Below are 72,089 nucleotides of genomic sequence, written 5' to 3'. Positions count from 1 at the left end.
CTTTAGATTAATAAGTGGAAGAGATTTCTATGTCTCTAAAAACACATTCTTACTCATGACTTCTTGCTTCCATCTGGCAAAGGATGAATAGAAAAGACTCAAAGATCCAATCGTTTACATGGTCATAAGGGATACGACTAATACAAAGGACTAAAAGGAACCGTACAGCTGGACAGATGCCATAATATCAGGTGAATGCTGTAATTTTTTAAGTTGTTGTGACATCTTGACAAGGCAGACCTTGGACGCAATAGATTTCAGATGTTATACAGTGTGGACTCCTGAAAATTTTCCTGTTGACATGGAAAGAGCTGTATGCCATCGATACTTGGCAAATGTGTTGCATGCTACGCTTTTTAGGACTTTCCTAAGTAAGACACTGGATATCACTAGAGACGATGCAAGCCTTCAAAACAAGCCATCTGTGCACCTGCACCCAGCCCTCTGCTTTGGCAGCTCTCCTGCACAGTGCAGAAGCAGCTGTGGGAATTCCCACCCAACTCCACCACCCTGGTATGAAATATTGATCCATATGTTAAAAGAAAAATGTGAGTGTTTATGTGAAAGAGAGAGAAAACCAAAAAGTCAGGATTAGCAGGGTCATGACATAGAACTAATCCAGCCATTCCAATCACTTTACTTCAAGTACCAAAACATGACTGTCTTTCCCAAAGTTAATAGATGGGCTATTATTGTTATCTTGGTACACATCTGGTATGCAAACATAAGTATTCAAGATCAAGAGTCCTTCTCCCATGATCATGATATCCAAGATTAATTTCTCAATCCATTTCTTGTCATTGTATCCTCTGAAGAAGTGGTTTTGCAATTTTTTGCCCTCTAAACTAAGGAAAGCTTTTCTCGTGTGTCTCCATCCATGAAAACTTAGAAGTATCTTTCCAGTATACCACCCTGTCTCTTCTTTAAATTGTTAGTTAAAGGGAAAGAACTCAGGCCTAGAACTCAAGAGACCTGGTTTCTTCTCCATGTTCTGCCACTAATTGTGTGAGATGACTCACTTAAAATCTCTAGAGTCGGAGGCATGCAATGTATAGACCTGAGTTTAAATCTTGCCTCAGACACTTATTAATTGTATAACCCTTTGGCAAATCACTTAACTGCTTTCTATCTCAGTTTCCTCAACTGCAAAATGGGGGAAATAATAGCATCTACCTTGCAGGATTGTTGTGAGGATCAAAAAAGATAATATTTGAAAAGCATTTAGCATAATGTTTATTTTTTTCTCTGGAATTCAATTTTTTTCATTTATAAAATGAGAGGATATGCAAGGAGTTAAACTAGATAATATCTAAGTTTTCTTTCACTTCTAAAATCCATACAATTTCTGTCCTTCTCGTCTTTCCCAAAACTTTAAACCTAGTGCACTCTGAAGCCCATAGATTGAATAACAATAGGTTAAACTCCACTTAAGACTGTTCTCTGAACCCTCCTGGCTTAGAGTGATTATCAATAGTAACTGTTGCCCTTTCCCTTTCAGCTTTAGTTATTTTCTTCTTTTGCTCATTAAAGAGCTATTCCCTGACTACTTCTTAAAGAGGCCTATTCCCTGAATGGGCATGACCTCCCTCTAAGTGAGTACCTGAAAAGGCGTTAGCCTAAAAAGTTCAAGGACTCCCATTGCATCCTGGGCCATCTCCAGTCATCCTGATGAACATCTGGTCACTGGATCCAGATGACCCAAGAGGAGAAAGTGAGGCTGGTGATCTGCACAGCCTTCCCTCACTCAAGACAAAGTCAAATGCAAGTCATGTCATCATTTTTCTGATGTCTTCTTTGAAAAGGAAGGACGAAAACAACAACAATAACAACTTATTCAGTTTCCCTCATCAAATCAGTAGTCCATTTACATCATACTTCAGTTTCCAAATGTTTGCATCATTTCTTGTTTTGTTTGGTCTTAACCTCTTTAATCATAAAATTACATATGCAAATTATCACACTTGTACCTCTGAAGTCTTCTATATCATCACCAATCACTTTCATGCTCTTGAAACCTTTTTTCTTTACACTTAATTTTTCTCTAGTTTTTTAATACACAAAACATCTTTTTCTGCCTCTTTATAACAATCTGTTCACACACAACAGAGGCATCTGTCCTTGTTTTGACAGAGATCTGAGTCCTTAAATCTACACACGATCATTTTCTCTCCATACCTATCCATCTGAAAGCCATGCTCAGTTGGTTGTTGTCTTGATTTCTCAAGGAGGACGAAAGATGACATCACTATGTTAGAATCAAGTTACAATACTTCTGACTGTGGTTGATCAGACCAGATATGAGCTCAGCACGTTCTACCACAGGTCAGGCATGAAAAGTCCATGTGAATATGTGAGATGGATTCTCTAAATTTGTGCATTTTGCATGCTAGTCTAAAAGGGCCAGGGTCCCCCATTGCATCCTGGGCCATCTCTAGTTATCCTGATCAGTATGTGGCTACTGGATCCAGATGGCTCTGGAGGAGAAAGTAAGTCTGGTGACCTTGTACAGCCCTTCCTCCCTCAAATAGATGTCAACTGCAAGTCATGTCATCATTTCCCTGATGTCATGGTCCACTTCAAAAATGAAAGACAAGCCCAAGCATCTTGCATGACTCAACCCTTCTAAATACTCTCATCACCTCATGCCAGTACTAATGCAATAGCCTGCTGAGTGGTCTTAGTGCATAAAGGCTCTTCTTTCTACAATCTATCCTCCATTTACCAACTAAAAGCCATTTTCCTGAAGTATGGGTCTGACCATGACACCACCTCCCTACTCAATAATCTTGACTGGTTCTATATTACTTCAAGAATAAACTATCTTCTTCAACTTTTAAAACCTTTCACCTCTCTCATGGATCTGCTGCAGTAGAGTATCTAATGAATACTTTCTTAATATCCTTCAACTAAAAGTTGTCTATAATCAATGAAGGTCATCCCCTAACATATCACATGAGTTCTTACCAGAGCAGAGTGCAATGGGGATGCAAACTCCCTCCTTCTAGATATGATAGCTCTTTTTAGTGCAACTTAAGTTGACTCAAAGTGAATTTGTAATCCATCAAAACCCTCATACCATTTGTTTGACTATCCCTCTTCCCTTCCCCATTTTTGCTGATGATTCCACCAACTTCCTGGTCATCCAATTTTACATTTTCAGAGTTATCTCAATTCTTGTTCATCCTTCATATCCAATCATCTGTCAGTTCTGGTCAATCTTACTTTAATAATACATCTGTTTCCTCTTCACTATGCAACATTTACTTTCTCTCATTTCCACACAGTTGACAAGCTGATATTCTTTTTTTATTAAATTATTTTATTTGTTTTCACTGCTCTACAATCACTTCTATATATCTTAGATTTTTTCCCCTCCCTCCACCTCCTTCCTCCGTCCCTCCCCAAACCCTCCCTGAGATGGTGCACAATCTTATATAGGTTCTACACATACATTCCTATTAAAAACATTTTCATCTTAGTCATGTTGCATAGAAGAATTAAAATGAATGGGAGAAACCATAAAACAAAACAAAACATAATACAAAAGAAAATGGTCTGCTTCATTCTGCTATCCAATTCCACAATTCCTTCTCTGGATGTGGAAAGTGTTTTGCCTCAAGAATCCATTGGGAATTTTTTAAATCCATGCATTGCAATGAATTACTAAGTCTACTAGAAAAATTCCTCACACACTGTGGTTGTTGCTGTGTACAAAGTTGTCCTGATTCTGCTCCTTTCACTCGGCATCAGTTCATATATGTCTTTCCAGGCCTCTCTGAAGTCTTCCTGTTCATCATTTCTTATAGCATAATAGTATTCCATAACAATTATATACCACAGCTTGTTCAGTCATTCCCCAGTTGATGGCCATCCCCTTGATTTCCAGTTTTTGGCCACCACAAAGAGAGCTGCTATAAATATTTTTGTACATGTGGGACCATTTCCCATTTCGATCTCTTTGGGATAGAGTCCCAGAAGCAATATTGCTGGGTCAAAGGGTATGCCCATTTTTGTAGCCCTTTGGGAATAGTTCCAAATTGTTCTCCAGAATGGTTGGGTCAGCTCACAGCTCCACCAACAATGAATTAGTGTTACAACTCGCCCACATCTTCTCCAACACTTATCACCTTCCTGTTTTGTCATGTTAGTCATTTTGATAGGTGTGATGTGGTACCTCAGAACTGTTTTAAATTGCATTGCTCTAAACAATAGTGATTTAGAGCAATTTTTTCATATGACTGTAGATAGCTTTAATTTCTTCCTCTGAAAACTGACTGTTCATATCCTTTGAACATTTATCAGTTGGGAAATGATTTGTATTCTTGTACATTTGACTCAGTTCTCTATATGTTTTAGAAATGAGACCTTTATCGCAGACACTAATTCACAAATTCTTTCCCAGTTTTCTGCTTCCCTCCTAATCTTGGTTGCATTGGGTTTGGTTGTGCAAAAACTTTTCAATTTAATGTAATCAAAATTATCCATTTTGCACTTCATAACATTCTCTATCTCTTGTTTGGTCAAAAATTTCTCCATTCTCCATAAATTTGACAAATACACTATCTCTTGCTCCCCCTAATTTGTTTATATTATCAATCTTTATACCTGGGTCATGTATGCATTTGAACTTTATTCTTGGGAACTTGGTCTATGTCCAGTTTCCGCCACACTGTTAAGAAGCTGGGGTCCTTAGGTTTATCAAACTATGTTAACTGGCTACTATGTCTAGAGTATCTAACATATTCCACTGGTCTACCCCTCTGTTTCTTTGCCAATACCAAGTGGTTTTGATGATTTCTGCTTTATAACACAATTTGAGATCTGGTAGGGCTAAGACACTTTCCCTAGCATTTCTTTTCATTAGTTCCCTTGATGTTCTGGACCTTTTGTTTCTCCAGATGAATTTTCATTTTATTTTTTCTAGCTCTAGAAAATAATTTTCTGGTAGTTTAATTGATATGGCACTGAATAAGTAAATTAATTTAGGTAGAACTGTCCTTTTTATTATATTAGCTCAGCCTACCCACAAGCAATTGATGTGTTTCCACTTACTTAGATCTGATTTTATTTGTGCGAAAAGTGTTTTGCAATTGTGTTCAAATAGTCCCTGGGTTTGTTTTGTCAGGTAGACTTCCAGATATTTTATAGTGTCTATTGTAGCTTTATATGAAATTTCTCTTTCTATCTCATGCTGTTAGGCTTTGTTAATAATATATAGAAATACTGATGATTTATGTGGGTTTATTTTGCAACCTACAACTTTGCCAAAATTATTTATTATTTCAAGTAGTTTTTTACTTGATTCTCTGGGATACTCTAAGTATACCATCATATCATATGCAAAAAGTGATAACTTACTTTTTTCTCTATTATTCTATTTCCTTCAGTTTCTTTTTCTTCTCTTATTGCTACAGTTAGCATTTCTAATACCATACTGAATAACAGTGGAGATAATAGACATCCTTGTTTCACCCTTGATCTTATTGGAAATGCATCTAGCTTGTCCCCATTGCATATAATGCTTGCTGATGGTTTTAGGTAGATACTGTTTATTATTTTATGGAAAGTTTCATTTATTCCTATGCTCTCCAGTGTTTTCATTAGGAATGGGTGTTGTATTTTGTCAAAAGCTATTTTTGCATCTATTGATATAATCATGGGGTTTCTTTAAGTTTTGTTGTTGATATGATCAATAATGCTAATAGTTTTCCTAATATTGAACCAGCCCTGTATTCCTGGTATAAATCCTACTTGATCATAATGTATTCTTCTTGTGATAAGTTGCTATATTCTTTTTGCTAATATCTCATTTAAAATTTTTGCATCTATATTCATTACAGAAATTGGTCTATAATTTTCTTTCTCTGTTTTGGTTCTTCCTCTTTTAGGAATCAAAACCATATTTCTAATCATAAAAATAATTTGATAGGACCCCTTCTTCCCCAAATATCCCAAACAGTCTATATAGTATTGGAATTAATTATTTTTTAAATGTTTGATAGAACTCACATAAATCCCTCTGGCCCTGGAGATTTTTTCCTAGGGAGTTCATTGATGGCTTGTTCAATTTCTTTTTGTGAGATGGGGGCATTTAAGTATTCAACTTCCTCTTCTGTTAATCTGAGCAATTTATATTTTTTAAAATAATCATTCATTTCATTTAGATTGTCAAATTTATGGGCATGCAGTTGGGCAAAGTAATTTCTAATTATTGTTTTAATTTCCTCCTCATTGGAAGTTAGTTCATTCTTTTCCTTTTTGATATTGGTAATTTGGTTTTCTTTTTTTAATCAAATTGACCAAAAGTTTATCAATTTTATTGGTTTTTTCATAAAACCAACTCTTAGTTTTATTTATTAGTTCAATAGTTTTCTTAATGTCAATTTTGTCAATCTCTCCTTTGATTTTCAGTATTACTAATTTGGCATTTACTTGGGAATTCTCAATTTGTTCTTTTTCTAGATTTTTCAGCTGCATACCCAATTCATTGATCTCCTCTTTCTCTATTTTATTCATGTAGGCATTCAAAGATATAAAACTTCCCCTAAGAACTGATTTTGCAGTATCCCATAAGGTTTGGTAAGCTGTCTCATTATTATCATTCTCTTGTATGAAGTTGTTGATTGTTTCTATGATTTGTTGTTTAACTCAATCATTCTTTAGGATTAGATTATTTAGTTTCCAATTAGTTTTTGGCTTATCTTTCCATGGCCTTTGATTACATATAATTTTCATTGCATTATGATCTGAGAAGGATGCATTGACTGTCTCTGCCTTTCTGTACTGGATTGTGAAGTTTTTATGGCCTAGTACATGGTCAGTTTTTGTATATGTGCCATGTGCCACTGAGAAAAAGGTATATTCCTTTCTATCCCCATTCAATTTTCTCCAGAGATCTATCATATCTACCTTATCCAGAGGTTTATTTACCTCCTTAACTTCTTTCTTGTTTATTTTGAGGTTAGATTTATCAAGTTCAGAGAGGGGGAGGTTGAGGTCCCCCACTGGTATTGTTTTGCTGTCTATTTCTTCCTGTAACTCCCTTAACTTCTCCTCTAAGAATTTGGATGCTATATGTATGTTTAGTAATGAAATTGCTTTGCCATCTATGGTGCCTTTAGGCAGGATATAGTTTCCTTCCTTATCTCCAAGTTGATATTCTTAAAACACAGATATGACCCCACTCTCCATGCCAAGCAGTTCCAGTGACTCCCTATTAACTAACCTCTACGGTAAAATCAAAAATCCACAACTTAGAATTGTAAGGCTTTCACACTGATTCTCACTTACCTCAGTAGTCATATTTCACATTATACCCCTTCATGAGCTTTCTGTTCCAGTCTATCAGTCCTGATAGCTCATTCTATTGCTTGACATCCCATTTTCTACCTCTCTTGCTTTGTACAAATAATCCTCCACGTCTGGAATGTTTTCTACCTTACAAAATCTCATTTCCTACAAAGTTCAACACGTGGCTTATTCATAAACGAGACCTTTCCTGATACCCTGAGTTATCAATATTCTCTCCTTATTAAAATTAATCTGTATATGTTAAGAGGGAAGGGAAGAATTGGCCGATGAGGGTCCAGTCCCTCGAAATGCTCAGATTTGCCTTTTCTGTTTTGTTTTGTTTTGTTTTTTTTGTATTTACATCTCGTACTAATCCATACATGGAGGCTTGAGGAACCTATATCTAGCCATGAGTGATTGAAAGTCTGGTGCAACATGGTGATACAAAGATTTCTAATTGGTTTCAGAGATAAATGAACTGGTGACTTAGAAGAAACTGAGCTGTTAACTTAATGCTTATCTAAAAAGTGAATGAATATTATTCCAAGGGAGGAATGTTAAGATAACTTAGGATTTCAAGAGATCTGTTCAAACAATCAGAGGTACCACTGGAAAACAGTCAGTAGTAGACTCCCCTGAAGTGGTAGTAATGGAAAGAGGAACTGCCTGTAGATAGAGGACAGAAAACAGCTTCTTTGAGGACAGCATCAACTTCTGGATTCAGATGGCTCTGGAGGAGAAGTGAAGCTGGTGACCTGTACAGACCTCCTTCACTCAAAACAAAGTCAAGTACAAGTCATGTCATCATTTCTCTAATGGCATGGTCTTCTTCGGCAATAAAGGATGAACACGATCCTGTGAGTAGATGCAGCTGGCTGAAAGCTAGCTGGGTACCTCACCTCCTCCTCTCCTATCTGCCTCTCCCTCCCCTTCCTTCTCCTCACCAAAGGAAGGTAAATTTGGATGGCCAAAAGTTGCCCATTTGACTTGGGTTTTACTGCCTCCTTTCCTTTTCTCTTTCCTCTTCCCTTTCCCTCTCCCTCTCCCTCTTCCTATCCTCTCCCAAAATCTTAAACCTACTACACTCTGCAACGGAGCCCCTACCAAGGACTCTGGACCCCAGTAGCTTTAGAGTGATTACCAATAGTAACTGTTGCTGTTTCCCACCCAGCCTGATGTCTTTCTTTTTCTTGGACTCATTAAAGGGGCCATGCCCTGGCTACTTCAATGAATGGGCGTTGTCTCACACTAAATGAGTCCCTGCAAAGACCTTGGCCTAAAGGGCCCAAGGTCTCCCAGTGCATCCTGGGCCATCTTCAGTCATCCTGAGGAATATCAGGTCACTGGATTCAGATGGCTCTGGAGGAGAAGTGAGGCTGGGGACCTGCACAACCCTCCCTCACTCAAAACAAAGTCAAGTGCAAGTCATATCATCATTTCCCTGATGGCATGGTCTTCTTCAGCAACAAAGGATGAACACGAACTTCAAGGATCTTGACAGCTTGTGAATGAGAGACATGCTGGCTATGCACTACAGAAAGGTACCAGTCCTCAGAGCCCAGAAGAGAGCTATGCCTAAAAGGTATATAATGAGGACTGTCCAAAGGGAAAAGAAGACTTCCAGGAAGAGATAGGAGTTCACCCTTGGCCATATGTGTCACTTAATATACTGCCATGAACTTCAAATTTGAGCTGTCTCCCCTGGGGTCTTCATATGCATAACATTGGGGGGAACATTTTGTAACTAATTGCCTTTCTCATGGCACCTTAATAAATAGAATTTTTTTTCTAAAAGCTAACTAATGTCAACTGGTTGATTGAAATTGGGGGTGGGGGAGTCACACCAGATGGGGGCTCAATAACTTGATGTTATAAGCCACAATCCCTCAGCATTACTCCTAGAGTCCAAAGGAAAGTAGTATTCTCCCCTTTAAGAACTCAGTGATGTAGTAGGAACTGATGTAGTGGCTCAAGAGGGAGGGCTACATAGAAGTTTGGTATTTACTTAACTTTGTACGTGTTTCTCTCCAAGAATGATGTAAGCACTTTGAAGTCAGGGACTTTTATTTTGTCTTTCTATCCCCAATACCTAGTTATATGAATCTCACACAAATAGCAAATGCGTAATCATTTATTGAATTACCTTGAATTAAATTTAAGCAAGTTGCGACTTAGTCACATTTTTCTTGTCTTGTATTTGTGAAGTTAATACTTGGAAACTCACTATATAACTTTATATTTATTCTTATTAGTTTTCAAAGTTCAGGACTGTCAAAAATATTTTGAAATCCAGGTTCTGTCATCCAACATGTTCGTTTTGCTTCCGTATTGTACAAATATACTTAATATGACAAGTAGCCCTTCAACCAATTAATCAATAATGTTAAATGATACAGGGCCAAGAATAAATCTCTGAGGCACTTCAGTAGGGAAGTACATTTGAATGAACAATGACTCATTAAGGAATCTCCTTTGGGTCTGGTCATTCAACCAAATTCTAAGTCTACCTAGTTATATAATCAGCTATCTTAGATGCTTCAATCTTGTCCACAAGACTAATAGAGTTGTTATCAAAAGCTTTGCAGAAATCCTCGTCAACTGTGTCTATAACATATTCCCTCATCTACTAGTTTCATAATCTGTCGAATAAAGTCTTGAATAACCTGCTATGTTAAAGCCAAGCTTACCAATAATAATAATACTAGCTAGCATGTATATAATGCTTTAAGATTTGCAAAGCATTTTACATAATTTCATTCTCTCATTTGACTTTTGCTCTTTGTGTTCACAGCTTCCTTTCTGAGATAGATCTCAGCTATCCCTAAAATCCCCAACATTTCTCAGGAGTTGAAGTCGAATTCACTGATCAATGTTTTGCAGATTCTACTGCCTTCTCTTTTGGAAACTGGGACATTTTTCATGCTCTAATCCTACTATATCTTTTCCATTATTATAAAGATAGATGCCACTGACTTAGCAATCACCTCCTTCAGTTCTTTCACTATCCCAGGGACTATTGGGGCATTGGAATAAGTAGTAGGTACTATGACAGCTTGAAATCATGAAAAAAATAGCTAGATTCTTTCTTTCTATTTGCCTATGTATCTTTGATTTAACTCTCATTTAGCTGTTTTTATTCTTCTCAGTCCAAAGATTATTTTCTTTGGCAGAGAAAACAGAAGTAAAATAAATATTGAGTAGTTTTGTCTTCTCTGAATCATTTATCATGATTACCTCAACAATTTCAAATTGCTTTGATCCTCCTTTTTCCCCATTAGAGTTTCCCAAACTCATCCATATTGTTCTCTAAGATTTTCCTTGATGGGCTCAACTCAGATTTTATTTTAGTACTTCTGAAACTATCCCTACAGAAATGTGCCACTCTTTTGTTTTATTCTTCTGTTATCTATGATTGGGTACCTCCATGTTTTTCATATCTTTTAAAAAATAGAATCCAGTAGAGTCCCTTGTGCATCCACATTAGTCTTTTTACATAATTGTCCTTTTTCTTCTTCATTGGACTTACACTGTCTTGTTTTATCATGATCCATCAATGTTTTCAGTTGTAACATGAGGATAATACCCATAGTTCCTATGATATTGATCTGTTGTAACATTTAAATAAGAAAAATCAAATGATTTGCATTCCTTAAATCTCTATCTAAATGGCACCTATTATTATTGAGTCTATGATCACACTCTTTACTAATGCTTTCTTTTCCACCCATGAATCTCTTACATTCTTGACATTTCCACATTACCACCCTAACAAAATATTCTAGAATTTAGATTTCTTTCTCAAATGAAGCCTACATTAGGACTGTCAGCTTTTTCATTTTAGATAATACAATACTCTTGTAATATTGAATGTATTTTATCTGTATTATTAAATTCTTGACCCATTTTCAGAATGCAATATTTGAAATTCCAAAGTCTTTTTCACATAAGCTGCTCTAAATGCATTCCCCAACCTGGAACTGTGGAATTATTTTTTTTTAAATCCTATGTGCAGTATTTTTCTTCATTTATTCTTTTTGTGAAATTTGTCCTGCTATTCTTACCCATTGAAATCTTTTTGGATCCTAGTTGAGCCATCCAACCTACCTTTATGTTATCCCCCAAATTTAATTGTCATCTTCTCCTTTATTAAAGTGACTGATAAAAATGTTGAGCAGAACAGAAAATGAGACAATGCTTTAATAATCTACTGGAGACCTTCATCCAGCTTTAATATCAGTCCCCTAATCAAAACACTTTGGGTCTGATTTGTCATCTAATTCTATATTCTTCTCTCCATTTTGTCCATACTGACATCAGGAAATAGTATAATACTTCAGTTGAACGTAGAGGTCTCTTTTTTCAAATGCTTTATTAGAATTGTCATTCTCTACCACAAGGCCCTCTCCCACCCCAAGTAGGAAGTCTGATCAACATTTGGAAGATCCCACTCTCTTTAGGAGGGAGGGACCTGACAAGGGTGTGCTGGAGCCAGCTTGAAAGTCAACTAAGAACTAGTTGTTAAATGTTCAATATGAGCATTTACATCTCAGAAATAGGCAAATGCTACAAATCAGGACTTCAGTTATTCTTGGTTAGTAGTCTAGGCTTAAAGTTAAGGAGAGAACGTTAACAATGCAGATAAACTTAAAAGTATGTCATACATGTATTTCATTTTCAGAGAACCAGTTGCTAACCATTTGTCAGCACACCCTTGGGCATGGACTAGCTTGAATGCATCTAGGAAAGGGTGACCAGGGTGGTGTGGAAACTAAAAATTACTAGATATAAACCTCAGGTGAAAGAGCTGGAGATTTTACTCTGGCAGAGAAAATACATAAGGGTAGATATGACAGGTGTTGTCAAGTATTTGTAAGAAAGTAATGTGCAAGAAAATCGATAGACCTTCTGCTTTAATCAAGCAGGCAAAATTATAAAAATAGAGGGAAATTGGAGGATGACAAATTCAAGCCAAAATAAATAAAAAATTTTTAGGCCTGTGGAGGTATTAAAAGCGGTGTAAGTAACCTTAGGATATATCGGGCTTCCCATCCCTGGAGATAATGGAGGAGAATCTGGATCATCAAAAAATCACTTTTGATATAACATAGGATTTAAAAATAATAATAATTCCACATCATTCCCACCTCTGCTGCTTCTGTTCTTGGCCTTTGTTATAATCAGTCCAAAAATATTTTGTCTTCTCCCAGTTTATCAACCATATCCTGGCCTCCTTGTCTTCTCCATTCAACCTTAGGCAGGCCAAGTGGGGAAGCAGATAGGGTTCAGGACTTGGAGCCAAAAAAAATCCACATTCAGAACTTGCCTTCAATATTTACGAGCTGTAACCAGAGGTAAGTCATTTAACGTTACTGAGCCACAATTTTTTCAGTTGTAACGTGAGGATAATACCCATAGTTCCTATGATATTGATCGGTTGTAACACTTAAATAAGAAAAATCAAGTGATTTGCTTAAAATTCTATCTAAATGTCACCTGTTATGATTGACTTTATGATCTTCACGAATGCCTTCCTTTCCACCCATGAGTCCCTTACATTCTTGACATTCCTACATAACCCTGCTGATAACCCTCACCTCCATGTTACTCCTTCTTCCAGTTTTTTCTCTGACTCCCACTCAAATACATCTGAAAAAAATCTTCAAATACAATTGAATATTATTTTATGGTATCTAACTTCAACTGGGCCCTAACTGATGTATGACAGTCCTTTCAAAACATATGCTGACGGTCACATTCCCCACAATATTTATTCAAAATCTTTCCTTTTCATGTTCTTTATTCTAACCCTTGATCCCTCATTTGTAAAGGTGAGAAGGAAATAAGCATTTATGGAGTATTGCTTAGTGCCGGATACTTTATAAATAATAACTTAACTGATCCTTATAACAACTCTAGGAACAGGGTGCCACTATTATCCCCATTTTACAGGTGGGGACACTAAGGAAGAGAGAGAGAGAGAGAGAGAGAGATGAATTGATTTGCTCAGGGTCACACAGCTAGTAAGTGTCTGAAGCTGGATTTGAACTCAGGTATCCCTGACTCCAGGTTCACTTTGCCACCTAGCTGTCTCTAAGCAGGAAGCAGGTTTTCTTGCTCCCATATAATTACATGAGATCATGAGCTCCTTGAGAGCAGAGACTTTACCCTTTTTTATATCACTAGCTCTTAGCACAGTGCCTAGCTCATAATAAATATTTAATAAATGCTTACTGACTGAATTCTACTCTCTTGATGGAAAGAATGAGATCATCCAACATTATTACTTCATCTCCTCTCTTCCACTCCTCTAAACTTGTTGGTGCCCTTAACCATATTCTACCCTTCACTTCAGCCTTCCTTTTTGCTAAAGCTAAGCCCTCTGCCTCCATTTCATCCTGTCCCATCTCCTGTCCATTCATTCTTACACATCTTCAATCTCTCCATTTCTACTGGATTCCCTGGTGCTAAAAATAATGGCTGACATGCATGTAATATTTTCAGTACATTCACAGACATGAATGGAACCATGGCTTCAAAGCCAAGGGGTTCTGGATTCAAGTCCTAACTGTCACATGCCCTGTTCTCTAACTCTCTAACTCTTAAGTCAATTAACCACTCAGTGCTCCAGAAAACTTCCTATAAGTCTCAGAGAAGGAGATGATATGCACAAATGTAGTTTCTTCATTCAGGAATTCCCTGTACCAGTAAAATCTCAGGTCTAATGCCTAACTTTTCAGAATTTTATTCGATCTCACCCTCATAACAGTGCTGTGATATCCAATACACAAAATTATCAATGCTTTTTACTCTCTACCATTATAATTTTAAGAAGAGACCCTAGAAAAAGTCCCACTTTGTCCCTGCTACCCCATCAAATTATTTTCCCATCTTTTACCTCCCATTCCCTGCCAAATTTCCAGAAAATAGACTAAACTTGGCTGCTTCCATTTCCTCATCACACACTCACTTCTCAGCCCTTTAGAATTTGGCTGCTATCCCCAATATTTTCCTGAAACAAGTCTCTCTGAGGTCATTAATGACCTTATTGTTAAATGTAGGGATTTTTTTTTTCTGCTTCTGTCATCCTTTTATTCTCTGATACTTCTGACAGTATTCCCCACCCCCATCCTTTTTAAAATTATCTCCTCCCATTATTTCCAGGACACTCTATTCTCATGGAATCTCCTCCCATTTGACCTTTCTTTTTCCTTCTCCTTTTTTGACTCATCCTGATTCTCCCTCCCCTTAAGCATAGGCCATTTTCTCTTCTTTCTCTTTATATAGGTCCCTTCTGATCTCATCTACTTCCATGAATTCAAGTAGCATTATTCTGAGGATTGCCACATCTGTATCTCTACTCTGAACTTCTCTCCATCATTGGAGAGAGAGAATTTCCAACTACTTGCCTTATTTCTCCACTTAGATGTCCCACAAACTGATCATATTCTATATTTTCATGACAGAACCCACTTTTCCTCCCAAAACATACTCCTTTCTTTGATTTCTCCTTTTTTGTTGTTGATGAAACCACCATGCTTCTACTCACTTGGGCTATAAACTCTGATCTTTTTCTTCCTCTCAGTAGTTCCAACCATTCAACCAATTGCCAATTTTTGTTAATGCTGTATATTTGCAATATTTTTAGTCTTTCTTCTCTCCTTTCCTTTTCTACTGTGTATCATCCTTTCCAGAACATCGCTTCCTGACCTGAACTTGAACTCACACATTGATTCCCTGTGGGTGACTGCTAGCTTAAGTTCTAAGCATAACTCTGAGGGTATGCAATCAGTTTTCTTCTATTCTGGCTCTATATAATCTATCTGGATGCCCTGTTGACCCCAAGCTCAATGTTTCCAAAGCAATTCATCTTCCTCACACCTTTAAATCCCTCTTGCTCTGACGTTGCTTATTTCTATTAAGGTTAGTACCATCTTTCCAGTCATACTGGTTGTACCTTTGCGGTAATCCCTGACCCTTCATTATCCTTCCAACGTGTTTGACTGCTCTTTTTCCAGTTCCACTCCTGAACTCTCTTTTCCCAGATTCCACTTAGACATATCTAATCAATTGCCAAGTTGTGTGAATATTACTTCCACAATGTTTTCCCCAACTGTTCCCTTTTCAGTTCTCATTTTTATTGACCTTAAAAAAATATTAAAATGTTTAATATGTACATGTATATAAACACACACACATATACATATATATATAACAGGATAAAATAAAATAACAGAGATAAAGCTCTTTTCAGACTTTCTGACACTATACAGAGTATCAAAGACTTTTGAAACAGACTGTAAATGATAGTTATTACTGTTATTATGGTTTAAAAGAAAAAAACAGCACAAAATAAAAAGGAAACCTCTCTGATTCATTCTTGCTAACAGCACTGGACCAGGAGACAAGCCACAGCTTCTAGTTTTACTGTTCTCAATTCACATGGTCCCTTGGTTCATTTCCTCATTGCCTTCACTACTGTGGTAGTCTCCAAAATGATCTCCATGTTTCCAGTCTCTCCCTTCTTTATTTCAGAGCTGCCTCAAAGGAATAGATCTGATTTGGAACTTAGTGACGAGGCCCAAAGAATAGACATTACTGTTCTGGCTGCCATGTTGGAAGATGTCCTCTAGTGGAAAACCATAGGGTTCTGTGTTTGGATTTGGCTGCTTAATACATTACTCAATTACCTGGTTATAAGTGGTAGAAGCAACATCCATTAAAGGTCCCTGCCTTGTAGTCTAGACTGGATTTTTCCCTCAAAGATGATGACTACATCCTTGAGACTTAATTGGTCCAGAAAACTAAGGCTTAAACTATCAATGTATTTTCTTGTTTGCCTAAGGGCCAAAGATGAACACTCATGGAGTCAAGGATTCCTCAGGATTAGGAGGAACCATCTGATTAGGAGGAACAATGAGAAATAAGGAGAAAAAGGAGCTGTACCCATTGTGATCAATGTTGTGTCCTTGCTAATGTTCCTTCTACACTATTGTTAAAAAAAAAACAAACCTCCTTTTGTTTTATTTTAGATGGTCTATGAACATTTCATTTCAATCCAATCTCAACCCACCCCGAATCACCTGACCACCTTGAGCTAATCCTGACCCAGAAAAGCATATTTATCAAATGTGCAAATGATACAAACACTAAAGGAATAAGTAATACATTGGATGAAAGAGTCAGAATAATTTTGACAGGGTAAAAAATAATAACAATAAAATGCAAACTTCTATGTTTGGGTTCAAAAAATCAATTCCATGAGTCCAGCACAGTGGTGGTGATGGGGAAGCATGGCAGCTTGTATGGAAAAAGTTCTTGAGGTTTTTTAGTGGACTGCAGTTCAGTGTTAGGTGACTGTGTCAAGTTTTGCAAAGAAAGTTAATGTGTTCTTAGGTCACATTAAAAGAAGCATGATGCAAACTATACAGGAGATAATAGTCCTGCCATTCTCTGATCTGGAGAGATCACATCTGGAGTATAATTTGATTCTGGGCACTATATTTCAGAAAGAATATTGAGGAACTAAAGAACTTTCCATAAAGGGATGGCCATGATAGTCAAAAGATTCATTAGAATAGGTCATAGGAATGGAGATGGTTAGCCAGAAAAGAGGACTAGGTGGAAAGGGGCTATGGGGCTCTGTCTTCAAGTAATTAAAGGACTATTTCATGGAAGAGAGATTGGATTTATTCTTCCTGGTCTGAGGGAGCAAAACTAAAACTAATGAGCAGATTAGGCAAAATGGAATATTTAGGCTGGATGAAAAGCAAAACAAAACAATTTTTTCCCTAACAATAAGAGTTATTTCAAATTGGAATGGATTCCTTGGGAACAAGCAAGTTTTCCTCCGTTAGAGGTCTTCAAGTAAAGACTAGATGGCAATTAATCTAGGATGTTGTAGAGTGGATACTTGTTCAGATACAAGATGGCCTCTGAGATCCCATCCAATTCTGAAATTCCTTGAATTTGTTATTAAGCAAATTATTTTAGGCAGCTGGGGGGTGCAGTAGATAGGGCACTGAACTTGGAATCAGGAAGGTTCATCTTCTTGAGTTCAAATCTGGCCTCAGACACTTAGTAGCTACATCACCCAGGGCAAGTCACAAATTATTTTATCAAACCAAAAGAAACAATCAATGATCAATTAATCAACTAATAAGCATTTATTAAGCATTTCTTACATACCAGACACTGATAGATGCTACAGATACAAAAGACAAGAGCAAAATATTCCACTCTCTCAAGGAGCTTGTATTCAGACATGTTCCTTGCATGAGACAACAGGCACAAAAACAAGTATAAGCAAAACACACACAAAGATATATGTGTAGTATAGGCAGAGATGGTTTCCTCCCACTCAATCTAATTGATGTAAAAACAGAAAGTGAAAATAACAGTACTTTCAAACTATTAATATATTAAGTGAGGTGCAAAGACAGTGAATAATAGTCACTAAACATTTATTAAGTGCCTGCTATGTGTCAGGCACTGGGTTTTGTGCTAGGGATACAAATAAGAAAAAGAAAGGCAACCCCTGCCCTTAGGGAGCTTACAAGAGAAAGCAATACATAAAAGGAAGCTGAAAAGTGGGCCTGTTGCAGGTTGCAACAATGGGGAACATAATGTTCATGGAGTCAAAACTAAGGAGAGCAGCCAATAGGTACTTGGTAAAAGAAGTTGGAAAAATCTCAATAAAGGGAGGCCTTCGGAGGAGTTCATTGCTTTGCCCAGCAGGCAGAGGGGAGGGGAGAAGCAATTGAGGATATGGAGGTGTTGAGGGTCAATGCTGATTGATCACTAAGATGATGAGATTTCAAGGGATAAATTTGGCCTGGAGGTGACTGGATGATTTCAGGAGTTGAAACCAAGTAAAGCACCCAATGGTAAATGAAGTAAAAAGTAAAGATATGTTATTCTTTATCAGACAAAGATCATTTTTAAATTGTTTGCCAAATTTATTAACTTATTTATTTTCAGTTTTCAACAATCACTTTCATAAGTTCCAAATTCTCTCCCCTTCTCCCCCTCCTCACTCCCCAAGACGGCATGCAATTTTACATGGGCTCTACACATACATTTCTATTAAACACATTTTCATATTAGTCATGTTGCGCAGAAGAATTAAGAAAAATGGAAGAGGGCCAAGATGATAGAGTAGAAGGATGCACCTCTAGAAACTCTCTCTCACAGCCCATAAAATACCTGTAAAAAAATGACTCTAAACAAATTCTAGAGCAGCAGAAGCCACAAAATGACAGAATGAAAGAGATTTCCAGCCCAAGGCAGCCTTAAAAGCCAACAGAAAAGATCTATTGCACCCAGTAGAGTGAAGTGCAGCACAGTGAGGGCACTGCAGTGGCAAGGACAGGACTGGAGAAATGTTCAAGGCACCACCAGCAGCAACTTCCTCAGATTCCTCAACTCACAAAAGCCAAAGGCAGCTTCAAAGGTCAATGAGAAAACTCTTTCGCTTAGGTGAGAAGGAAAAGCAGTGTTCTAGCTCTGGCCCCAGGCAGCAGCAACTTCCATTGTTGGAACCCTGGCCTAAAGCCCCTGGGGGAATTGAACAGCTGATCTTGATCTCTGCCCTGAATGGTGGCCCTAAGGTGAAGAGGAGTACTGACTGGTGTGGTGGAGCTGATAGAGGCTCTGGATAGGGGATCCTGCCCACAGAACACAGCAAGGCCAGAAGAGGAATAAATTCCTCTCCCTTGATTGTGCCACCTTGGAGGAAGTGAGAACTTACAGGTCCCCAGAGTATACCTTCCCCTTGACAAAGAACTCAAAAGTCAAGTAACTGGCTGTGAAAATGCCCAAAAAGAAGTAAAAAAGAATAAGATAATAGAAAGCTACTTTCTTGATGAGCAGGTATTTTCTACCATCCTTTCAGATGAGGAGGAACAAAGCATACCATCAGAGGAAGACCTAAAAGTCAAGGCTTCTGCATCCAAAACCTCCAAAATAAATATGCAGTGGTCTCAGGCCATGGAAGAGCTCAAAAAGGATTTTGAAAATCAAGTAAAAGAGGTGGAGGAAAAATTGGGAAGAGAAATGAGAGCAATGCAAGAAAATTGTGAAAAGCAAGTCAACAGCTTGCTAAAGGAGATCCAAAAAAGTGCTAAAGAAATTAACACCTTTAAAAATAGGTTAACTCAAATGGCAAAAGAGGACCAAAAAGCCAATGAGGAGAAGAATGCTTTAAAGAGGAGAATCAGCCAAATGGAAAAGAAGGCTCCAAAGTTCACTGAAGAATATAGTTCTTTAAAAATTAGAATGGAGCAGATGGAACTAATGACTTTATGAGAAACCAAGAAATTATAAAACAAAACCAAAAGAATAAAAAAATTGAAGACAATGTGAAATATCTCATTGGAAAAACAACTGGCCTGGAAAATAGATCCAGGAGAGACAATTTAAAAATTATGGGACTACCTGAAAGCCATGATCAAAAGAAGGGCCTAGATATCATATTTCATGAAATTATCAGGGAAAACTGCCCTGATATTCTGGAACCAGAGGGTAAAATAAATATTGAAAGAATTCACCAATCACCTTCTGAAAGAGATTTGAAAAGAAAAATTCCTAAGAATATTGTATCCAAATTTCAGAGTTCCCAGGTCAAGGAGAAAATATTACAAGAACCCAGAAAGAAACAATTCAAGTATTGTGGGAATACAATCAGGATAACACAAGATCTAGCAGCTTCTACATTAAGGGATTGAAGGGTTTGGAATATGATACTCCAGAAGTCAAAGGAACTAGGATTAAAATCAAGAATCACCTACCCCACAAAAATGAGTATAATACTTCAAGGGAACAAAATGGTCATTCAATGAAATAGAGTATTTTCAAGCATTCTTGATGAAAAGACCAGAGCTGAATAGAAAATTTGACTTTCAAACACAAGAATCAAGAGAAGCATGAAAAGGTAAACAGGAAAGAAAAATCATAAGGGACTTACTAAAGCTGAAATGTTTACATTCCTACATGGAAAGACAATATTTGTAACTCTTGAAACTTTTCTCAGTATTTGGGTAGTTGAAGGGATTATACACATATGTATGGACAGAGAGCACAGGGTGAGTTGAATAGGAAGGGATGATATCTAAATAAATAAAATTAAGTGGTAAGAGAGGAATATACTGGGAGGAGAAAGGGAGAAGTGGAATGGGGCAAATTATCTCTCATAAAAAAAGGCAAGAAAAAGCTTTTTCAATGGAAGAGGAAAGGGGAAAGTGAGAGGTAAAAAGTGAAGCTTACTCTCATCATATTTGGCTTAAAGAAGGAATAGCATGCAGGCTCAATTCGATATGAAAATGTTTCTTACACTGCAGGAAAGAAGGGGAAAAGGGGATAGGTGGGGTATGTGGGGGATGATAGAAGGGAGGGCAAATGAGAGGAAGGGGGTAATTAGAAGCAAATACTTTTGGGGTAGGATAAGGTCAAAAGAGAGAATAGAATAAGCGGGGGGGGGGCAGGATAGGATAGAGGGAAATATAGGTAGTCTTTCACAACATGACTATTATGGAAGTCTTTAGCATAACTACACATATATAGCCTATGCTGAATTGCTTGTCTTCTCAGTGGGGATGAGTGGGGAGGGAGGAAAGGAGAGAAGTTAGAATTCAAAGTTTTCAGAAGGAATGTTAAGAATTGTTTTTTTATGTAACTGGGAAATAAAAAATACGGGTAATGGGGTATAGAAATCTGTCTTGCCCTACAAAAAGAGAAGATGGGAATAAGGGAAGGGAGGGGTGTGATAGAAAGGAGGGTAGATTGGGGAAAGGGGTAATCAGAATGTACGATGTTTTGGGGTGGGTGGAGGGGAGAGATGGGGAGAAAAATTTGAAACTCAAAATCTTGTGGAAATGAATGTTGACAATTAAAAATAAATAAATAAATTGGAAAAAAAAAACAAATGGAAGAAACCATGAGAAAAACAAAACATAACAAAAGAGAAACTAGTCTGCTTCATTTTGCATTCCAACTCCATAGGTCTTGCTCTGGATGTGGATGTCATTTTGCATCATGAGTTCTTTGAAAATGTTTTAGGTCCTTTCATTGCTGAGAAGAGCTATCAAGTCAATTTCTTGTCTATCAAAATCACTTCTCACACACTGTAGCTGTTGCTGCGTATAATCTTCTCCTGGTTCTACTCACTTCATTCAGCATCAGTTCATATAAGTCTTTCCAGGTTTTTCTGAAGTCCACTTGTTCATTATTTCTTATAGCACAATAGTATTCTATTCATTCATATATCTATGCATTCATATATCACAACTTGTTCAGCCATTTCCCAATTGATGGGCATCCCCTCAATTTCCAGTTCTTGGCTACCACAGAAAGAGCTGCTACAAATATTGTTGTACACGTAAGTCCTTTTTCCATTTGTATGGGATACAGTCCTAGAAGTGGTATTGCTGGATCAAAAGGTACACACAATTTTATAGCCCTTTGGGCATAGTTCCAAATTGCTCTGCAGAATGGTTGGATCAGCTCACAGCTCCACCAACAATGAATTTGTGTTCCAACTTTCCCACAAAAGATATGTTATTCTTTAGGACATGTGAAGAAGTTTTTCTGGTGGCACTGGAATGGTAGCTTGCTTGGCTGGCAGTGGCCTTTAAAAGCCTAAACTTGCCCTTCTTAGAGACAGCTAAGGCACAGTCAAGGAAAGTAAGAGCTTTATGCAATGTATTGCCCCTGTTTCGATCAGAGGGCAGAAGCAGAGAAGAGAGTTTCCTTTTCCTCCTTCTGCACTGACAATATCATTTTAAGGTAGAACTGTTTGTCCAATATGAGACACTGAATTCAGCTCCAAAGAATGACAAAAAGAGAGAGATTTGAGGCAGGAAGAAAGAACTTCAAAGAATGTCACCCCTGACAGCAGAGAAGAAAGTTAACATTGTAGATTCAAAAGAAAATCAGACCTGATTATTTAGAGTCAAACTTTAGATTGGAAAGGAATTGGAAAACCCTGCTCACTGGTCAAGGAGAAGAGATACTATATCCTTAGGAGGTAAGGGGGTGGCATAGTTGTGAAGACATCATGAGATGAGACATCAAGGTGCCACAATTTGAAAGGCATGAGTTGCCTTAGTCATATGTGTTCCTTGCATGTATACCTAACTTAACAATTACAACAATTCAGAGGTACCAGTTCTAAGGTGGATGGCCTAATGGTTAGATTATTGGCCTTGGAGTCAGGAAGACTTGGGTTCAAATCCTGCCTCAGATATTTCCTAGCTGAGTGACCTAGACTATGTCACTTATTCTCTTTCTACCTCATTTCCTCATCTGTAAAAGGGGGATAATTATAGTATTACAATAATTATAATAATTTGTTATATAATATAATAATCTTAAAGGCAGCTAAGTGGTGCAGTGGATAAAGCACCAGTGCAGGAGTCAGGAGGACTTGAGTTCAAATTTCACCTCAGACACTTGACACTCACTAGCTGTGTGATCTTGGGCAAGTCACTTAGCCCCAATTGCCTCATCCTGAGTCATTTTCAGTCATCCTGATGAATTTCTGGTCACTGGATTCAGATGGCTCTGGAAGAGAAGTGAGGCTGGTGACCTGCATAGCCCTCCCTCACTCAAAACAAAGTCAAGTGCAAGTCATGTCATCAATTCTCTGATGGCATGGTCTTCTTCGGCAACAAAGGATGAACACACACACTTAACAGTGTTTTTAAATTTGTGCCCACTTTCCACACTGGTGCTATATTTATTTGTGAGAGTTTACCCCAGGTTTATGGAAAGAGTTTTGTGTAACTATGACTTTTAACTTTGCTGTTTTAACAAATCAACTGAAATTGACAAGCATTTATTAAGAATTGAAAGGTAAGCACACTGCTGAGGTCTTGTGAGTCGTAGTTTTAGGAGGAGAAACCCACAGAATATTTTTGAACTTAGAGATAGAGGTAGTAGTCACACTCCCCTCTTAACCCTTCTCCCCCCAAGGATATAACTTGTTAACATAAGTAAGTATGAGTTGTGAGTAACGCCCCTGGATTGCTAAAAACAAGTAAGTTTGGAGGTAAAAGTACTAGGACTTTTAGTAGTAGTGATAATACTGTCATGCCTTTGAGGTGAGTCCTTAAGAAATTCAGGCTTTCTAAGAGATGAGGGTGAGAAGAGAGAACACACCAGGCATGGGGAACAGATTGTGTAAACGCAGGGATGAGAGCAAAGAAGTCATTATGTTTGGACCATAGAAGTTATAAAGGATGAAGGCAGAAGGCAGAAAGTGTGGGGTGGAGATACAGTGGGAAGAACTTTAAATGCCAAGGGAATTTATATGATACTAGGGATGCCACTAGAATTTAGGCTTTAAGGAGCCACTGGGATTCACTGAACAGAAGGGTGACATAGTCAGACCTGCATGTCCAGAGAAGACTAATTTGGCTTTAAACTAACAAATGTCATCTTGAAGCTAAAGGAGACCTTTAGAAGTCTAGAAATAACCTTGGTTGATGACAGACAACTTGAAATTATACTACGTTATGAGAGATTATTAGCCATTAAATACTTTCTCTGAAGACAACAGAGAACAAAATTATAAATGGGGCATTGAATCATAAGAACTGAAAGTACAGTACTGAAGAAACATAGGAAAATGTAATTTCTTGGCAAAGCCAGTGAGAGCTAAGGCCTTCCATAACACCTCCTACTTTCAAAAGCATTTATGTATTGATTCCATACTGTTATTGAAGTCTGATTATATCTGAGGTTTAAAAACCAAGCTCTAGTCCAAAATGTAGGATATTAACAGCAACCTTTAGGACTCCCTACAAAACTTGCCTTAGCCAAGCTCTAAAATTCGGTCTCCACATAGACCACGTAACTTTAGGGGGAAATTCTTCCATGGTCATTAGAACATTATATTTTGTCAACGTTTTTAGTAAATAAATGCCCAAAATGCCTTGGGAATGCTGCAGGAAGATTTGCTTAGTATATAAAGGACAGAAGTTGCTTGTGAAAACGAGAATTTTTTTTTCTATTTGCTTTACTTTGGCACTAGAGTAGCTTTCCTGCCATGATCTCAAGATAGCACTTCTAAAACAGAAGGAAAGAGAGGGTGTTAAACATGAAGATATCCTGAAAGGGATGGTGACTTGTTATCTAGTCCGATCTCTTCCTTCTTATTGTAGGAACTCTCCTCTGAGACTGAAACCCAAGAAGGAGTGTAACATATTCCCCTCTGCCTGCTGCTGGTCTGTTATCATTCCAGTTAATTGGCTGGAAGAATACAAGTAAGAGAGCTACCAACGAGATACAGTGAGGCTTTTTCCAAAAAGATTATCTCATTCTCCGGGGCATCCAGGTGAATGTATATTCTAAAACTAAATCCAGGGTAAAAAAAAAAAAAAGAAGAAGAAGAAGAAGAAAAGGAAAGGAAAGGGGTCATATTTATATTCTCTCTCTTTTAAAGACAGGGGGAGGGGGAAGAAAGTTCGTTAAGGGGCTGATTGACAAAGTGAGCTGAATCCGTGTTCTAACACCAAATGGTATCTATTACATGAGAACTTTCTTCTGGCGCCAGGAGGTATTTAGATCCTGTGCTCGGTTATTCCATGGGGAAAACGCTCTGAAATCGAGGGAGGGAGTACCTGGAGCCGACTCACCACCCCAAAGGAGAGAGTCGGGGGAGTCCAGATCTACCAGGAAAACTTATGTAGCCTAGGTTACGCACTTATAGTTGAACAGAGGTATCCCATCTTTGAGAAGACAGAAGGTTGTGTTTGTTTAAATACTGCAAATTTCTAGGGACGAGACACGTTGGGGGGGGGGGGTTAGGAAGTAGGGGGGAAGGATTTCTTTATCTATTCAGAGTATTTCCAAGTGACCAATAGAACTGAAGAGGTAGCATTTAATGAAAAAAATGGATCATATCTTCAGTTCAGGAAGGAGTGATGATTCCAAAGGGATAGAAATAAACAAGGATAATCCCCCTCCCCCAGCCCTGAAGGGGCTTACATCCTTACATGTAAGGCTTCTTACATCCTCCCTACCCCAACCTACAGCCCCTAGTTTCATGAAAAGGGTTTTCCGATTTCTCTTAAGGATAACTTGTTAAGAAACAAGTTCCAGGAGAAGCCAGCCTGGTCTTCTGTTCTTACTTCCTTTTAGGAGGTGCTGTTGGGCGGTGCTTAATGGTCAGCATGTTTTAAACTAGAAGTGCTACGTTCTCTGCCGGGTTCCGGTGTCTAGATGAGGGTTCTTTTTTTTTTTTTTTTTTTTTGACCATTTTGTCCAGTTTATTTTCATTCTATAGAAGTGACCCTCCCCACCCTGTGCTCCCCTCTCCCCAGACACACAAACATACAAACAGACACTTCACTCAGCTCAGGTGAACTCTTCGTTTTCAGTCACAAGAAAGGGTTCAAGCCCTTGGCGAAATCTGGTTGAGTTATAACTTGGTCAGACTTGCTCTTTCAAAAGTAAAAAGTCAGGATATGAAAATCCAGCACTTGTAAGTCCAAGGCAGAAAAGGCAAGCCGCAGAGACAAAAAGCAGCTCCTCAAATCCATCCAAGGTATCACCCTTCCCAGAAATGGTTCTGTGCAAGGGGCAATTCCAACAAGTTGTGAGTCTCAATGAGCCATGGAGAAGGAGTTGATGTGTTTTATCAGAGGAAACCCCTTTCAAAGAGCAATATTTCCTTCTCTGCATCTTCTCTGAGCCCATGAGCAAATCACTTGCTCCCATTTCTTGGGGAAGTGGAAGGAAATGATCCCCAAGGCTTTCCTGGGGTCACAGAAAGCCACAGAACCCACTGAAAGAAGCCCAGCTCCTTCTTTCTTTTCTTCTAAGGGAGAATCATTGTATCTGTATCTGATTGGGATGCCAAAACAGACTTCATCTTGCTCAAAGCACATCCCAAAGAAAAAGAGACAGCAGTTTTAAAGGGGAAGGGGAAGATTTCAGCTGCTAGCTCTGTTGGTTGTCTTAAGGAAATAATAAGGGTAGAATTTATAAGGAGGAATGTTTCAAAGGTTAAACTTCAACTATGTATTTACATATTGGTAGCTACTTGGGCCAAAATTCAACCACTCATAGCCAAAAAGGTTTCCTTGCTCCTGAACCTGTCAGGACCTGGTAGGCTCACATGCAACAATGACGTGGCTCTCTATCTTAGCTTATTCACCCTGTCTCCAAGTTAATTCAGAAAACTCTTTGCTTAGCAGCATGTATTGCAATTAAGAATGGAGCAAGGTATAACACAGGCTAAGCCCTGCTCAGAATGGGGGCCATCCTAATATTCATAGATATGACTACTTACGTTTTTTCAGTCTTTCTCCCCCTGACAAGGTTGTAATTAACAACACCAAATAATCCAGTAACATAGATCCACCCTCACTCCACCAAAGGGACCTAGGCAGTGACAAACTCCATCTTTGCCACGTTTTCTTCAGAGCTCTAGTTATGCCTTTCTTGGTAAAGACATCCACTCTGGCATTACATGATCACCTGCTGCCCTGAGACTCAGCCATCCTGTCATATTATTATTGATGATAGGTCAATGTAGATGAGGGTTCTTTTCTCAAAAGAGATAAAATTCAGTGTCAAATTTCATTCTAATTCATCAAATATGTACTAAGTGCCCATCACGTTCAAAGAGCTGAGGATGAAAAGAAAAATGAGAAATATTCCCTAGTTCTCTTTGAAAATACTTTTCTTTCTTCATTAGTTGGTGTCGATCCTTTGGATGTTTTCATTTTTTTTTCCTCAGCAACTAGAGAAAAATCCAGACCTGTTCCTCTCTCATGTCCCTCATTAATATTCCCACCCGTTTTACTCAACTTGCAACTCCATTCTCTTTTCCCAGATTTCTCTTTACCTACATTTACATTGGTACTGGACTCTTTAAAGTCCCACAAGGCCAAGAAAGGCCTCCCTCAGTTCTTTACTATTACATCGTGTAATGGAGAGTTGACATCTTCTTCTTTCCAAAATGTGACTGATCTAGCATTGGACTCCAGGCAGGGGCATCTCCCTCAGTGTCTTCGGTCCTGTGAAAGTATCTTGCATTCTGGATAGAAGAAAAACTTTAAAGCAGAGGTCGATTGATGGGACTTAGCAAGTGTTTGTTCTTCCTGCCCTTGGAATGGAATATGAAGTCTTAATAAACAATGAAAAATAAACTGTAAATCAAAATGTTGTTCAGTCATTGCAGTATCTGACTATGACCCCTTTTGGGGTTTTCTTGGCAAAGATACAGAAAAGTTTGCCATTTTCTTCTCTGGTTCATTTTTACTGAGACAAAAGAGTTAAGTGACTTGTGCAAGGGTCCCTCAGCTAGTAAGTATCAGAGGCTGGAGCTGAGTTCCTGAAAATTAGTCTTCCTAATTCCAAACCCTATGTTCTATCAACTACACCACTATGCTGTCCTATTCAGTCTTCTCTCTGCCATAAAAAGCTATGTAACCCCAGGTTAATTTCATCTCTCTGAGGCTCCCTTTCAGGAGCTATGAAGTAAGAGGGTTCCATTAAGTGATGTCTAAAGTGCCTTCCAGCTTCCAGGTTTAATACTAATATTTATAAATGGCTTTAATGTGTTTTTTAAAATATATTTGTGCTTAATCTACATATTATCATTTGATCCTCCCCAAAATTCTGTGAGGTAGGTCTTCCCAAATTATCATTCCTATTTTACTAATAAAGACACTGAGGCTTAAATTGGTGAAATGACTTGCCCAGTGTATCAGGCTTTGAATTCAGATCTATCCTGATGCCAAGCCCAGGGCTCTAAATTTTTTCAGTCTATTGAATCTTACTATTCCACTATAATGAACTTCAACAGGGACTGGATCTGTATCAGATAACTGTATCAAGTGTGTGAAGTTGTTTTTGAAAAGGGGGTACTGAGCTCTTTTCCACAGTGTTCAGTAGCAATAAAGAGAAAAAAAGTGGATTTTTGTGTGTATGTGTGTTTTGTTGTTTTGTCTCCTCCCTCCCCCCAGGCTATACAAGTAAAGCCCCAGAGGTTATTTTCAGCATTGTACTACTCAGATAAACTCCTCATTAGACAACAAATAGTTAGGGACCTGTAGTCTGGAAGATACGGGTTCATATCCCGTCTCTGACATTTGCTAGCTGTGTGACATAGGCAAACCCATTCACCTCTCTGGGCCCGGATTTCTTCATTGGTAATATTAGGTGGGACTAGAAGACCTTCAAGGATTATTTGAGCTTGACATCTATGATCAAGTTAATCCCTTCATTCTGGAAAGAAATGATTAAAATTCAAAGATGGGCTTTGGGAGTGGGATGAACTAAACCTATTTCAGTGCATGTCAATAGGTTCAACTGTCAGTTTGAAACATCTCAACCTTCCCCTCCTCACCCCCCCAGTAAAGTCTCTAGCTATTTAAAGTACCTTTCAGATTGCCTGACTATATACAAAAGAGAGAGATGGAAACTTAGATTGATGATCTGGCAATTATTCATCAATAATCAATACCAGTAATCTTAGCAGTTCATGATAATAAACTTCCTCTTTCCTGTTTTGACACTCACTCACATATATCATCACTTTCAGTTGTACAAAATATTCCCCTCTCTGGCAGATCCCTAGTGGAGGTGATGCAAATATTACTATCCCCACTCTTCCACATGAGGAAATTAAGACTCAGGAAGGGCAAAGAAATCTGAAAAAAGCGAGAGGGAAAGGTAACCATACAATTAATGTCATTCTTGCTAAATCATTCAAACCTGTAATACTGAAGACTCAGCTGATAGCTGGCATGGTTGAAGATGCCCTGGGAGAATAGGTTAGATATAGAAAAGTCACTGTGTTCAAGAGTCACTATAACAAAGCAGAGACAAACAGTATTGGTGAAATTTAATTTGATTTTATTGAAAACTGGAAGTTGAATATGGAACACAGAAAGTACTGAACAGCTAGTCTCAGAAGTTGGGTTCTAGTCCCTTCTCTGATTCTTAGGAATTGCTAGGAGCCACACCTCTCCTCTTATTGGTAAGGAATTGAGGCTCAGAGGTCAAGGGAGTTTCTCCCTAGGTCACACAGGTGGCAGAGTCAGGATTCTAACATGGTTCCTCTACCTTTGAAGTCGGTATGCTCTCCGTATTTCTTTTTATTATTATTTTATCTCTCTGAGACTATTTAAAAGGAAAGGGGGCAGGGAGAAGAGGTAATTCTTGGCTACCTCACAGGGCTGTGTAAAATTCAAATGAAATTCAGTGAACATTTATTAAACATATGTTGTGTGCGAAGCACTGAGCTGAGAAGAACAAAAAAGAAAAAAAAATGAGAGAAGGGTACAATCCCGATTTGAAATATCATCAAGGTAATGAATTCTAGAGAGGAAAGGCCCTACACTGATGAAGACCATTAGTTATTTAAAGGTTTAGTTGTGCTTGGTCACATAGGCAGAATGTATCAGAAGCAAGACTTCAACCAGACCTGAGAACTAGCTCTTTATTCAGGATGTCTTGCTGTGACTTCTTGAAAAGAGAAGAGTAAATGACCCCTGCCTAAGAAGGCTTGCGGTCTAGTAAGGAAGTTGCTATATACATATATATACATACATATATATATATATATATATATCTCAATAAATGTGACTATAAAATAATCAAGATAAGTGCACAAGCTGGTGAATTGAAGGAAGGTCCCACTGTGCTGGCTGGGGCTCCTAGGCAGAGTTTGGACTGTATTCCTTAAATAAGTGGGAACAATCCACTGAAGACTTCTGAGCAAAAGAAATAATTCAAGAAAGACAACTGAAAACCACAAAGCTCTCCTAAATGCATCATCAAGAGTATTCAAACGCACAACCCAAGTAAGAACACTACCGATTTCTGGGTTTCTTTTTTTACCTCAGTCAAAATGCAATTGGTAAACTTTTCTTTAAAATGGAACGTACCTGAAAAATGTAGCTAACTTAAGGAGATGTGTGAAAGCGAAAAGTCGTTACTATGCTTTCTTTTAAAAAGGGGTTGAATTCTGTGGCGGGAAATATGCACCGGATGTGCTAGGGTCAGTCTGTTTCTTCAAGAACAAGAAAGTGAGTATGGCCAATGCGGAGTTTAAGCTTGGGTACCATTCTTCGGACTGTTTAGAAAAATCTAGCACTCTCCCCTCCATTAATCTTTCTTAAGAAAAATACTTCTTTCCGCACCTGTATAAACAACCCAGATTCAAAAACCTATATATCTGCTCCTAATGCGTGAGACGCTGTATATATTTATAGTGATAGTTTCGGGGCAGTCTTAGGCGATGAGTATAGCTGGGCTGAGCAATCTCCTGGAATCTTGTGGCCCTCCTTCCCCCTCCCTCCTGCTGATCCCAACCAGACAGCGTTAGCTGTGTGCGCCTCAGCTCCCAGCCAAGAGCTCTGGTTACAGCTGTATCCTTGACGAGTTTTTCCTAGCAGGAAGGGCAGGTGAATGACGTCTTTACCAAGCTCACTCTTTGAAGTAACAATTCTCCAACCCTGCTGCCCCTTGCCTCCAACTCTGCCAAAGGCCGAGGAAGGTATAGACAACAGAAACTCAAAGAAGTTGCTAACGTGAAAAATCAAGGCAGTATCGAGGAAAAGACACCAGAGGCTAGGCTGAATTGATGTCTAACGGATGAGGTCACAATTGAACTTTCCACCTGCCGTGCGTTTTGTCGGTTCGTTCTTTCATTCGTTTTAACTCAATCTTATGGGGTTGAGCGTATTTGTTCTGTAATTTTTGCACTGACTTCAGGAGGTCAACGAACAAATAAACTTTGGTTTCCTAAACTGGTGGTCTTCTACTATATGCAAGACCATTCTTCTTTCCAAAGATAGATATAGGACAAAGATAGAGTCCATACCCCTGATTTTTTCCATATAGGGAACTATCAGATAAGTAAATTCCCTCCACCAATGCAGGGCAGTACCTGTTCTATTGCTCCAGCAATAGAGTTTGTTACCCACCCATCATACAGTCAGTACCAGTCACAGATAGGTCTCCCAGGTCTCCCCGGCTTCAAGGTCCACTACCTCACTTCCGAAGAATCTAAAAATCTCTAAATTGGAAGGAAGCTTAAAGGTTTCAAACCTTTGATCCATTAACCCTCCTGAACATCATCCCTCAAGTGTTCTTTCCCATACCACTGGAGTAGAACCAGTGATGGGAACTCACTACCTTATGAGACAACCAAGTCTCTTTTCCAACAACCCTAAGTGTTAAGAAGTCCTTCCTCCAAATGAATCCGAATCCGCCACCCGTTTGTTTTCAGCATGTACTGAGGAAAATAAGAAAATAGAAATGTAAGCCAAAGCTAAATTGATAGTACCAGGAAAGTGCTTTACTCATTACCTGTATCTGACAAATAAATGTTCTACTTAGTTTTACATAGGATGGTGTTGCAAAGGAAGGAAGGTAGATTGAGTCTGCTCATAGGAAAATACAAGAAAGCATATCTATCTTTGTTTGGTTCTTTATCAGGTGTTTTGCTGATAAGGCTCCTGCACCTAGCGGGTGCTCAAAAACTGGTAAAAAAAAAAAAGTGATAGTTTTTTAAAATATATATATCTCTTTGTGTGTCTACCTATTCTAGCTAGATTCACGCTCAGCAGGTTAAAAGCATCATCTGCTTTGTGCATTTTAGAAAAGACAAACCCCACTCTCTCAGTTATTACCGATGTATGACCGTGAGCCTTTCTGATGCTCAATTTTCATATCTTTAAAATCACGGCATTAGACTAAATGATTTCTAAGCCCTCCAGTCCTAAAACTCACTATCATCTGTCGAGAAAATAAGTCAAACGTCCCTCGAAAGACAGGGACAGATACTAGTGAGGTTTCACAGATCGCAGGAATTCAGAATGGAAAAAGGTTAGATGATCATTTAAACCATCTCCATTCTCCATCGTCCTTCGAACAGATCTGGAAAATGGGAAATTAACTATCCAAGATCACAGAAATACTAAACTGTAAAGCTAGAATTCAAAGCAATGCTCTTCCATGTAAGCAGTGTATGCATGTTTTTCCCCAGGCTAATTAGAGATCTAAATACCGCTTTAAAGCTTATAAAAGTCATTTGCACAGTAACGTCAACCCAATGAGGGTAGAAGTGCCAGTGATTTCTTCTTCATTTTACCGAGAAGGAAACTGAATTTCAAAGAGTTTCAGTGATTGCCTATAAACGCAGAGGTAGGAAATGTCAGACTATCAATCAGGTCTTTTGACACCCCTTATGGACTTACAGGGATGACTCTTCGTTTTAAAAGTGCTGGAAAAAGACAGAGGAAGACAGACCCTATAATGGTCAGAGATTCCGGGCTACTGAGAGATTCTTGCTCGACAGTTTTTTCCCCCATCCTGCTTCCTCTTCGGCTGGCTGAGCTTTCTAGCCCCTGTTGCAATATTAGAGCTGGCCAGAGGGGCTGAATGAATGGTTTACTGGAAAAGTATCTCAGTCGTAAGGCCAAGATAAAGTACAGCTTGCTCCTGGTTCCTAACATCGTTTCCCCGAGGGACTACTCCTGGGTAGTGGGGAGAGGCTGGAGTGGTCTGCATTCCCGCCCACTACTTTCTCCTTTTGCTAATAGAAAAGTGGTCCCCACCCCTTGCCCGCTCGAGCCCCACCCTGTCTATCCCCCTCTTCTTTCTCCCAGATGGTTTGCTCCGAAAGCTGTGGATAAATTCTCTTGTCAAAAGAGGAAGCCCTCCGCACATCCCAGCGGAGCTAGACTGTCCAAGACTCAAGTTTCTCTTTGTTGCGCTCTGGAGCGCACACCCCTAACCAAGGTGTCCGCGTCTGCGCCCGCGTTAGGGCTCCCCGCCTTCGCCCTGCGGGTTGTCTGCCCTCCCTACTGTGTGACGTTTGAGGGAAAGTGGGGAAGGAAAAGGACTGGGTGGGCTGGAGCGGAGGTCAGGAGGGAGTTGGAGGCTCTAAGGGGGCTCGACTGACGCGATGTCCACTGGCTCGGTGAGCGACTCGGAGGAGCTGCCTGACATGGAGCTGCGTGGGCTACAGCTGGCGTACCCAGCCCCGACGTCCTCCAAGCGACAGCCTCGTCGGGGAGGCAGCAGCAGCGAGCTCTACCCCTCCGCGGACAACTCCTCTGCAGAAGAGGACGAAGACGAGGACGTAGAAGAGGAAACTTGCACCCTGGGGGCGGCCCGCGGGGCAAGCGTCAGCTGCAAGAGGAAACGGACCCGGGGAGCTGCAGGAGCCAGCGGAGGCTGCAGTAGCAGCGGCAGCGGGAGCGGTAGCAACTGCACCAAAAAGTCTCTGCTGCCCAAGGGCTCTTCTGCGGAGTGCAAGCAATCTCAAAGAAACGCGGCCAACGCCAGAGAGAGGGCCAGGATGCGAGTGCTGAGCAAAGCCTTCTCCAGGCTTAAGACCAGTCTGCCCTGGGTCCCCCCTGACACCAAACTCTCGAAACTGGACACACTCAGACTGGCCTCCAGCTACATAGCGCATCTCCGGCAGCTGCTGCAGGAAGACAGATACGAGAACGGCTACGTGCACCCCGTGAATCTGGTAAGAGGGCAGAAAGCGACTACCCTCCCCAAGACTGGACTTTTCCTTAGCCAGCAGTGCCTAGATTTCCAGCACACTCTTCAGCTTTTTTTTAGGGAGGGGGGTAAAGAGGGAATGCATAGTTCTAGTGGGAGAGACTTGCAGAAAAGTTGTTTTCTGGGGTGTAGAGAGGACAAATCCGACTTGCCTCTAAAGGAATCCTGTGACTTGGAAAAATGTGTTTCCTCTAAATAGAGGGAGAAGTTCCTCCACCACCGCCCTCCCCCCCTCAAAAATCCACCCAAATTATTGTTATGTTCTCATCGGTTTTTTGTTTTGCTCACTGTGTGTGATGCTACTTCCAGTGACCTCATGTTTGGCTGATTTAATAGTTCCGGTCTAATTCTCAGTTAGAATCCAATCCACTATCCTGCTGAAATCTTGCATTGCAAATTGCCCCACCTGACTCTTTCCAGTTAATTATCTTTCCTTCCCCTCAGATGCTATGCTGATTATTTAAGATGCCTTTCTGCGGGACAAGGAAAAGGCCGAGCAGATAGATTTTCCCCGGCTCTTACACTGTCAGAAATGAGTTTTTCGGAAAGTCCCTCTCAGAAAAGCCAATTTTCTGCTTGAGAATAGTCCACATTCTACTCTCCCACTTCAAGAACACCAAGTGCCCCAAAGTTTACACTGTGAAAAAACAGGTGGAGAACTTGACCTTTCTTTTGTTTTGAAGACCTCAAATAAAATAAAATGTAATACACAGTAAATTTTCGACCTCAGACATAGATTTAAAAACAGCTCTTAGACAAAGGCTCTCCTAGTGTTCAGGAACAAGTTAAACTCAAGTCACTGGGCAACAACTAGCACCTGCAGATGAAATTCAGTCTATTAGGAGGAAACATCATTGGATAGTTAACTCCTATTCTAATATATTGCACCGTTTTTTACTTGCAGACGTGGCCATTCGTGGTTTCAGGAAGACCAGATACTGACACCAAAGATGTTTCAACAGCCAACAGATTATGTGGAACTACAGCTTAAATGGAAGGACTGACTAATGAATTTAATTTGGATTATTCTTTAGACACCTGTTCATGGGGGGAACAAAGAAATGGTAACAGTAACCTCTCTGCTTGTAAAATTAAAATGATTTCTTTCCCTCCTAACCAGAGAGTTGGAGAAATATGGGGATATTACTAGGAAGGTCAGGGAGGTGAGGCTCACAAGGTAGAATTAGGAGTTAAATGCGACTTTCTCTGAATAACCTTAAAGGAACCACAGCCCTGGACTACTCTAACCCATATCTCCTGTAACATTATCAGTAGTAACTGCCCCCAGAGATTTGTCAAAAGATGGCTTTAAAACCTTTCAGGAATATACTGTATTATGTAGAGATAAAAACCCAGACTCAGTGTTTGTCTATAAACTCACCAGAAGCAGTGTTATTTGCACTCCAGTGCCAAACAGTATTATAATATAATTTCATTTAGAAACAAAAAAGCAGATTGATAATATATTTGGTTGATAGCTCTTGGGAGCTTCTATCCTTTGCAGTAGTGATACATTAGAAACAGCTGCGTTTTTACTGTCTTTTAAAAGTACAGTCTTTTCATGGAATACATGCTAGGTCCCTATTAGCTTCCCCAATATGACTAGAACAGTTTCTTTTTTAACATTTCCAGTTTCTGCACTGAATTATATATACAGGTATAGATCCCATTCCTATCAACCTCTCCCTCCCCCACGGATCCAGAGAATTTGGAGCTGAAAGGACCAGAGACATTAGACAATTCCCCTCTCATTTTACAGTGGAAGAAGTGGAAAATGAGAAAAGTGAAATGATTTGCTCATAGAATGGGGGTTTAAGCCCAAATCCTCAGAAACCAAATTGCATAGTCTTTTCAGGGCACTGTCCCACAGGCCATGGTCATGTCTTCATAGTGAATTTATAATAGCAGATCTTTACCTTTTTTAAAAAAAGGGATTTAGGATCAATATTTCTTGGGACAAAATTCAGTGCTTGATTTTAACTGAGATCTAGTTCAGAGAAAAGAACTTTACATACAATACTGTTTAAAACTCTTTCAGTGGCCTGGGAAGAATGGTTGGGTTTGTTTACATTGTTACATGTCAAGTTTTTGTCTTCTTTGCTTTGGGGCTGATATCCTGCTGTAAGGAGAAGTTGCCCTCATGATGACTAGCAAATGTAAATAACTTTATTTTTTTATGAGTAACATTAAAATCATCATTACAAGGAGCCACCCCTCCCAAGGGGCACCCTAGTGTCTTCTTTCCTGCACAACACTACAAAGGTGTATGTCTAAAATTCAGTTTGAAATTATCTTTTGCCTTAAGGACAGAGTCACATAATTTTCAAAAGGATGATGACTGCTCCTCCCCCCTCCAACCCTCAACTGCTTTCCCCAAATGTTGGTGGTCATAGGTGGGTAAATCCACCCCAATGTTATCCGTTAATAAAATACTTGTCTTCTGGATGCTCCACTGATCTGGAGACACCCTGTATCACCTGATACTGGCATAGCTTAGATCTAGCAAACATTCTACATAATTGAGTGTATGATTATTTGTGAGTCAGTCACATCCTGTATATGAAGTGATGAGCTAGGAAACAGATCATGGCATAATGTAAGCAATTAAAAGAGCATACTCTGGCCTCATAGGATTGTAGAATTTTGAGCCAGAAGAGACATCAGAGATTATCTCTTTTCAGGTAAAACTGAAGCCTGGAGAGGAGTGAGTCTGTCCTCAAGTAGAGATGTCTAGTAGAAAAGGAATGAGGCTAGTTCTGATTGGTTTCTAATGGTAACACTAGAAGCAATGGGTAGAAGGTGCAGAGCAACTTCAGGCTTGATACAAAGCAACATGTCTTAATAAATTAGTTATTTAAAGTGGAATGCTCTGCCTTGGGAGATTGTGGGTGGTCTCCTTCACTGGAGGTCTTCAAACAATGACTGAATAATCATTTGGGGAACCATGTTAAAGGAGATATTATTTTTCAGGTATAGATAGTTAAAAAAAAGAACTAGTAAAGATTTGAACCAAGGTCCTTTGACATCAAATTCAATATATTTGAAAAGCACTTTTTACTTTTCATTTGTCATTTTATTTTCTATACAATTTTGGGAGGGAGGGAACAGAGACTCACTATGACTCTATCAAGTATTTGAAATCTCCTGTATGCCAAATTTGTAAGTATGAATGCAAGGGAATGGTAAAAAATGAGAAGATACTAAGGGATGGGGAGAAGGGAGGGAAGAGAGAGAGAGAGAGAGAGAGAGAGAGAGAGAGAGAGAGAGAGAGAGAGAGAGACTTTAGTTTGCAATAAGTAGCCTTTTACTGCTTATGAATGCTTTGATATTAAGGATTTCCACATGAGACTCACTTCTCAGAAACTGTTAGAATTTTGATCTCAGTGAGGACATATGAGCATCGTCATAGGTTTGTTGCTGTGTTCATGCTTCATTGCCGAAGAAGACCATGCCATCAGAGAAATAATGACATGACTTGCACTTGATGTTATTTTGAGTGAGGGAGGGCTGTGCAAGGTCACCAGCCTCACTTCTCCAAAGCCATCTGGATTCAGTGACCAGATATTCCATCTTCATAGGCACTGAAACATGGGATGACTGTCCTGGGATTAAAACAGCTTTTAAATGTCAACCTACATTAGAAACCTCCTCCTACTTCCTCATTTTACAGATGAGGAAACTGAGATTTAGAGAGGTCATGTGATTTGCCCAAACTCACATGGGTAAGTAATGGAGAGAAATAGGAATTAAATCTAGGTTTTCTTACTCTAAATTGTCATCTTTTGACAAATTTATTAAATGGTCTTACATGAATCACTTATGAATAGGTAAAATTGTTTCCCAGAAAAAGCTACTTTTGCTAGCTGGTTTATTTGTGTGTGGGGGGGAGGGGGTCCCATGTGGGCTGTAGGAGGGCTGATTTAGACAAAGGTAAGGTTAAAACTTCGCAGCTAGGTGGTGCAATGAAAAGAGTGCCAGGTCTGAAATCAGGAAGTCTCACCTTCCTGTGTTCAAAACTGGCCTCGGATACTTCCAAGCTATGTGACCTCGGGTAAGTCACTTCACTCTATTTGCCTCAGTTTCCTCAGTTGTAAAATGATCTGGAGAAGGAAATGGCAAACCACTCCAGCATCTTTGCCAAGAAAATTCCAAGTGTCAGACATGACTGAAAAACCACGGAACAACAAGCACCACGATTAAAACTAATGAGCCTGTTTGCCTTAATGCAAAGGGAGAAATACTCTGGAGGAAAAGGACGTTTATCAAAGTAAGTTAACCTTAGACAAAGGTTTTGAATTAACTGATGTGACACTTAAAGACAATAGAATTTATGTTTTGCATTAGTTTTTGTTCCAATTTCACTTGCAATTGTCAAATGACTATTAAGAGAGGGGGAAGGGAGATAGGTTTAAGTAGTGTGTTTCGTTTGTATAGTTTAAAGTATAAAAACTTAGAAAAGAAGAAATAAAATACTTAATGTTTGGGGTGAGTGGGATCTGGGTGTACATAGTAAATGCTAAATCTCACACAGGTACTAAAACATGAAAACATATAGATGAGATGCTGCCATGCTAACCCATCTCTCTCCCCTCTCCCCTATTTTGTAACCATCCAGAGGGTAACTGAAGAAAACATATTCCTCAAATATCACTTTCACTGCAATTTCTGCATGATTTCTAGACTAAAACATTATGTGACCCCTTCCCCAATCCAAAAAGTTTCATTTGTAATAAATCATATTAGATAAGATGGTAGATAAAGCTGCTATTCTATGTGTAACAATAACTAAAGGAGAGTCTTCATCATCATAAAATATTTCTTTTATAAAGCCAGCAGAGAGGGAGTGGGGGTTTTAAGTGGTGGAGGAGACATTTCAATCACAAACTCCATCTTAAGTTTCTCAATATTTCCTTGGGGTGGGAGGAGGAAGGAGCCTTTAGATTATGTTTGATGATTGCTGATATCAGCCCCAAGTAGATGACCTTGAAAAGTCTGATAAAAATGATAATAATAATTAAATTGAATTTGGCTGCTGTAAGTTACGAGAACTAAGAGGAAAAGTGTGTTTGTTACTGAAAAGAGGTGGAGGTTGGATTGGGGAGGGAGCTCCTCCATGCTATTGGAAGGGTAAATGTCAGCATTGGAAGTAAACATTCTTTGAAATATTGAAATAAGGCAAATGTCCACGTTACTGGCTACACTCAAAGTAGCCTTTTGTATAGTCAAAGCAGTGATGTTTTATTGATGTCAAGGCAACAAAAATCCCCTTTTAACACAGACCTCTTTGCTTATATGAATGTTTCACCCAGAACTCATTTCAGAACTCTCATTTTGAAGCATTCAGTCTCGAAGGGCACTGATATGACTGTGAAACAAACTGCAAAAGTCCGAGCTGGAGGGAAAACTTGTACAGGGTGTTTGCCCTTGATTTCCTACCACCTTATATCATGTTACATTTTTTTTTTCCTTTAAAGTGCTGGCCCCTGCAACAAAAACTGAAAAATTATATTTGCAATTTAAAAACCATATTTTTTTCAAACATAAGTTTATTTGTGATAAATATCTTTTGCACTATGAACCATCACCATGGCACTGTGCTAAGTGCTTTACAAATACTTATTTGATGCTCACAATAATCCTGCAAGATGAGTGACGTTACTGTCCCCATTTTACAGTGGAGGAAACTGTGGCAAACACAGGTTAAGGGACCTGCCTAAGATCACATAACTTATATTGTCTGAGGCCAGGAAAAATATAACTACCATTATGTTTGAGATCTAGACACCACTTTACCCAAAAGCTCTATTCCAGGGCATCTTCATGGACAGCTATATGGTACAGTGGATAGAGTACCCAGCCTGGAGTCAGGAAGATTCATCTTTCCTGAGTTCAAATCTGGCCTCAAACACTTACTAGCTGTGTGACCCTGTTTGCCTCAGTTTGCCTCATCTGTAAAATAAGATAAGAGAAGGAGATGGCAAAATCACTTCAATATCTCTGCCAAGAAAACCTCAAATGGCGTCATGGAGAGTCAGGCACACTGCTGAAAGGACTAAACATGAACAGGGCACATTCAGTCCTTGAGCTGTTTCTTGTCTAGACTCTATCTTTCCTTTCTTTCTCTTATTGAGCACAAGCACTTTGATCTAACTGCAGATTAACATCCTTTTATATGTTTCATATCCTTGTTCTTCCATGTCATACCTACTCAGGGAAAAAGAAAATCACCCAAATTTGTCTACTCCTTTTTACATGTAAGTAGTTGCTTGCTTTACCTAAGCAACTATGGGTCAAATAATAGGGAACATCAAGATTTTAATGACATCTAGATAACCACATGAATCAAGTAAAGAAAATTCTTCAAATGAGAAAAGTTCCTTAGGCTAACTCAAAAGTCAGATTTTAAAAAGTTAGACTTGTTTCCATATGTACTAGAGTTATTATTAGGGAGGGAGAGTGGAATAGAAAAATTGAAAAACTACTGCAGTCTTAGTGTTCATTTATATTACTTCATGAATGAGCTGAGTACTCTCAGCATTTCATAACGGGTGGAGAGCTGAACTCCTCCTAGTGAGGAGGAAATCTGGGTTCAAGACTTATCTCTGACTCATAGTGACTCCATTGCCCTGGGCAAGTCACTTAACCTCTTAAGTCCCTTCAGACCTTCTCTCAGATACATTTCAGAGAAGTTGTTGATCTGCATTAGTAGATATTGGTGTAAAGAGCATACTCACCTGGGTGTCCTTGTATCAATGGTATCACAGGCCTTGACCACTAAAAATGATTTATCAATAACTAATTTTTTTGGACTATAAGAATACAGCATAATATGAATGGACACTGTGCTTATTTGTATTAAATCAGATACTTTTGCAATACTGTAATTCAGGCATGGGGTAATATTGATTAACATACTTTTTTTCTTTTTTTTTAATTAAAGATACCCAAGATAGGGAGCATATTCTAAGCAAAATATAAGCTTGTTGAGTGTAGGAATCACTTTGGATTTTTGTTGTATGCCTTGCACCTAGCACAATAACTTGCATGTTAAGTAGATGCTTAATAAATGCTGTTTGAATTAAATTTAAATGAATATAGTTGATATAATTCATTCTTTGGAAGCATGTGCTCTATGTACCTGAAATTCTACATGAGTCCCTGCTCTGGTCATGTTCACCAAAGTGACCTTATTTTTTGAGGTGTTCTTAAAGGATATTTTTACTAATTTCTTTTATTTTTATATCATATTCATTCTGATCATATCCCAGCCTCTGACTCCCATTCCTTATCTATTTTGCCTTCTTTTGTAACACAGATTTGTTTGTCAAAAAATAAAAATAAAACTAATTCATTAAATACAACCAACACATCTGACAACATAAGCAATATTCTGCCGCTATAGCTTCCCGTACCTAAGTCTTACTATGTTTCTCTGAATTCTCCATTTTTATATCTTATGGCACAGTAAATATTCCATTATATCCATGTACAATAATTTGTTTAGTCATTACTCAATAAATGGAACCCTACTTTGTTTGCAGGTCTTTGCTACCACGAAAACACTGCCATAATTATTTTGGTGTATTATCTTCCTGTCTGACCACCTAGGGATATAAATGCCCAGTAATGGGCATATATACCGCTACAGGGGTGGGGAACCTGCCACCTCAAGGCCACATGTGTCCCTCTAGGTCCCCAGGTGTGGCCTTTTGACTGAATCCAAACTTCACAGAACAAATCTGTAAAACTTGGACTCAGTCAAAAGGCCACACCTGAGGACCTAAAGGGCTACATGTGACCTCCAGGCTACAGGTCCCCCACCCGTGCTAGTAGATCACCACAATAGGATCTCTTGGTCTAAAATTTCATTAAACTTTTATGTGTGTAAAGGTCGGGCTCTCTATGCCCACCCTAATTAAATAAACACCAAAGGCCTGGCTACTCTGTCAATCAACTAACAGTTAAACAAGGGAGGAAAATGTCCTTAGTCAATTTGGTAGGAGTGAAGTGTTTTGATTTTTGAATGAAATCAGATGATGCCACATGGGAATTGTTTTGTCCAAAATTGAATCAGGCCTGCTTTAGGTGCTTCTAGGCTTAGGAATGGCTTGAGGAGTCATAACTCTATGCCTTTATCAGAGGGCTTTGAGGGGCAGAGGGTTCAGAATGACCCTAGAAGGAATATTTTTCCTCTCCTCCATTGTTAACCAGTTGATAACACTTTTGAACTCTGCAAGGTCAGAAGATTTGGAGTTTCCATTAGCATAAGTAGCAGTATCCTCAGGAACAGTAGAGACTGACAAGGTCATTTGTATTACAAGCCGAGAGACATGAGGACAAATTGTAGACACCAAGGAAAGGCAGCTAGGGACTTTATGGGAATACCAGAAAGGGAAAAAAGTATTTACTCTAATGAGGATCTACGAGTTTAGCATTTGGCTACATGTGCTTTCCAAGTTTGAACCCCTGAACCTTACAGGCCACATGTATGCAAGGGAAGTGTCTATCACCAGTTTGTTTGTTTGTTTGTTTTGAGGGTTAATTGGCTTGTAACTACATATTTTTCCAACTTTTTTTGTTGTTCAGTCACTTTTTCAGTTGTGTCTGATTCTTTGTGACCACATTTGAAGTTTTCTTGGGAAAGATACTGGAGTTGTAAGCCATTTCCTTCTCAGTAAATGTTCTTTTGTAAAAGAACTACTTGATGTCAACTAGCTGATCAATAATAGAAAACACATTGAATGGGGGCTCATGAACACTAGCACTAGAAGCTCCAACCCTTGAAGGACTATAGGGTCCTAAGGAGAAGAGTTACTAACTGCAATCTTGGTACCCACCTTGGTCAGTACTAGTTGCTGTTGGGAGAGTATCCCTGAAAGGATTACATAGGCTTTCATTTCACCAACAAAGTGAATATTGTTACCAAAATGTATACTTTACTAAATGGCAAAATGTTGAACTAGGCTAAACTCTAATAACATCTTAAACTTAGTATGTACTAGATAAAACTTGTTGTTTTTCCTCACAAACCCAACTCTATTTTTTGTTGTTCAGTCATTTCAGTTGTGTCCAACATGATCCCATTTGGGGTTTTCTTGTCATGGATACTGGAGTGGTTTATTATTTCCTTCTCCAGTTCATTTTACAGATGAGGACACTGAGGCAAACAGGATTGACTTGCCCAGGGTCACACAGCTAGCAAGTGTCTGAAGTCAGATTTGAACTCAGGAAGATGAACCTTCCTGACTCCAGGACTAGCACTCTACCCATGTGCCACCTAGCTACCACATCTCTCTACCTTTCTTTATGTGTTTTTTCCCCTAAGGTTTAATCCTTCCTTCTAGTCACTCTACTTTGCAATCCTGAAGTTATCTTCAAATCCTCACAATATCCTAACCTCTATATCCAATAATTTTCCAACTCTGGACAGTTCTCACTCCATGATAGCCCTCACATCTATCCAATCTTCTTACCTCATATGACCACCACCCTAGTTTAATAGCTAGCTAGCAATCATATAGTCCTTTAAAGTTTGGAAAGTGCTTTACAAATACTCTCCCACACAGTAATCCTGGCAGGTAGGTTCTATTATGAATCTCTGATTTATAGATGAAGAAACTGAAGCAGAGAGTGGTTCTGAGGGTCACAGTGCTAACAAATCTCTGAGGTCAGATTTGAACTGAAGTCTTCCTGACTTCAGGTCCAACACTTGATACTCTACATGAATAAATTATCTCATAAGAATAACTAGAAACTTATATAGTGCATTAAGAATTGCAAAACACTTTAGAAATGATATCTCATTTCATTCTTATAACAACCCTAGGAGGTAAGTGTTTACTGCTATTATCCCCATTTTACAAATTAAGAAACTGAGGCAGAAGTCAATGGTCACATAGATATGAATTGAAATCTTGCAGATTTCAGGTATAGATCTTTACCCATTGTGCCCTTTGACCGCACCACTGCTCATCACCTCATCACCTCTCACATGGTCAACTGCTATAATTTTTTAACTGGTTTCCCTTCCTCCATTATATCCCCATTCCAATCTATCTTCCATTTACCTGCCAAAGTGATATTTCTAAAGTATTTCAGTGGATGGAGTGCCAGGCTTGTAGTCAGTAAAATCTAAATTCAAATCTGAACTCAGACAGTAGCTGTGTGCTCCTAGGCAAGTCATTTAACATCTGTCTGCTACAGTTTCCTCATCTGTAAAATGGGGATAATAGCGCCTACCTCTCAAGGTTGTTGTGATGATCAAATGAGATAATTTTAAAGTGCTTAGCATAGTGCCTAGCACATAGTGAGCACCATGTAAATATATTATTATTAATTATTAATCTTCCCAAAAAGCACCAGTGGTTCCTTATTTCCTCCAATATGAGCTAACAACATCTTAGGACTTACTGACTGAACCCCTTCTTACTAATTTTATCTTGATTGTGATGATCTAAGGGTGTCTTTCATGCTGGTTGTTCTAAGAGTATTTAGTGAAGCATGTTCTGGGCATCAAAATTAAGAATTAAGTTTCCTAAATCTACAAGAAGGTGAATACCTCTTCCATGTGATAGCCCTTCTTCACTTGTAAAAAGACAGTAGATTATTTTTAAGTTCACGTCTAGTAAAAAAATCAGTTTTGTTTTATTACTAAGAAGCATAGATTTTCACAGTTCATGGTTAATTTGACAAAACAATTTAAAAAATAAAATTGCAATATGTATTTTAACCTTGGTGTGCATGTAATTGACAAAAAGATGAGGTTAACACAGTACATTCAATGTAATCATTTCCAAATAAATTTATGACTATTGATTTTTATAGACTGATACTAGATGAAGCTCTGCCTTCGAAAAGTTTTCGGCTACTTTCAAGTAGTAAATTTTGTCACTCAAGAAAACTTTTATGTTGTTACTGAATCTACCCACTAACATGTTACGGTACTGAACAAAAGCATTTAGGGCATGGGGTAAAAGTAGGGTCTTATCTTCAAGAAACTTATTATTCATAAGATTAATGAAGCCATATTCATTAAGCACCTACTATGTGGTAGTGGCTTATACTTCCTCTGTTCATTATAGAGTGAATAGTATGTTATTGTTTCGGTAAATTTAAATTACTGTAAATAATAAAATAAATGGCTATTCAAACTGATCCAAATTGTAAATGTTTTGTTGCTTGTTTTCTTGTTAGACATAACTTTGAATATCAGGGAAATATTCCTTAGCATGTTCCTGGGCAAATACATTGCACAATGCAGAATTAGGAAAACTCTTTGTCTGAGATATATGGTTATTACTACTTGCGTCCAATGCCTCAGGTAAAGAACGTTTACTAGTATGTCGCGACATCTTGATGTATTATAAGTATTTTAATTGGACCAGCTTATAGCAATTCCACAGATAACAATAGAAAAAAGACATCGGTAATACAAAACTTCAATTGGCTAAAATTTAAAGCAAATAAACATGTAGTAGGTTTTCCATAAGGTAAACAGGACTCAAAGCACAACAAGAACTGGTGAGAATCAGATTTTATGCATTTATATCACTGGATATTGAAATTAAGATAACATGTACTTAACTAGAGTAATGTTTAAGAACTGAATGCCCACGTAGAAAAAAACACTTCCCACTAGGTATTTTGTGAGTTTTACTCAAGTTTCTTTTATTTAGTTATAAAATATTTCAAAATGTCTAAATCTAAAAATTCAAATTATGTTTTTTACTTATGTTAATTCATGGCCACAAAACTACGCAAATATTCTGGGACGGGTTTCCTTGAATGTTTTTTTCTGGTCCATACTTAATTTAGTGAATAGTTGTTTTTTTTTTCATACACTTTCTTCTTATAATGCTATATAATTCTCCTTTTTTTAATCAAAGTTTTTCTTTTATATTTTCTCTTAGTTTCCCTGCCAAATTTCCTTCACTTCTTCTAAGGCTTTTTTACTATCCCAAACATCAAGAAACCTCTTTATAATCTGTAGTTCTAAGTAAAGTTTCATGTCATCTCACTGTGAATGAAGAGGATTCTTCTTCCCCATAAATTTAAGCCCCGGTTCTCTCTTTTCTAAATCACAGTATTTTAGGAGCTGCTCTTATTTTGCTTCTCTTTTAGTAGTAAGCTTGTTTTACCATAAACATCTCTGTAGTTGTCACAAGTTACCAAATTAAGTGGCTGATGAAGTAGGAATCCCTGAATTCTTTCTCAATTCTTCTCAAACTCATAGTCAAAGTGCAAAACATGCCCTGGTCCATGTACAACTTTGTCAGTTTTGTGTTTTCCTTCCTCCTTTTCTAAAAAGAAACATCTTGTATCAATTATTTGGTGGTGATTTCACATTAGCAATGCCTTTTCATCTGACAAAATAGAAGACTGAGGCTCAGAGAAGTGTGTTGCCTGAGATCATGCAGCTAATAAGTTGCCTGGCTGGGATTCCAAACCCAGATTCTCTGACTCCAAATCCAGTCCTTTCCAAACCCCAACACCAATTCCAGCCTTGTCCATGATCAGGATTTAAACCTGTGTCTCCTAATTCGTTGTCTATGAAAGTACTCACCATAATAAGAACCAGTTGGAAGGCAAGGGATCAGACTATGAGAGGAGAAAGATAGGCAAAGATGAGAAGGAACCAGTGTTCCAAAGACAGAAAGACAATTGGTCCACAACAACGTGGACAAGTTTCAAGGATACCATGTGTAGATAGCAAGTCTCTCATTCAAATTTAGCTCCAGCTCATTTTGTGAAGATAGGGATAAGACTCCTGCAGGAAGAAGAGATGTGGATAAATTGTGACATGCATTGTTGGAGTCTCCACTAAAGTGAGATCACATGTCTACTGAAGCATATCCGTGCTGGAGATACTTTTTCTTTCTGGACTCTTCTCTGTGCCAAGTGGAAAACATTTTTTTCAAGATAAAATATTTCAATCAAATCCAATCCAATAAACATTTATCAAGCCCCAACAATGGGGCTAAGCACTGGGGATATAATTAATAAAAAGAAAGACAATTCCTACTCGTAATGAGTTTACAGTCTAAGGGGGAAGACAAGACACAGATACAAGCAAGGAAACGGGGGTGCCTAGCACCAGGGGGAACCAGGGCATTTTGTTCTATGCCATTGAAACCATGTAGTGCAGCAGATACAAAACGGATGATCTGAGAGTACAGTTTCTGCCTTCCATAAGGAAGACTTTGGGAGGAGTTTGGTACTGTGCCCTCCAGAGTTCCAATTAGAGGAGAGAGGAAGGAGGAGATAGTGTCATTCTAGACTTGTATTAGCGACATGGTAGTGAGCTGGAGCCCTAAAGTACTCAGTCTGGAGAACATCCCACTACTTTTTTCCCCAATTATCAAACATTTGTTTTTTCTCACTTACACCTTTTCCAATCCCCCGCAGAAGGAAAAAAACTCAATAAATATAGTCAAGCAAAACAACAAATGACTATATTAACCATATCCAAAAGAATGTATTCCATTATTTTTTAAAAATACACTGAAGGCTCAGTTAGAGTCTTAGGACCATCTGACCTGTGGCCTTAACCTTCAGAAATGCTCTAGACCTCAATGTCCTCGTCCAGAGGACATTCCATAGTCACCTAACTCTGATTCAGAAAGTTTCCTTGAAGGCCGAGTCAACCTAGTTCCTGCGGGGCAGAATTATTCTTAGAAGCACTTTGGAAGGTAGAATTTACTGAATAACTCTATTGGCAACTACTCGACTAATAACAAATTAGGAATTATTTCTGACTCTGCCCTGCTTTTGTCCCATGTTGCCCCAACCAATCAGCTTCTTCCCCATCAACTCGAGCCCTATAAATCCTGCTACCAATCTCTACTTTTGACCATTACAATTCCACCTACTACCTCTTCCACCTTTCACTTGAAACCCCTTTGGAAATTCTTATTTAGCCTTCCCCCTATCATCTAAACATGGTTCATCCAAACCCCATTGGCCCTGCTGTTCTTTTGGAAAAGCATTATTTTAGTGATACCTTTTTATGGTCATAGGGTCTTAGGATCATAGCTCTAGAGCTAGGAGGAACCTCAGAAGCTATCTAGTCCAGTGCCTCATTTTACAGAAGAACAAGATGAGGCCTATGGAGATTAAGTGACCTGTCCATCATACAGGTAATAGACATCAGAGGTGAGATTTAAATCTTGGTCCTTTGAGTCAAATGCATATATTTTCCCCATAACTTCCTGCTATCATTACTACAACAGAACCCTCCCTTTAACCACTTCCCCATACAGTTAAGCCAAAACAAAACAAAACAAAATACCACGTTGACCATATCTGATAGTATATACTTCATTTTGTACTTGTAGTTGTCAAGATATTAGGAAACACCCAAGCAAGCAAGCTTTGCCCTGAGCTTGGCATAACAACAATCCTTTACTCCACCTCTAGATGAGGGTGATCTCAGCTGCAATAAAATTCCAGAACTTTTTCTGGTCATGAAGCCCTGCTATGAATCAAACCTGTCACATTGCTGCTGTTACCCCTCATTGGCAGGACTACCACTCACTGTGCAGCCATAGATAAGTATTGAGATCTCCCCACACTAAAGTGGGTCCCCCCCAACTAGGGGTAGAGCTCCGGTCCATGTGTACTTGCATATAAACCTTTCCCCTTACTTTGAAATTAAACTTCTGTTTGATTCCTGACTCTCCCTACTATAGCCTGCTTTGTTCGGCTCTGGCCACCCACAGGTTAGAGGCCAGTTTGGTCCAGTTCACATAGTCCACCATCTCTGTCATCATCAGTCTTCTGAAGTTAAATTTAGTCATTGAATTGATATGTTCTGAGTTTTTGGGTGTTTTAATTTTCATTGTTGTGGCTAGTTATGTATACTGTTCTCTTATTTCTGCTTGTTTTCCTCTGTGTTGGTTCATATGACTTTTCCCAGTTTATTCCAAATTCTTCACTTTTATTATAATAACATTCCACTTATATAGTACAATTTATTTGGTCATTCTCCTACCCATGGGCACCCACTTTGTCTCTTGTCTTTTTTCTACTACAAATAATGCTTTTGGTAAATCAGTATTTTGGTATATATCTTCCATGTTGTTTTCATAAATCCAGGCATTCCATGTCTGATTCCCTGAGGCTTCCTGCGAGCACAAAAGAAACCTAAATTGTCCTACCCAAAGCCCAAGTTCTTCTAGCCAAATTATTCTGGAGGTTCATTGTGGCCCTGCTGGCCACAAAGAAGGCTTAACTTCAGGCTTGTTAAAATATCAAAGATAAGAATATACCATGAAGAACAACAGATTGACACTATTTGGGTTGATTATATAACTTATTCAATAGAGAAAAATCTCAACCCCCAAATGAATGATTCTGAGTCACAGATATGCAGGCTATCTATTGGCCTTAGTTGTATATGTCAATTGTCCCATGATTCTTGTTAGGCACTATAGTTACATAGGCAGTGCAGTGGATAGAGTGCAGGGCCTGGAATCAGGAAGACCTGAGTTCAAATCCAGCCTCAGACACTTAGCTGTGTGACCCTGTTTGCCTCAGTTTCCTCAACTGTAAAATGAGCTGGAGAAGGCAATGGCAAACCACTCCAATATCTTTGCCACAAAACACCCAAATGGGGTCACAAAGAGTCAGACAGGACTGAAGATGACACAACAACTGTAGTGTAGGGTAACTTCCTCAGCTTAAGAAATTAAAAACCTATGTAACTGAATTGGGACTTCAGGACATTATGAGCATGACTATTTCATGTAAGTGTCTGGATTAGAATTGATAGCTTTGGAGTTTCCAATTGACATTTAGGTCAGTGAAGCATGACAGATTAATATTTGACCCAGCAACATTTATTTTCCCAGCTGCTGACTATGTGCCAAGACCAACCCCCCCCCCCCCAAAAAAAACTGGGAAATGCTATAATGTGTATAAACTCTCCTGGGAATTAGGAGTGTGGGGTTCTAGTCCTGGTTCCCTTGCTATGTTATATAAACCATGCCACTTAACCCTTTTGGAGCATAGTTGCCTTATCTGTACAATGAGGCAGTGTTGAATTAGGTGATTTCTAAGATAACTTCCAGTTCTACAATTCTAGATTCCCTTTAGATCTCCCAACAGGTTTTCGCTATGCCTCTTGTTGTTACTATGGCATAATAAAAACTTGATGCAAAGGACAAAGTCAGGCTAAATGGAAACATTTTGGGGATCCAACCTCTCAAGTGTCCCTTGGATTTTCCCACAATAATTCCATGTCATTTCCACATGACTTCACGATTGACTATAAAGGCATGTAACAAACCTCCAAGATTCTAGTCCAGGGGTGGTGAACCTGCATCCTTGAGGCCATATGTGGCCCTCTTGGTCCTCAAATGTGGTCCTTTGACTGAATCTTACCAGAACCAATTTGTTGAAGTGTAAATTCAGTCAAAGGACCAAACTTGAGGACCAAGAGGGCCACATGTGGCCTCGAGGATATAGGTTCCCCCTCCTGTATCCAGCCCCCAAAATAATACAAATTCACAGAAATGTTTACTTGTCCTATTAGGGAATCTCTTACTGAAAGGAAAGTAGTTTCTGTCATTAGGATCAATAAATCAATCAGCTTCAACAAGATTATAATCATATCTATTATTCTAAAGGCAGACTTTAGAATAAGCTCAAAGACAAAGATGTTTCTCATGTACTGGGACAGATCTCTTTCAATGTGTTTATAACTGCAGAAGTATAATAGAAGTGAAATAGTTTTATTTTATTTGCTCCAGGAAAAAAATTGTAATGAGAATATATCAGCTCCAAAGATTGCTGAAGCATGATAGGACATTACAGAAATATAGCTTTTCCTTCATGTAAATGCTTCTAAGATACTGGAGCATTATAAAGTATATTGAACAAGGGGAGAAAAAAACAAAGTTAATTCCTGATAACTAGAAAAGTACTGAGAGGTGGGAAATTATTATAAAATCATTTTTAAGCACATTGAAGAAATAGGGTATTAGATAAAAATCATAGAGCCTTAATAATTTGGAAAGAGACTCTCCTTAAGAGTCATCTGGACAAACATTTCTTCCAGTGTTTAAATTCCATTTACAACATGCTTGAGAAATGCAGTAAACCCAAGGGGTCCAAGGAGAGATTTCAGCACCTCTGTGAACTTGCATAGGAAAATATTTTGATAACTACATTTCAACGTAATTGGTTTCTTTTATAATCCTATATATTTCATTTTGTGCATTTGTTGTTTGTCTTTTGTTATCAAAGAAGATTAATGACTTCAGGAGCGTGATTTCTTGACTTGCAAGTGAATTGGATTTAAGTGAGGCAGGGTAGGGCAAAGCCTCACTCTCTCCTCCAGAGTCACCAAAGTCCAGTGGCAAGACATGGCCTTAGCTGTATAAGGCATTTGTCCAATAATTCCTATTAGGTACTGTAGTTAGCTACAGCTAGCTGTTACAGCGTATAGAGTGCAGGCAGATACTTATTAGCTGTGTGACCCTGGCCTGGGAGTAGTGAGAGGACTTGGCCTTTTTGAAGCCAAGGTCTTTCCTAGGTCTCAGTTTGTCTGAGACAATGGCAGAATGAAGGTGAGTAGCAATGCTGTTCAGGCAGAAACTCAGAGGTTCTTCCACTCCCAGACTGACTATTTTATGAAGGCAAAACTAGGCCATCTTTTGCCTCAATTCTTACCTAGCCTTTGTGCATCTAAAATCATCCAGAAAAGGATCCACAGTTTTCACCAGATTGCCAAAGGAGTCGGTGACACAAAATAATCTAAGGATGTTTGTGGTGGACAAATACAGACTATATTTAAGCACTTTCAAGAAAGGGGAGCTCACTGCATTTTGAGGCACTACATTCCATTGTTGGACCGCTCTAGTGATGAAAAAGTTCGTACCTGGTGTGGCGGAGTCAGAGTCAGGAGAGATTCAAAGGCTGTCTCTGACATAACATCTATCTCAGTGATGATAAAGCACTCAGACTTTCTGAGCTCTTGTTTTCTCATCTATTAAACAGGTAGATTTCCCAGGACTTTTCCGATAAGGCAAAGGGGATAAATGGCATGACTTAAATAACATAGCCCGTGAACCAGGACTAAAACTCTGGCCTCCTGATTCCCAAGAGAGTTCTATGCTACATTTTAACATTTCCTGAATTTTTGTTGGCCTATATTGGAGGCTCCTGGGGCTATCTTTATAAATTTAAAAGTGATATAGCAATATGAGCTATTATTTACATATAAAAGAAGGCTCAAATAAATGTATGATAGAAAAGATTTACTGGTGAAAGTGAGAGATGACCAATGGATAACAGACGTTACACTGGTATCCTAACAATATCCTGAGAGTACAAGGATAGCTCCAAACACATTTGTTGAATCTACTCTGACACTTTCTGGAGGACAAGGACAAGAGATGCTCTGCACTGGCAGGGTTGGTTAGGTTGCAATCTGTATCATTATAGGTAATGTTCACATTGTTAAAATCCTATGTTGTTGGTTATCATTAGTTCTTGAAGAGGTCCATGACATCAGGAAGATGATGCCATGACAGGCAACCAAATAGGATTTAAATGAGGCAGGACTATGTAAAGTCACCAGCCTTACTTTCTCCTCCAGAGCCACCTGGATCCAGTGGTCAGATGTAGATCAAGATAACTGGAGAGGGCCCAGGATGTAGTGGGAGACCTTGGCCTTCTTGAGCTAAAGTCTTTAACAGGTCTCAGTTTGACTGAGGCAATGCTCATTCAACATTTAAGGCTTGAGTATTAGAGTATTTACATATAGTAGGAATCTGTCTCCATATGGCTTTCTCTCATTGGTCCTAATTTTGCCTTCTGGAACACAGAAGAATTCTGCTCTGTCTTCCAATGTGACATCTCTTCACATATTTGAAGAAAAATAATGTGTCTCTCCTATATCTCCTTTCCTACTGGCTAATCATTTTCAATTTTAGAAAGACTCATGTAATTTGGTTTCCAAATCTATCACCATGCTAGTAACTATCCTCTGCATGAGCTCCTATTTGTTTGCATCCCCCTTAAAGTATAATGTCCCAACTCGATACAGATGTGACCCACATAAAGTACAGAATGACCATTACATTAATGCAAGCCAAAGATGAATCTCCCCCTTCCCATTTTAGTCTCTATCACTATGTTGGTTCATGGTGAGCTTGTGTTTAAAATAGTTTTCCTGTAAATGCTATCGATCTTGGAATTTCTCAACCTGTACTTAAATTACTGATGCATTGATAGAGAACTTTACATGAATCCCTATTGAATTTCATTTAATTGATTGTAACAAATCTCTACAGTCTCTTTGGATCTTTTAAATGACCAAGCCTTTTATCTAATATGTTATCAAGCTGTCCTAGCATTTTAAATGCATGAATCTGATAAGCATGTTTTCTGTCTTTATCTAAGTAACAGAAATAGAGTGGGCAAGCCAAGAAAAATTCTAGAGTGCACCACAGTAAATCCTCCTAATAGTTTGATTTGCATCCTTTTTTTCAGCATGCTTTAATACAATCATTGAAGTGGTTTCCCACTTGTAAACTATATTATTATTCAACCCACATTTCTTTCATTCTGTTTAAAAATGTCTAAAAGAATAAATGGTGAGATTTTATCAAATGCCTCCCTAGAAGCATGATACAGTATGGCTATGGCATTTGTTGGACCTATATAACCTTATCTAAAAAAAAAAGAAATGAGATGAGATGCTTTCTTAGTAAGCTCCTCTAGGTTCCTATTTATTACCGCCATTTGTGCTTACAAGGTGAATGATTATAAAGTATTTTAATAATACATGTCATAATTTTTGCTGGGGCCATAGTAAGCTAATTCTTCCGTAGCATTTAAAATCCAGATGCCACCAGGGGTTTGCTTCCAGCTCTTAAATTCTGTGATTCTGTGAATCCAGACCTACACTAGTTACATTTTAGAAAACAAAAAGAATTTCAGGTATGATTTTAGAATCCAGAAATCAGAAAAAAATGAGGAAGACAGCAGAAAACTAGAGATGAGAAAAGGTTGCCCTAGTTTTATTAATAAGTAAAAACAAGAGTGAAAGTTTCTTACTTTTCTTGAAGTGAGAGACTTCTGCTTTTGTTTTCACATATTCCTTTAATACATGTGTAAGTTGTGGCAGCACATCCTTATCTCCAGCTGAGCCCTTCTTCATTTGCCATGGTTTCTGTCTCAAAGGTAACCGGCAGTCATTTCTACAATTGTATCTGAAATTCCTTTAGTATCCTGAAATGTAATTAGTCTAGGCTTGGGTTCCAAAAGTTATAGAACAAGTTAGTTTGTTAAATTCCCAGCAAAAATCTCAAATGAATCATTAAGCATTTTGTAAGTCGGTCAGAATGCTCTACCATATGACATATAACATGATATTCGTGTAGTTTATATAAGCCCTGAGGATCCTCATCCAAACTTCCATTTACACAGAGGAGTCTTAGGTTTTGGAGCAGGTTACCTCTCCTTCTTAGGGTTGTAGTTGTATCCCTTGAAATGTTAGGCAATGTTTGTTATCAGTTCAAATCCCCACTGGTAGCCTTCCCCAAGATTATCTGTCAGTTAAGAATAATTTCATTCAAGTAGCTTTTAGGAAGAGGTATTTACTAACATGGAACAGTAGAAACAATTGGTGTAAAATATCCTTTCACACCTCCTTCCTCATTTTTCCCCCAGTAACTGTGACTTATTCTCTCACAAGTACATACAGAGTACGTGGGCTCAAGCTTAGAGAGCACATGTGACAAAAGGGGAAACTGCAGCTTCTAGGAAGTCTAGTTCCTTGTAGGAAGTCTAGTTCTCCTTTGTCATGGTGTAGTTCCTATAGAACCATGAAGATACACCCTGACTATCCTTGGCTCCCAAAGTTTCTGTCATAGGCTGATCCAGGAAAGCTGCTAAGACATTGATGGGAAGATTTCAACATCTTCCAGCCTTTTTGAAATTCACAAAGTTCAGTCAAAGTGGGGGCAGAGTGAGGGGAAGAGACCTAAACCAGGGACATAGCTGACCTTCCTTCCTGAATCTAATCCCTGGCAGCTCCATTTTAGGAGCTTTATTGGAAAACCAACCCCAAACATGACTCCTTTGATAATTTATGCAGGATTCTAAAGGAATAACAATTTTCTTCAGCCTACTTGAACTCTTTCCCTGTACAATGTCACTTCAGTTCCAAGTACTTTTCTTCCTTAGGCTAAGCTTATGATAAGTTGATGCAACTAAAGCCTATCACTGAGATTGATTATTTTCACCTGGTTAAAGTAACAGGCATTTTATCACTTATTTTCATTGAAGTGGGGTGATTTAACTTAAATTTAAATCAATCTGCTGTACTCATATTAATTATTTTGGTAAATATTTTTCATTTTAAATTTAAATGTAAAACAAAACCAAAGAACATTGCCATATATGCAGCAGAATATATATCAATGTTATTTTTTAACTCTTTCCCCTGTTACCTCCTCTTGCACTCCCATCCCTATTCATTTTCAATCTAACCTTTCACAATCTTTTTCCTGCCTTCTGGAATTGAGAAGCACAAAGTTTCAATGCTAGATGAGAGCCCAGAGACAATTTAATTCAACATATACTTGGATAAAATTTGCATTTATAACATAAGAAGTTGTCTTTTCATCTGTGTTTGAGGACACCCATTGAGGAGGAAGTTACCACCTCCCAAAGCATATCATTCTGTTCTATTATTAACAAAGTCTCCTTAATCCTAGCGTTCATCATCTTACAGTTTTTCCCCTCTTGGTGCTAAGGGAAATACAGTTTCCTCCAAAGGAATTCTCCTCCCTGGCCACCCTCTATACTACATGGATACTTCTTTCCCCAAGCCCTTACATACGCTGGGCTGGAAAGAGGATCAGTTATACTCCTTCATCCTCATTGTCACTTCTGAATCTGTCTTTTGCTTCCATCACATTTTAATCTCTCCTGACGTTCATTCCATCTATCACCTGATCTTCCTTCTATTTTGTGTATATTATAATCTTAATTGTTTGATAGTGTGGACACATTAGCCATCTTAGAGAGATCCCATTTGCCTTCTTCATTACATTCAGCTGTGTTAGTGTGTCATCAGGATTTCATTGTTAAGATTATTTCATCCTTCTTCAGATAAGATCTCCACAGAATTTTAGGTCATAAACACCTACCTATCCTTTATCTGAAATCTTTGTAATATGCTCCTTCCAGTTTCATGGTGTATATCACATCATACCCTAATTTGCCCTTTATGAACTCTAAGATGACATGGTGACTGTCTCCCAAGGTTCCTGTCATTGGTACTGTAGGTAGTCATTGAAGTACTACTCCAGGTACCACCTAAACCAAATGGCTTTCTGCTAACTTTACTATTTGGAATTCTGGATATAGAAAAGAAGCTTCTGGAGTCTCACAGCTACATGTATAATAAATAGTAATCTGCATTTTTTAGTTATTTAATTATGTATGCTACAAATGGAATCCTCTTTGACAATATTTTCTATCCTTAGTCTACCTATTATTTCTCATTTCTACTATTACTGGAACAACCTGAATGCCTCTTCTGCTTTCAGTATTTTTTCTGAAGTATTAGGCTTTCTCTTTCACATTATTTTAAATCCCATATATTCAGTTCTCAAAAAGGAAAAAAAAATGGTACAGAATTATTTTTCTTTTTACCTAGATTACAAATAATCCTGAGCACATCCCTTTCATATGAATACTTTCATTCACATTTTTGTCCCTGATAGAGTACCTCCTAAGGGTGAAGCTTGTGAACAGAAATGCTAATCTTATTTGACAGTCAGGATAAAAAAGTCTTTCAATTGACTGCCACTCCCAATTTATTTCCAACAATAAATTGGAAATCAGATTACTCAATCAACTCTTGACATATTTTAAGTAGTACATATATATTTATTAAATGACTCTCTCTTTACATATATATGTATATACATATAAAATTTCATATCAAGATTTCTGTTGATAAAAATTACAAATAATATGTTCCTTTAATAAAGGCAATTCTTTGTATTTTCAGTGAAGTACATGGCCTATGATGAGAGAAAGCATTGAAAAGTGGATAGAGAGCTGACCTTAGGGTCAAAAAGTACCAAGTTCAATCTTCCCTCTGAGACATTGACTAGGAGACCTTGGACAAGTCACTTTTCCTCTTAGTGCTCAAGCCATTGTGTCAAACTCAAATAGAAATGAACTGCATTTTGACTTAGAAACCATAAAAGAACATTGTCTATACTGTATTGTATTTTTACTTATTTTGTTAATCATTTCCTAATTATATTAGCTTCTGGTTCTGGCTGCATTTAGGAGTTTTGCAGGCTGTGAGTCTGGCAACTGTACTCTAGGGAACCTTCTGAAGACTTTAAGTTGCAAGGAAATGGACTAACACTGGGAGAGTGAGTATTCTCATTTGCAAGTTCTCTGTACTAATGAAATCACAAGTGCGGTCTCTATTCATCTGTAGAATATATTCCACTGGATTGGGCAGTTCTTTTCATTTTTACACCCAGAATATTTACAGTAGCATTCATGAGTAATATACCTTTATAAAAATAATATAATAAGGCTCTCCATTATGGTTTGTCTGTTATATACCCTAAGAAGCTGTTTACCTTGTGTTTCCTTAGTCCTAGGTCTGCCTCAGTGTCCCATGTCAGAATTTTTATTCATTCAACATACAGCTAACATTTCTTTGTCTGCTTTGTACAGGACATTGAGCTAATCACTGATGATATACAGATGCATGTCACAAGAGACATTGCTCTTAAGGAGCTTACAACCCAATACAAGAACAGGGATGGGGAAAAGACAGCATAAATAGCTATGGCAGAGGGGGCAGAGCCAACATGGCGGAGTAGAAAGACGCACATACACATAGCTCCGAACCCACAACCCACAGAACGGCTACAGGGGAGTAACTCACGGCGAATTCTGCACCCAGAGGCCACGGAATATTAGAGCGAGGGAGATTTCTGTTCCGGAGGGACCTGCAAACCTCTCACGGGGGGTCCTTCACGCTGCGGACTGGGTGCCCGGACTGGGAGCTGAGGGCAGCCCTGCCGCGGCCGGGGCACTGAGAGGAAAAGATCCGAGCGGGCTTCGGGGATGGGATCTCCAGTGGCCACGCGGGTCCCTCCACCCACAGAGGGACTTGCAAACCTCTCGCAAAAGGTCCGTCGCACTGCAGACGCGGAGCCCAGCCCAGCCCAGACCTGCTGCGGCCATGGCACCAAGAGAAACAGACCCCGAGCAGGCTTCAGGGACAGGATCTCCAGCAGCCGCACAAGTCCCTCCGCTCACAGGTGACGGGGGTCGGTGAGAGAGTCTCTTTGGCAGGTCGAGAGGGCAGTGGGGTGCCCCCATGATTCGGGCCCCCCTGGGAGGTAGAAGCTGAGAGGTGGCTGCAGACCAGGGCTCCCCAAGCGGGCAGGAGCCTGAATCCATTGTGGAAGGTCTGTGCATAAACCCCCTGAGGGAACTGAGCCTGAGAGGCGGCCCTGCCCTGACCTGACCACCTGAACATAATCTCATACTGAATAGCAGCCCTGCCCCCGCCAAAAGCCCTAAGGCTGGAAGCAGCATTTGAATCTCAGTCCCCAAACACTGGCTGGGAGGATCAGGAGGTGAGGTGGGCGTGAGGAGAATATTCAGAGGTCAAGTCACTGGCTGGGAAAATGCCCAGAAAAGGGAAAAGAAATAAGACTATTGAAGGCTACTTTCTTGGAGAACAGGCATTTCCTCCCTTCCTTTCTGATGAGGAAGAACAATGCTTACCATCAGGCAAAGACACAGAAATCAAGGATTCTGTTTCCCAGCCCACCCAATGGGCTCAGGCCATGGAAGAGCTCAAAAAGAATTTTGAAAATCAAGTTAGAGAGGTGGAGGAAAAACTGAGAAGAGAAATGAGAGAGATGAAAGAAAAGCATGAAAAGCAGATCAGCTCCCTGCTAAAGGAGACCCAAAGAAATGTTGAAGAAATTAACACCTTGAAAACTAGCCTAACTCAATTGGCAAAAGAGGCTCAAAAAGCCAATGAGGAGAAGAATGCTTTCAAAAGCAGAATTAGCCAAATGGAAAAGGAGATTCAAAAGCTCACTGAAGAAAATAGTTCTTTCAAAACTAGAATGGCACAGATGGAGGCTAAGGACTTTGTGAGAAAGCATGATATCACAGAACAAAGAGAGAAGAATGGAAAAATGGAAGATAATGTGAAATATCTCATTGGAAAAACAACAGACCTGGAAAATAGATCCAGGAGAGACAATTTAAAAATTATGGGACTACCTGAAAGCCATGATCAAAAGAAGAGCCTAGACATCATCTTCCATGAAATTATCAAGGAAAACTGCCCTGAGATTCTAGAACCAGAGGGCAAAATAAATATTCAAGGAATCCACAGAACACCGCCTGAAAGAGATCCAAAAAGAGAAACTCCTAGGAACATTGTGGCCAAATTCCAGAGTTCCCAGGTCAAGGAGAAAATATTGCAAGCAGCTAGAAAGAAACAATTCAAGTATTGTGGAAATACAATCAGGATAACACAAGATCTAGCAGCCTCTACATTAAGGGATCGAAGGGCATGTAATAGGATATTTCAGAAGTCAAAGGAACTAGGACTAAAACCAAGAATCACCTACCCAGCAAAACTGAGTATAATACTTCAGGGGAAAAAATGGTCTTTCAATGAAATAGAGGATTTTCAAGCATTCTTGATGAAAAGACCAGAGCTGAAAAGAAAATTTGACTTTCAAACACAAGAATGAAGAGAACCATGAAAAGGTGAACAGCAAAGAGAAGTCATAAGGGACTTACTAAAGTTGAACTGTTTACATTCCTACATGGAAAGACAATATTTGCAACTCTTGAAACATTTCAGTATCTGGGTACTGGGTGGGAGTACACACACACACATGCACACACGCACACATATATAGAGGCAGAGTGCACAGAGTGAATTGAAGAGGATGGGATCATATCTTAAAAAAAAATGAAATCAAGCAGTGAGAGAGAAATATATTGGTAGGAGAAAGGGAGAAATTGAATGGTGCAAATTATCTCTCATAAAAGAGGCAAGCAAAAGACTCATTAGTGGAGGGATAAAGAGAGGAGGTGAGAGAAAAACATGGTGTCTACTCTCATCACATTCCACTGAAGGAAAGAATAAAATGCACACTCATTTTGGTAGGAAAACCTATCTCACAATACAGGAAAGTGGGGGACAAGGGGACAAGCAGGGTGGGGGGGATGACAGAAGGGAGGGCATGGGGAGGAGAATGCAATTCGAGGTCGACACTCATGGGGAGGGATAGGATCAAAAGAGAATAGAAGTAATGGGGGACAGGATAGGATGGAGGGAAATATAGTTAGTCCTATACAACACAACTATTATGGAAGTCATTTGCAAAACTACACAGATTTGGCCTATATTGAATTGCTTGCCTTCCAAAGGGAAGGGGAGGAGAGGGAGGGAGGTAAAGAAGTTGGAACTCAAAGTGTTAGGATCAACTGTCGAGTAATGTTTTTGCCACTAGGAAATAAGAAATACAGGTAAAGGGGTATAGAAAGCTATCCGGCCCTACAGGACAAAAGAGAAGATGGAGACAAGGGCAGAGAGGGATGATAGAAGAGAGAATAGATTGGTCACAGGGGCAATTAGAATGCTTGGTGTTTGGGGGGGGGAGGGGATAAAAGGGGAGAAAATTTGTAACCCAAAATTTTGTGAAAATGAATGTTAAAGGTTAAATTAAAAAAAATAAATAGCTATGGCATAAAAGAAAGGACAAAGACTAAGTTCAGACAAAGAACTAGACAGAGATTACTTTCATCTGCTGTGGTTGGGGAAGCTTTCCAGGAGGAGATGGAACATGAGTTGGGTATTGAAAGGAAAGGAATGTAATAGATGAACATGGGAGAGGTCTATTCTAAGTGCAAGTTGGGCTGTTTTAGGCATTTTGACAATACTTAAAAAAAAATCATTCATCTACCTGTTATTAATTATTTCTACCTGAATGACTCTTCTATTTTCTTTTTATTCCTCTACTAAATAAAATATTAGGCTTCCTCCTTCACATCATTTTCAGTTTTATATTAGCATTCAGTTACCAAAAAGAAAAAAAATGATGTAATATTATTTCTCTTTTTTTTCTTAGAATTACAAATAATTCTGAACATGTCCCTTTTATGTGGAGACCTCCACTCTGAGATGGCACTTTTAAGGCTAAATTTTGTAAATAAAAATTATTTCTATGGGGAAGCACAATCATTTCAGGCAATGACATAGTGCTTTTAGAACAACTGCAGCAAAGTGTGTAAGTAGGAGGCTGTCTTTATAGACATCTGAGGCCTGGAGAATTGTTTTTGAAACTCTTCCCTGTGGTTTGTTCCTGAGAATTCCTGGCCTCCTCTATTGTTTTTGGTTATTGTTTCACATCTGCTGTCTTCTCTAGTATCTGATTTTCTAGTTTTATCTAGACATTTTTCTCTCTCTTCCTCAAATTTCACTCTTAAGTCCTCTTGATTACATGTGTCTTTTCTATGAGGTGAGAATAATCCAATCTTGACCCAGAGATGGAAACACAGAGCAGATTCTGTCCTTGGAAAGCAACATGTGAGAGGGGAGGGGGAGGATGAGCAGGAGTGGGCAACAAAGCATGGTTTGTAACCCAGCTAGGTCCTGATTAATTCGAATAATTATTTCAGCAACATTATTCAAATTCACAATGCCTTAGTTCCATTCAGCTGATTTTTGTAGTTTACATGATTACAACTTCTAATCATGATAATTTAATACATACAACTACTTCAAGGAATTCATTATCAGAACTGATTAGTACTTAGCTACATCTTCAAAAATTAGGGAAGAATTCAAAATGAATTTTATTAAATGAAAAAAGGTAAGCAAGGATTTTAAAAAAAAAACCAAAATGAACATATTCAGGAAAACTATACTTAAGGAAAAAGCAACCCAAAGCAGAAACACAATATAAAGGAAACCATAACCCATACAATCTTAGAGGAGTAAGCTAATTGTTTTGTCTTCCTTCTCCTAAATGCTTGTATCGCCAAGGCAATTTTCACAGCACCGACAGCAACTATGAATATGCCAATGTAGTTCTGAATTGCAAAGTATAACTGAGTCTCCACATAGAAGGCAGAAAAAAAAAAACCTTTATTCAGACACCAGAAAGCAAAATCCCAACACCAGAAGCCAAGACCATCATAGTAACCAAGAAGTCAATATACATTAGCACTGCAGGGGGAAAAGCCACTCCCAAGCCTTCCTTCATTGCTGGGGTCTTCCCACAAGCAAACATTCACAAGACTAGCTTTCCATTTAAATGAATGCAAAATGTACGCTTGCCAAAGACAATTTTATGGAGGACACATGATTGTCAGAAGAAGCAATACAAGGACACTCTCAAGAACTTTGGGTTTGATTGTGTGACATGAGAGACATTGGCACAGGATGGGTCAGCATGGTGTGCCTACATCAGAAAGCGTGCTGTGCTCTATGAGCAAAGTAGAATTGAGACAGCACAAAGAAAACGTAGGATGCCCAAATTCTGCTCTTTTCTACACAACATCCCCTATTTCTGAAGAACTATTCTCCTTATCTATGACATTTGAAATTTTCTTCATCCTTCAAAGCTCATATCATGTGACCTCTACCATAATAGTTTCATGATCTTTCCAGTATAGAAAATATCTATCTCTCCTTGAATTTCCTACTGTGACATTTTTGCATTTAATAACATTCTTATATTATTATAGATTTTCTGTATCTGTTTTATGTACTTCCTCTAGGTTGTAAGGTCCTTGAAGGCAGACATAGTATCATTTTGTTTCATCTTTATAGTCTTATAAGGGTATTTTACACAGGAGGCAATTAATGAAAGTTTGTTTAATTGAAGTATGAAAGTCAGTGTAAAATAGTGGATAGAATGTAGATCTAAGGTCAGAGTGATCTAGGTTCACATCCCACTTTTGACACTTATTGGCTGAATATAGTAAAGAAATCATTTCATCTCTTTAAACCTCAGTTTTCTCATCTGCACAATGGGGATACTAATACCAATAATGCCTGCTTTACAGCTGTTGGAAAGATCAAAAAAGATATGTGAAAATGATTTGCAAACTTTAAGGCATTATGTTTATTAACTTTTTTTTTGAGAAGGGAAGGCAAGGCATTTGGGGTTAAGTGACTTGCCCAAGGTCACACAGTTAGTGTCAAGTCTAAGACCAGATTTGAAATCAGGTCCTCCTGACTCCAGGGCCAGTGCTCTATTCACCACACCACCTAGCTGCCCCACAATTCTTTTTGTAGAAGAAAGATCACTAACTGTGAAAAAGAAGACCTTTGTTCTAGTACCACTTCTGTCATATACTAACTAGGTTACTTTGTGAAAGACTAAGCCTAAAGTCTCAATTTCCTCATTTGAAAACATGAGTAATAACAGCTGCTGGGCTTACTTTCCAGGGTTTTGAAGTGGCCCAAATGAGATAGTGTATGAAAGAAGTTTGAAAAGTATGAAACAACATGTGAATATATGCTATTGCTATTAACAGAGATTATTGTTCTTATAAATATGACACCTTCCCCAAAAGACCCAAAGGATATGGAATAATATCACAAATGAGCAATTTTCCCTGGATTTAAAACAGTTTGGATGATGTTCTAATGACTGAGTCAGAGTATAGAATTAATAACTTGAGTAAGCCATTTTCCTTGTGTGAACCTCAGTTTCTCCAATTGAAAGATGAATTAGATCACTTGACCCTGAAGCACCTTCTAGTGATAAAGTAATGATACTATGTACAAGAAAATAGTTACATGTTGGACTTTGTGTTTAAGATTTACAAAGTATTGTGCCTAGCTCTAGGCTTCAAAATTAAAGTGAAATGGGATTTCTCATCTTGGACAGGAGAGAAAGCAACTTAATAATAACTTACAAATATAGACAATAGCTGATAGAACACTGTCCTCCAAACTTGGAGAATCCTAGGTTCAAGTCCTGCCTCTGATACGTATTGGTTTCATGACCCTGGGCAGTTAACAACTAGTCAGTGCCTTAGACAACTCTACGACTATAAATGAATGAACTTTTATTAAGTGCCTACTATGAGCCAACCACTGTGCTAAGTGCTGGGAATACAAAGAGAGTCCAAAGAGAGTCACTTCCCTCAAAGACAGGAGATAACATGAAAATAAATATATACGAAGAAGAAATATACAAGATGGGAAATAATTAACAGAAGGAAGGCACTCAGATTTTTAGGTGAAAAGATAATGAGTTTCACTTTGAACATATTGAGTTTAAAATGACAGCTGGACATCCAGTTTGAGATGTCTGAAAGACAGCTGGATATGTAAGCTTGAAAGTCAACAGAGAAATAGGGGTAACATAGGAAAATATGAGAAACATCAGCATAGAGATGGTAACTAAATCTATGGGAGCTGTTGAGATTGCCAAGTGAAACAGCGTACAGGGAAAAGAGAAGGAACAAAATAGAACCCTGAGGGGTACCTATGGTTAGAGGGGTGATCAGGAAGAGGACCCAGCAAAGGAGACAGAGGAATCATCAGGCAGGAGAAGAACCAGGAGAGAACAATATCCTAAAAATATAGAGGTCAAGAAGAATGAGGATTTTAAAAAGGCCACTGGATTTGACACCTAAGAATTTATTTGTAACTTTGGAGAGAATAGTTTTGGTAGGACAATAATGTCAAAATTCAGATTGTAAGGGGTTATGAAAAGAGTTATAGGAAAGAAAGTGGAGACACCTAGTGTAGATAGTCTTTTCAAGGAGTTTAGTCACAAAGGGGAGAGGAGCTATAGGATGGTGGTTTGTGGGGATGGAAAGGTCAAGTGAGGCTTTTTTTCTTTTTCTTTTTTTTTTCCAGAATAGAGGAAATGATTATGTTTGTAGGCAGGAGGAAATGAACCAGTAGAGAGAGAGAGATTGAAAATAAGTGAAAGAGTAGGGATGACAGAGGGGTCACCCTATTAGAAGAGATGGGATGGAATGGGATTACTTGAACAAGTAGCGGGTTTGCCTTGGTAAAGGAGTAAGGTCACTTCATGTAAGACGGGGGTGAAAGGAGAAAGTGGCAAAAGGCATCTCAGAGATAGGAGATAAGGAAGAGGGAAGAAGAGAAATATTACAACAAATGGACTCAAGAAGGTAGATGGAGTTTACTCACCTGGGAGGGCTCTGTGGCAATGAGATGATTAAGTCCAGTCTGTATCCCTGACCCTCAAATATGGGAAAGGTTGTTCCACAGAGAAGCTTGAATTGTTTTTAGTCCCCAATGAAGATGAACCACCAGAAAACAGATTTTTAATTCTAGGGTGTGGAGATTTAGGGTAGATTTCAAGAAACATGCCATAATAGTTTTAACTCTTAGGATGGTCTAGGGAATAAAACTGACATCTCTTTCTATGGATAACATTGCAAATAGGAAATAGATCCCTAAGTCTTACGTGAAAGTAGCTGGGAGAAAGTAAATAGCATTTTCCCCCAAAGACAGTAAGATTTAATATTTGATAACGCTTTACAGATTACAAATACTCAAATGGATTTTTAAAATCTTATTCAGGGGTATGTTCTCTCTAGTGATGCAGAATGTAAATCATCTTTGATTTCTCATCCTATTCTACTCTAGTTCATGTCTTAACATATTTTCTATAGAGGGAACTGAAATATTCTTTACCCAATGTACTGTGTGGACTTTCTGAGAGTTTTCTTGATATAAAAAGGATACCCCTAGAACTCATGGACTGTTGTTTATCAATAATCTTTTCCTCTCCCCACATGACCATCCTGTTTCCTTTTCCTGTCATGCATTTTAAATTGCACCTTTTATCATGAATCAAATCAATAAGATTTGATTTCTTATAATTCACTGAACTTGAGAGTAGCAGTTTTCACATTATATTACAAAGCAGTAATAATTAAAAGTGTTAGTACTGTTGAAAGAGAAGAGAGGTTGATCTGCAGAACATATTGGCATATAATATATAGAAGCAATGAACCTCTTTGCATAGTGTTCAATAGACCTAAATCCTCCAGAAATTGGGCCAAAGGCTCATTATTCAACAAATGTTACTGGGAAAAACTGGAAGAAAAAAGTCAGACAAGAATTATGGTTGGACTAGGGGTTCTTAATCTTTTTTTGCATGTATGTCATTGGACCCTTTTGGTATTCTGGTAAAGGCCATGAATTCCTCAGAATAATAGGTTTAAATGAATACAATAAAACTCATAGGATTAAAAAAAGAAGCCAATTATATTGAAACAGTAGTGTATGGAAGGTAGACGGAACATGGCTAGAGCACAGGACTACAGCTTGGAAGTCCTGAGGTTCTCCTGCCTCAGATGTTTACTGATTATGTGACCCTGGCCCAGGGCAGGTCAATCACTCTCTGCCTCATTTTCCTCATTTGTAAAATAAGGAAAATAAGAGAACTTACCCAGAAGGATGGTTGTGAGGATATAATGAGATATTTGTAAGGCTTTTCAAATCTTAAAGTGCTAGCATATATTCAGTTAAGCACATATATGTTTGTATAATACACATGTGTGCAATAAGAACAACAGTTAAGAAAATCAACTAAAAAGACTTTTAAGGAGAACAATTATGCAATGATCAGTACCAATACCAGGGAACAAATGATGGCACATGCTGCTTACCTCCTGACAATGAGGCGATGAACTCAAGGCACAGATTGAGACATATATCTTTGGTCATGGTCCTTGAGGGGATTTGTTTAGCTAGACTATGCCTATTTGATATGAGGTTTTGATTTTCTTTCCTTCAAAGAGGGGAGGCCAGAGTTGGTGGGGGATAAGAAGGGGAGATAAAGATAGGATTACCAAAATGAAAACAAAACAAAACAAAAAAACAGAAGAGAACATTGTATCTAGTAACAGCAATTTTTTTTCAGAACGACTTTGAACAGCTAAGTCATTTTGACCATTATAAATACACAAATTTTAAAAAAATGCACAAAAATATGAGTAAAGACACTATCTGCATCCAGAGAAAGAACTGATAAATAGAAGAATAAGTGTCTAATGGGAACTATCTCTAAAGCAGGGGAAGGAGGAGAAAATGAAAAGAAATTAATAACTTTGTTGTATATTTGGAGGGAATACTAAGACGTAATGGTAGACTTGCAGTTTCGCATGAAACAGAACCATCATTTTTTATTCCACTATGCTATGGAAATGCTTGCTTTGTTCCATGAATTGAAAGTAAAATAAATTTAAAAAATAATAAAGAACTAAGGAAAGAGGGTAAGTGAAACATTTTTAAATGCACTTAAGAGAACAGAAGGAAGATCAGTAGGAAACACAGCAAATAGGACATTTTCAAAAATAACACAATGAATTTGTTATACAGTTGCAGGGAAAAGCAAGCTTTACATGGTATAGATACATGCCTACATGGATTGTCCCCTTTTTCTGGTCTGTTTTGTTTGTGGAAATGCTCATTTTATTTGGCATGTGTTGAGTCCAAAATCAAAATCAAAATTAAATTAAAAGATGATTATTTTAGGGACAGTCTTGGACTTTTTACAGAAACTGTCCAGTTTCCCATAAACAATCCTTCTTGCTTTCCATTTCCTATTCAACTCTGAGGCTAAACTCATCTTCTAGTAGCAACATCTATAATATCTGGAGACAGTCTATAAACCATGTGGTTCTTATCGTAGGCTGACAAAGCCAAAACTACAAAACACTTTTTGCACATATCATCTCATTTGATCCCTACAACATCTCTGTAAGGCAAACTGCTTCCATATTTAATCAATGGGGACACTGAAACAGAGATACATGAAATGACTTTCCCAAGATTGCACTGCTAGTATGTGGCAGAAGGGAGGTGTTTGGAGACCTAATCCTCTGCTCTGTCTACTACGCAGTCTTCCCCATCAAGATGAATTAATTGAAGCAAATAGTGATGGCAGGAGATGTGATAACAGCACCATCTGGTGGTTTGTAAAAGCAGGTTCAACCAAGATAGAGAAAGGAAACAAGCTTTGTATCCTTTGCCTGTTGATTCCAAGGCAAATCCTGTAACTGAGAACTTGCCCTAGCAAATATCTTCATGAAGTTGTCCCCTGTATTCATTTATTCTCCAGTAAGCTTCAACTGGGGTTAAAATTTAAAGCCCTTTAGCATAAGCAACATTCGGAGTGGCCTATGTGGTGAGATTTGAGGAGTATTGGGAAAGCATACCTGTCTTCCAGCTACTTCTTAACATTTCACCTTTAGAAACAATTTCTAAAATATTGTTTTAAAATATAAGTGCATGGGCAGTGGAGGGTTGGGGGAAGAGTTTGCTGTTTACAATTTTCTGTACCTTCTTACCTACTCCAAGGATCTGTGATTTTATTTAAATGAGCATTCCCTCTACCACTGCATTCTGTGGCTGTCATTTTTGGTGCTCTGTTGTCTAACTTGTTAGCTATTTATTTTGTGCCCCCTTGTAAATTTTAGTCATACCATACATGCTTCAGTCAATTCAATTCAACACACATTCATTAAATACATACTATATTCAAGGCATTTTGTAGGCACTGGAGATACAAGAAAATAAATGAAACAACCACTGAGATCAAAAGGTTTTTTGAGTCTCAGTCATTTATACCGATGTAGATAGGGAGCTGGAGACATTGAAGGAACAGGTGATAAAGTAGATAACTTTAGGAAGCACATCAATGTGTTTGAAGGGTTATTTCATAGTTGGATGAAGCTTTTTCTGCTTGACCCCAGGGTATGGCTCTAGCAGCAAAGAGTCTAAGGTTGTGAGGTTAAAAGAGAGATTTTCCAGCTTGATTTAACAGTTTCCTAACAATTAAAACTGTCCCAAAGTGGAATGGACTTTCCCAGAAGCTCCAAGTTCCTTTCCCCTTGAGTTCTCCAAGTAGAGTCTAGATGACCACTTGCTAAGGATTCCGTAAAGAGGAATAATATTTATGTCCAGATCAGGTGTGCTTCCATCCATGATCCCTTAAATGTCTAAGATTCAGTGATTTTACAATGTTTTTACCTATACTTAAATTAAACAAAGATTAAGATCTTAAGACAAAAAGCAGATATTAACATGTATCAATCCTGACCTCTGGTGGGCATGAATATTATAACAGGAACCTTAGAAGACTAGGTAAGTGGTAGTGGAAATGAGAACACTGTTATTTTTATTTTGAAAAAGCTTAATGGATGTTATTATTATAGTATCACTTTATTTGTATATTGGTGGGCCTAGAATCACCTAGAAGCTGATGATTTCATGGTCCTGTTTCTAGTTCCAGGATTTATCATTTGTTTACTCTAAAATACTAAAAAAATACATATTATAAAAAGTGCTTTCCATCCTAGTATCTTCAATTTATTTCATACTCACAACAATACTGTAGACAGGTAGAATAGAAATTATGCCAATTTTATAACTGAGGAAATTGAAACAGAATAGAAAATTGATTTTCTCAAAGTCAGAGGTCATACAAGGTAGAGCCAAAGCTTGGGTCTTGCTCTTCTAAAGCCAAACCCATTGATCTTTCTACTTTATACCCATAATGGTCTACTTTGGAAAATGCTTCATCTATACAATGAATAGATTTCATTACATATTCATTTCCAATATCTAAATTTTATCCCTTTCCCTGACTTCTCATCTCCTTTTTCACCCTTCAATATCAATGTTTTCCAAAGGTCTATTCTAGGTCCTCTGCCATCTCAGAAATTTAACATACTATCACAGTTTTAATCATTCCTTCTCTGGATATGACTTCCAAATCTATATTTTCCTTTCTGACCTCTCTTCTGAGCTTCAGACCTAAACCTCCAATTTTCTTTAGGGCATCCCCATTTGGATAAGCTATAGAGACTTCAAATCCAATTTATCAAAAATCAAGGTAATTATCCTTTTAGGAAAAACATAGACACCCCTTGCGCAAAAGAAACCTCTTCTTTTGATTTTACTATTTCTATGTGTGGCCCCACTATTCACTCAGTGTCCATTTTTTTTATCTTTGTGATTTTTTTTTCAGTTCTTCTGTCCCCCTTATATATTAGAAATTACAAAATGTGCCACTCTTATCTTTTTTTTTCAGAGGGGAGAAGGTGAGGCAAGCAGAGGTAAGTGACTTGCCAGTCACACAGCTAGTAAGTGTCAAGTGTCTGAGGTCAGATTTGAACTCAGGTCTTCGTGACTGCAAGGCTGGTGCTCTATTCATAGAGCCACCTAGCTGCTGCTGGTCTGATCTCTTTTGAATCTATTTCTGCTTCTGTTCCTCCTGCCACTCTATTAAAGTCCTCCTTACAATTTGCCTTGGCTATTGTACTATCTTCCTTAGGGGTCTTTCTGACTCTTCTATGCCGTTTCTCCAATCCATCCTTCATATCATTGTGAAGAATAAACTTCTTAACCCATATATCATAATTTATGGGTAAAACAAGTAATATTTTCTACTACAAAATTCTTCAGTGGAACAGTCACTTGCATATAGAAGATACATCATACTTGTTTATTAAATAAAGAGGAGAATTCAAAATGGCCCCACTTTTGAGTACCAGCCTTCTGTTTCTGCAAAGATGATGGCAGAGCAATGAACAGGGAAGCAGAAAGAAGCAAAACATTTAATTGTTTGTAAACCAGTTATAAATATGAATTTAAGTTGGTGTAGAAATGCATTCAGCAAAATAGAAACAGAAGGGATCAGGTAGAGGAGAAAGGGAGAATAAGGAAGAGGGTAGATTCAAGTTACAAGCAGAACAAACTCATCTGGGAAGGGAGATTGTGAACAAGAGTTTCAAAGAAAATCAAGAAAGGATAAAAAACTGTGATTGGGGTCTGGGTGAGGGAAAAAGAAGGTGTCATAGTGCTTGAATGACTGTCTTTCCACATCTGCTTGTAGGCACTTCCTCTATTGTTAGCCATGACTTCTCTAGAAAGTATTTCTGAGTCTATGGTCCCCTCATGAGATTTCTTCTACAGTCTCCAGGTATATTCTGTGATATAACCACTACTGATGAGTATAGGGTAAGAAGATGAATGAAAGAGAGGAAACACTTCTCCTTCCCCAAACTGATTCCCTTCTAAGGGGCTGACTCAAACTTTGGAATCAGAGCCATTAGACTTCTTTGCTGGACTAGTCAAACTCCCAGACTTACTTCCTGTTTCATTCAGTAGTGTAGAGATTTTTAGGTCAACCAAAGAATTTATCTTTCTTGGTATCATCCAATGATCTAAACATTTTATTCCTTTCAAATCGATTAAAAGTGTATTAATAACTAATTTATCCTTTGGATTATTTATGGCAATATCAGAGACTTTTGAGATTAATTAGTATGTAAGTAAACACATTTAAAACACAGTTTAAAACATTATGAGTATACTCACAGTTTCATATGCATCCTTCTTTTATTATTTGTATTTTGAAATGTTCAGACTTTTTAGTGAATGTTACATTCATCAAAAAAGGAAGTTTCATAAAAAAGTAGTGTCAAAAATTAATCAGTATTTTAAACGAGTCTCACAATCATTATATTTTGAAAATGTATTCTATTATGTAGGAATTTTGAGAAGTGTTGACTCTAGAGGGAGATCTTCTTCCATCATCACATTCATAAGTTTTATCTCCATTGTGAATACTCTGATGCTGAGAAAACTCTCCAGCAAAAAGAGCATTTCACATTTGTTCCATTCCTAAGTTTTCTTTCCAGTGTAGATTACCTCATGTTCAATACAAGATAGCCTCTCTGACAAAAACCCTTCAAACACTTCATAATATCCTTCTCCACTACGAATTCTCTAGTATAAGTATCTGATCACTGGATCTAGCTGGCTCTGGAGAAGAAAGTGAAACTGGTGACCCTTCCTTCCTTCCTTCCTTCCTTCCTTCCTTCCTTCCTTCCTTCCTTCCTTCCTTCCTTCCTTCCTTCCTTCCTTCCTTCCTATCTTTCTTTTTGTATTCTTTCCTAAAACCTTAAACCCAGTTTACTCTGAAGCCCACAGATTGGACCACAATAGGTCCCCCTTTCCAAGCTCCACTTAATGGCTCTTTTTGGACCCTCACAGCTTAGAGTGAATGTCAGTTGTAACTATTTCTATTTGGAACAGCAACCTTGAGGGTCTTTCCCTCCCACATTGATTTTTTTTTCTTTTTTCGAATTCAAGGGGCCATTCCTTATCAACTTCTTATACAGGCCTATTCAATGAATAGGTATTACCTCACTCTAAGTGAGTACCTGAA

The 72,089-nt window shown here is 38.4% G+C and overlaps 1 protein-coding gene and 1 pseudogene across 1 annotated transcript; one reads left to right on the top strand and one right to left on the bottom strand.

The window, feature by feature from the left end:
- The first annotated feature begins 32,973 nt into the window (after positions 1-32,973).
- Positions 32,974-36,026, top strand: MSC (musculin). Its single transcript, XM_072599510.1, has 2 exons — positions 32,974-33,784; positions 34,724-36,026. The coding sequence occupies exons 1-2, from the start codon at positions 33,212-33,214 to the stop codon at positions 34,808-34,810; spliced, it is 660 nt and encodes a 219-aa protein (XP_072455611.1). The 5' UTR covers positions 32,974-33,211; the 3' UTR covers positions 34,811-36,026.
- Positions 36,027-45,694: 9,668 nt separating this feature from the next.
- LOC140502510 (DNA repair protein complementing XP-A cells homolog) lies at positions 45,695-48,812 on the bottom strand (annotated as a pseudogene).
- Positions 48,813-72,089: the final 23,277 nt, after the last annotated feature.

This window comes from Notamacropus eugenii, chromosome 4 (assembly GCF_028372415.1).
Source record: "Notamacropus eugenii isolate mMacEug1 chromosome 4, mMacEug1.pri_v2, whole genome shotgun sequence".
Classification (NCBI taxonomy): domain Eukaryota; kingdom Metazoa; phylum Chordata; class Mammalia; order Diprotodontia; family Macropodidae; genus Notamacropus; species Notamacropus eugenii.
This window is presented reverse-complemented; position numbering and strand designations above follow the sequence as displayed.

Bases quoted from the DNA above. Each gene is read 5' to 3' on its own strand.
- MSC (XM_072599510.1), top strand. From the start codon at position 33,212: ATGTCCACTGGCTCGGTGAGCGACTCGGAGGAGCTGCCTGACATGGAG. The intron at 33,785-34,723 runs GTAAGAGGGCAG...TTTTACTTGCAG, and splicing joins ACGTGCACCCCGTGAATCTG to ACGTGGCCATTCGTGGTTTC.